The sequence below is a fragment of the Cupressus sempervirens genome, chromosome 4 (genome assembly GCF_028749045.1).
Source record: "Cupressus sempervirens isolate cs-2001-9-10 chromosome 4, ASM2874904v1, whole genome shotgun sequence".
NCBI lineage: Eukaryota > Viridiplantae > Streptophyta > Pinopsida > Cupressales > Cupressaceae > Cupressus > Cupressus sempervirens.
This window is the reverse complement of record NC_143121.1, coordinates 876,797,470-876,869,558: the sequence shown is the minus strand read 5'-3', so window position 1 is coordinate 876,869,558 and position 72,089 is coordinate 876,797,470. Positions and strand designations below refer to the sequence as shown.

At 35.3% G+C, this 72,089-nt stretch overlaps 1 pseudogene; it reads left to right on the top strand.

The window, feature by feature from the left end:
• Window positions 1-16,988: 16,988 nt before the first annotated feature.
• On the top strand, window positions 16,989-41,556 carry LOC149564192 (26S proteasome regulatory subunit S10B homolog B-like; annotated as a pseudogene).
• Window positions 41,557-72,089: the final 30,533 nt, after the last annotated feature.

The following is a 72,089-nucleotide window of genomic DNA, read 5'->3' as shown; positions in this document are numbered from 1 at the left end:
TCAACTAAGTCATATAGACTTTTAGGTATAGAGTTGGCAAATTCTAGTGGTATGTTCTTAAACTTTGACATCATGGCATATAATGCCTCTTCCACTTGGTGTTTCTCTTCCTTACTCAACTTATCAAAATAAATATGTCTAAAACCTGATAAATTAGCATTATTCTTGACATTTTCACACAAATTCTCAAGATCAGAGAGAGGCTTGTGACTTACCACCTTGAATTGGTTGATATCATTTGATTCTGTCCTTTCTTCATCTAAATTTGGTTGAGCCACATATTTCCATCTCTACCTTTTCTGCTCTTGTCCACCTTGCTCTATTTTCTTAGACTTTTCCTTGTCCTTTTGAGTAATTGTTCATGTAGTGGCCCTTGTAGTAGGTATAGTAGGTTTTGGCTGGCTTGGTTTCATAATCTTCTTAACCTTTCCCACTTGTTGTGCCTTTTCCTTCCTTTTCTTTGACTCAATAGTAGTAGGTGCTTCCTTGGCTTCTTCTCCCTTAGTACCTGTAGTCTCCTCTTCTTCCTTATCTTCTCCCATGCCTTGAGTTAGAGCTAGAGGTTCTTGTGCTTGTGTTTGTTCTTTCTCTTCATCCTCTTCTTCTCCTTCCTCTTCCTCCTCGGCAGCATCTCCAAGTTTTTCTTTTAATTTCATAAGAAACTTATCCTTTTTCTTGATTATGGAGGTAGTTTTTAGTTCCATCAAAATCTTTGATTTCACCATCTCATAAGTTCCAAAAACTTTTTCAATCTTGTCTACTTTTTCTGCAGGTGTGGTTGTAATGGTTGTTGAGGCTTCATCTACATTTACCTCATAACCTAAGGGTCTCAACCATCTTACCCTTGGAGTGGCAGCTTGCACAAATGTGTAGTTAGAATCAACAAGAAAACATACATCATTATAATATTTCTCCACTAAGGAAACTGGAATCCTGAGTCTCTGCTTCATTGACTTCTTGAAATCTTCAAAGTAACTAGTCAGTATAGTTTCAAAGTTTTATCCTAGTTGTTAAATGTACTCATTAATCTACACTACAATTAATATATTTGTCTTCCATCCTATAGTACCAAATGAGGGGAATGTATTTTGTACATAAAATAATATACAAACCAGCATAGATCAAACTTGCATTGTGCACTCTTCGTTTTCCTTATAGCTCTAAGATTCTCTATAAGTTGTTGTAGCTGAAGTTCTAGTAGATCATATGTATGATCTTTCTTGAAAATTTTGTAGTCAACATCCACAACTATGTAGGATACACTATTCAATCTACTAGATTGATAGAATTTATGTGAGATTACCCTTATAGAAAAGTTTAGCAATGGATCAATGATGGTATCTATAGTCATACTTCTCTTATTCCAAACTACTCTAGTATTCTTCTCAACCACTTCTTTGGAATCACTCCTAAGTGTCTTTGGTCAATCTAGGGTTGGTAGCCAGTAACCCTATGAATTATTCTCTTGGTTATTTTGATTAGTCCCCCTTCTAGCCACAAGGAATCATCATGAATTTAGCTTAGCACAATAGTATCCACTTAGTTTTAAATACATTCATAAAATCTAGGGCTCGTGTCAAACCCTTTTTCTATATTATTTTGTATTCTTCCTTCAAACACTATTTTCACACAATTTTTTATATGCACCTCTTATCTCCATGTCTCCAATGTCTCCTATCTTACAATTGTAGCATTTCCTCACATCTTGCACCATTATCACATTTGGCAAGATCATTGGCAATGTGCCAAAAGGGTCTTGTTTATAGGTGATGTTAGGAATGGCCTTAAATATAAGGTGCTTAACTTCATTACTGACTAGCTGAACATTTAAAACTTCTTTCCCTTCAACATTTTTTCAACTAGATGCCTATAGAGGCTCAAAAATGGTTCACATATATAGTTTCATCACATTTTCTTACTAACTCATTCCACTTTATTATTCCACTAACTCTAATATTTTGGCCAACTTGATCATATCTCAACAGTGTCTATCATCATTCATATCCTCTTTCACATCAATTTCATATCATTTCAAAACCATTTCAAATCAACTTAGAATCATATAAAATCAACCCAAAATCACCCCAAATAACCTAGAATCAATCTGTTGGCACTAAAAATTGTGTGGTCAAATTTGACCACTTTTGTAATAAAATCAAGCCCTTAAACACTTTTAAAAATGCATATGTGCCTGGTTGTACCCGGCTGTCCATTCGAGACCCCTTAGGTGTTTAATGCTCCTAGCACCTTTCATTCAGTGCGTCTAAGTGTTTCATGAAGATCAATTTTCATCCCGAGTCATTTGGCGAAGTTCTGTTTCAAGCATTTGTCAAAATTGCAATTTTCACTGAGTGTCAAATAGCGACATGAGGCTTTGTTTGTAAATGAATATCTCGCACCCAGAAATGTTTTGTGATTCACCACTTTGGGAGTGTCTAGTGTCCATACTTGAGAACCTATGTCTTAGATTTTGAGTCATTTCAAGTTCGTTTGAATAGGTTTTGAATCCCTCAAAGTTGGTCAGTTACTGTTTTTAGGCTTTTGCACTTTGCACCTAATTCTGGGAAGCCTTGTTTGACGTGCAATAATTTTTTACCAGTTGACCCAAATGAGAAATTTCCTTTTGCATTGTATTTTAGATGTTAGAGACTTGTTATGTTCCAAGTTTCAACTCATGACGAATCTGTTTGGTCAATTTTTAAGTGTGATTCCAAACACAATTTGTAAGTTTTAACTGGTGTCAGTAATTGCAGATTGATTGTAACCCCTGTTCGGGATGTCATATCTCTTGATCTATGATAGGTGTGATTGAGTGGTTGGTTTCCCTCTATTCTATACTGAAAATACTTTAAGTGTGCCAGTTTTCAAGTTATAATGAATCCATTTGCATGTTTTTTCAGGTCAATTCCATTCGCAAAAAATGCTTTCTGTCAGCATGCCCAGTTTACAAATTTCTGAGTAGCCCACTTTGAACGTCCTCCATTTGCGTCCTGTGATTCTTCATGAGCCTAAATCATAGATTTACAATGTCTTCATGACAGAGAACCAACGCCCTGAGTTTCATTTTCCCATGTGTCTGTTTACCTAGTTTTCTGAGCCAAATCCGAACCTAGCTTGTTGTTTTCTGAGATATGTTCTTGCAGGAAATTCTACGAAGGCAACTTTGATAGTGAATATTTTTTGATCCTAGATTCATCATGAGATGAGATTTGATAGGGTACAAGAGTGCGGAGCAAAGAGTCAATGTGTCAATTTTCAGAGCCTAGTCAGTTGTCCGGGTCAGTTTTTAAAGGCAGTCGACAGGCCTCCTTACACCAAATTTGACAATTTGCAGTTAAGTGGTAAAATGAACTCTAATTGATCAATCAGCGGTTAAAATTTTTTTTTAGTCAATATCAGGTGGTGAATAGATCAGTTTGACGATTCAGTTGTGCGAAAACAAAAAAAAAATTTAGCCGAACCCACTTTGGGCCCCGACTAAGTGGTGGCAGACTGATAAGGTATATTAGGGAGTTGGTGTTTTAGAAAATACTAGCCACACTTGAGAAGTTCAGAATTAAATCCTGAAGGGTTTATGCTATCTAGCTCACCCCAAGTCAGATTAGCATATTTTAAAGTGTCTATGATCTCCTGGAGGAGATATAATGTCTATACTATAGGGTATTTTAAATAATTTTGTTTTTTCACTTGTGAGAAAAGTAATCAATATATGGTCATCTTTTGAAGATACACAAGCTCGGCATGGTGGCTCAGATATTTCTCGCCAAGATTAGATAGCACTTTAGCAATGTTAGAAATCATCATATGATAGAGCAGAGGCACTTGGATCTGTAGGAAATACTTCATCAGAATCAGGGAGAGGAAATATCAGTACGACTAAGAATAGATGATCTTAAAGGCTTCAAGAAGTATGAGAGTATTAAGAAAACTTTACTGCACGAACTTGCTCACATAGTGCACTCAAAACATGATGCAAATTTTCATGCACCAGATAAACAATTGAATGAGGAAGCCACGAGTTTTAAATTGAGGATGTGGCGATGCATTTAAAAGAAAGCCATAGCATTTAAAGCAATGACCAAGAGCGTAAAAAAATGTGAAAGAAAGAATCCGCAGTAGCATATACTTGAAGCCATCAATGCCAAATGAAGACTGCCAGTTCAATGGCTCAGTCAGATTGATGAGAGTTGTCGGCAGTGTAATGTTCTGTATCTTTTCACAAGAGTGAATATCAATCGTTTCCAGGAATCTCAGTCTAGAGAGAGTTGGCAGTTCCTTAAGCTGAAGGTTATCGCTTATAATCAGCTCTGATGGGGGACGGCTCCAGCAGGAGGCACTATTGTTTTTAAAGCTGCCCATACATTCATGAGAGATGCGGAAAATGCCAAGACGTCCATGGCACAAGAGGTCCATTTGCAACCAAGGAGGATTATGCAAATAATAGAAAGAGACACCACATGTTGAGGGAGCTCTAGCAGCAGTCAACGCCCAATCACGCAGTCAAGAAAAAAGCTCATGTTAAAAGAGCTTATGACTCCCACACTTTCAGAGCAGACTCAGACCATGTGAGCTTAGTATGGGAGCTTTCAGGTAGAGCAGCACACCGAACCAGTAAAAAAATTAATTAATTAAAGAGCTCTAGGCTCACACAAGTCAAAGAACAGAGGACCTACAGATTCAAGACAAAGGGTGGTTGTTTTCAGAGGCATTCCATTTGGTATCATCACCAAACAAAGTTCACACAAACAACAGATCACACCATTATCCAAGGAAACTAATGTTTCAAAGAACCTCCACGCTAAGAGGAGGGAAAGTTGTGTGTATCCAATAAAAGAGCCCCTTACGCACAGAGCAACCCGTGCCATGTAACACTGGAAGGAGATTCACACAAGTAGCTAGCCAGCATTGTGCAAAAAGATGCTTACTCCCAAAAGCACCCACATCCATAGCAAGTTGAGAACAGAGGATGCCAAGTGAAAGTATGTAGCCGCAGGCAGTTATTAGAAGAAGCCCCACGATAGAGATAGTGGCTTACACCTGAAGCAGAGGCAGTCAAATAATAGATAAACCCACGCTAATAGATGAAGAAACCTGCAAATAATCAGAGGGGAAGACCATGAAAAGTTTGTAGTCCCATATTGACCGGGGGCTGGGTTTTTCAATAGGTTAAATACAACTCATTGCAAAAGAAATGTGTCTTAAAAGACACTGCCTTTTCAAGGCAGTGCTTGGCCCAGTGGTGGGGCCCGTGGTCGGTCGGCAAGCTAGAGGAAAAGATGATAATATTTTGACCAAAAAAAAGCATGCCCAGATGATGACATCATCAATTTGAAGCCCGTCGAAAAAGTGAAAATTTGGCTAGTCGCCATGGCGCTAGCCAGAAAATTTAAGAAATTTTGGCTAGCGACATAGCGAATGGCCGAAAAATTCATGCAGGAGCAATAGCGAATTGGATGGTGACAAGTGGTAGCAACAAAGTGATTGTGTATGATGTGGCGAGAAAATGTCAAGAGCGCACCAGATTGCGCCACGCAGCAGATCCGATGACTTTCGTTAACTCACCAAGCAGAAGATGCACGAGGTTTAATATAGCGAGGTAGCGATGATGACATGGAATAAGTGACTGGGCAATGACTATGCATTAAAGGAGTGAATCAGTAAGTGACACGTGTCACTCGATCAAACTTTAGGTTGACCCGGATGGAATGAGATGGAGAAATATGAGATGTTTGAAAAATAATATTTTTAGTGACGTGCACATTCTTTTAAATCTAAAGGGGCTTATAAGCTAAAGTTAAAACTTTAGCTTATTTTAAATTTTGAAATTTAAAATCAAATGTGCAGACATGAGTTTCTAGCGAAGGGGACTATTTTTCAAATGAAGATTTCAAGCATTTCCTAGAGGCTAGATATGCCTTATCATATATCGTTGGAATTGTGAGAATCTAAATTTTCCATTTTTGAAGTCAGTTTTTTCACAGGTGCTTCCTAGTTTGAGCTATAGCCAAAAAAAGTGAATTTTGGGGCTTCCTCAATGGAATGGGTAAAAATTTGAAAATCTAGTTAGGGGATTAGTAAAACTTGGTAAGAATGCAATTGGAGTTCACGTTTCTCACATTCACTCAATTTAACCCAATTTTGCCAAACTTTTCAATGGGTAAATCAGATATTGTGGTGACTCAGCACTGTTGCATCATTTCAACAGAGATATTGTGCAAATGATGAAACAAGATCAGATTAGAAGGAGAGATGGAAGAAAGAATTTTTTCAGTTATAGAGGATTGCTTTTCAAATGGACACTTGTCACGTGAAGATCAGATCTGAGATTCTTTCCTTTGCTATATCTTTCTATCTTTCATTGTTTGATGGGTTCCAATTTTTTGCACTGAGAAACCATTCTTCAGCATTTCTTCTTGTATTGAACAGTGTTTTAAGTTTTATGTAGATAGTTCTATTCTGTTAGGTGATCTATGAATTACTTTCTGTACAGTTCATGTATTTGATTTCAAGGAAAACAAATAAAGTGCAGCAAAAGTTTGAAGTTCAGTTTGAATCTTGTCTCCTGATTATGGCTCTGTTATTTCTTCTAATTTGTGATCAAAGAGCATTAATTAGGTTGCATTACATTTTGAAATGTATGTGGTTAAAATGTCTTGCTTATGGAACAAAGAACCATGTAATTGCTTGATATTTGTCACAAGGTTTACAGATTTCATGATAGGATGTTCTGAGTATGAGATTCATTCTGTAGCAGATGTCTATTCACAAGGTGAAAGATAGATCAGGGATCTTAATGTAGAGATATGTTTGAGGTTTCCAGGAGATGTATGGTTATGATTCATTTAATTTCCCAACAGATAAGGCACTGGTCAGAGATAGGATCATTAAGTTCTATTGCTCATACTTGGGTCTTGCTGATATCAATCTATTAAATCATTTTCATTTTATTGTTGAAAGGTATTCAAAGTATAACCCGCACTTAGCTTTCCAGTTTCATGAGTCATGTCCTTAGCTATTTCATGCTTGTGATCTCCTGGTTAAGCATAGAAGGATTAGGGGTTTCATCTGCTTTTATAGATCCTGAATATGGTTATTGCACTAGTCACATAGTCAGATCTAAAGAGGTTCACCCGCCTAGGTTTTGTAGAGCCTGAAGTGCAGAAGGAGTATGGCCTTATAGTTGGCCTGGTGTCTGAATGGATGTGTTGATAATGGGAGTTAGCTACCCCTAGATGCATCTTGTTCTCATCAGGGTAATTGGAAATGGGTAACGTTTTCAAACTCCAACACAATCTTAATTAACTAAGAATGTATCAAACATCCCAAATCTATCATCACTTGTCCAATCCTAGGCATTTTTTGTGGCTTCTAGTGCCTTAGAAACCTATCAATCTATCAAGTATTATCAATCTGACCTTAGTACTATCATGGCTCTCAGTGCTAGGTCAAACTATCATTCATGTCATCTAATCTTTGACATTGTCAAATCTCTCAGTGTCAAAATCATGGCATTATCAACCATTTAATAACATTGATAGTGGTTGTTCATGTTATTATGATCAACCTTATCAACCAATCTCGATTCTGTAGCATTTACAATTTAGTTAAATATTATGTGTCCTTAGGTCATGTCATGTGTCCTTGGCATGTTATCATTTTCATCAATCAATCAATTTGACCATGGATTTGGTCTACCTATCATCATCCTAGTTAATCTCCATTATCATCACATTTCATCAAAGGATATTGTCACACTTATTTAATAAAATTGGTCAATCATCTACTAATTTTCTCTATTGAATTAAATAACCCATAATTTAATCCTATATCATTTTACTAATTATTATTCCTAACTACCCTCCTCAATTAATTAATTGATCTATTATTCATGAACCATGGAAATTCTCAATTTCCTAAGTCATATTTTCCACCATTAATTCCATTTTCACTCATTTCTATTTGTGTGGAATAAAGGATTTTTAATTCAAATATTCTACATAATATTGACATCATTGTGACACATGGGCATGACAGATCATGGATTCTCTATTTACACTTGGATAAGATATGTCATAATCCATATATTCTTATTCTCTTACACACATCCATATTTGGCTTCCATTGTTATAGATTCTTGGCTTTAAGTGGGTTTGAGGTATCATATGACACGTCATAGATCCTCTTCCATTTATAGCCACATTTGACTTCCAAGTGTCATCCTACATTTGGCATCTTGTATCATATGTGTCATAGATTCTCAAAGGAAATTTTTACTAAGTTGCATATCCAAGGTGACAAATCCAATGCTCTCATCTTTTGTGTTGATTATAAAATGAGCATTCCTCCTCTCATTTTTGCTCCTTAGGTTCTGTTGGTCTGATTTTTCACAATGAAAAAATTTTGAAAAAAAATTAGTGAAAAATCATTTGAGTCTTTGTGTCTTGCAAATTAGGGTTTTGTTCCTTGTATTTTTCAAACCCTTAGATTGCCCTAGTTCATAGCTTGGTCTCTGTGTCTTCGAAATTCTATCAAATTCTCAAGGTTTGTCTTTAGAGAATTTTTCAGAAGACCTGTGTGCCCTGTCTTATTTTACCCTAGTTTTGAAAAGCCCTCGAAATGGTTTTTCATAAAAATGATTTTGAAAATATATCATTTTACCCTAAGGTTGGGCCTACGTGAGCATGGTTTTATTAAAAGCTCATTTAAAAAACTTATTGACCATATTATTTTATGGAGAAAAGGTCCTATGTAACATAGATTTTGTGTGACCATTAATCTTGATCAGATCAATGGGCATCGCATTCCCACAATAAGAAGATGCAGGGATTTTAAACAATGTAGGCATGTGCTATGATGACACATAGCCCTTCCTGATGTTCCAGCCTCAGTGTGTCGCAAAAGGTTCGTGGTTGTTAGAGCTAGTCAGATCTTTTTGCAAAGTTGTCAGTGCTCTTGTACACGTTTTGAAATTCTTGCAATATCATTGGCTCATTCTTTAATGAAGGTATTATTTTATAGTTTAGAATTTTTGATCGTCGATCTTGCAAGAATCAAGGGCTAGCACATGCCCACAATAAAAAAGTGCACAAATGTTATACATTGTGGGGAAGTGCCAATGCAATGCATGGCATAGTGTGACATCATGGGCCTGCCTTTCTTAGAAGGTAATAACACCTTGTCATCTGTGAAAAATTGTTAGGTGAGTTGGAATACAAAGGAAGTGCCTCATTGGTTCGTCTAGCTGACTAAGTATATAGTCATAGAAGATTTTTCATCGTCGTAGATTTAAATAAGATCCAGGGTTAGCGCTTACTTGCAATATGGACTTGCTCAACATTTAAATAATGCGAGCAAGTGGGCACAGTGGGACCAAGATTTAAAAGGAATGTTGAGTCATGCCATGCTGGAAAGGTTAGATGAAGTAAAGTGTGCTCATTGGTGGAATATGATAGGTATGCCGAGTTGGAAATGATGATGTCATGGGCATGGAAACTCTAAATGCTACAGTCAAATCTATCAAAGCATGTTGGTAAAAGAATGATATTTTATTGGTTAAGCCAGCCGAGTGGGTTGTCAAAGAAAAGAACTTTGGCCCATCGTCAATCTGGGAAAGATTGACAGATAGCGCATGCCCGCATTTCCAAAGTTCTCACCAGTTAAATATTGTGGGTAAGCGGGATGCTAACACGTGTCAGCAGGCCCGCTCAGATGATCACATGGAACTATGTTTAAAATGATGATGTGGTAGTTTAGTGGTAGGTGTGTGAAAATGAATGAATCACAGAGAGCCATGTGGCAAAAGGGCGGTCAAACCTATTTAACTCAAAATGCAAGGATAAAGGGAAAAATGAAAATGTTTAAAATATCAAATTTTTATCATTTTTCCAAATATGCCATATGCACATTGCGAATTAAAACGGTTTTTTTTCTAAAGTTTTAACTTTAGAACTTTTAAATTTTTCAAAATTCAAAATTAGAGTTGTAGGCTTAGCTAAGTGTTCTACCAGGGGAGTGATTTTCAAATTGTGATTCTGGAGGTTTCTAAGAGGCGAATATAGCAGTATTATATATCACCAGAATCAAGAGAATCTAAATCTTTTGATTATGTAGTTAGTTTCTACACAGGAAGTAGTTTATTCCATCTATAAGAGGCTTCTATTAGATTCCTAATTTGCAACTATATTTAGGTGAGAAAGCTCAAAACTGATTTCTACTAAGGTAATGACCTAAATGTGGTTAAAAGGGAGTGAAAATGCAGTTTGGATCAAATTCTGATCAGATTCACTTAGCAAAAACTCAAAATTTCACTAGTATTTCATAAGGCAGATCAAATATTTTGGTGACTTAAAGGTTTTCATCATTTAGCAAGATATATTTTGCAAATCAGTTACAAAGCAATGATGAAACCAAATCAGATCAATGTGTGGAAAGAGGAAAGAGGTTTTTTAGCTGTAAGGGATTGAATTCCAAGTGGACACATCTTAGGCATAAATTAGATCCAAGAATTCATCTAGTCTATATCTTTCTTTCTTTCATTCATTATTGGGTCGAGAATTTTGGAAAGTTTTCTTTGGAATGAAGATAGTTAGTAGAATTGGCCTTGGAATTGATGAATTCTAAATGGAAGATCTGGGATGTGTTGGTTCCAGACCATGAAGCTTTTGCTTTTGCTGTGATACCCCCTTTCCATCCCATCAATTTCTCATTCCTGTCATTTTCTCTCTTGTATGACAGCATTTTCTCATTGAATAGTCTGGTTTATTAGGTTCTTTGTGAGTTAATTTCATGCATTTTTATGTATTATTTCAAAGAAATCAATACAAGGAACAACAAATGTTTAGTTTCAATTTAAATCTTGTCTCCTTTCTCAGTTTAGCTATGATGTTTTATGGTCTTTGAACAAAGAGCCTAGATCGTAAGTGCAGTCCCTTAAGGTTGTATGTTGCTTCATTGTTGCTTTTAATTCAAGGAATTATGTAAATGCTTCAGAGATTCAACATGGTTGCAGATTTATTGAGGAGGATATCAGGTAAGAATGAGATTTAAATTGAACATTGATATTTATTTACAAGGTGAATGGATAGATCAAATATCTGAATATATGAATAAGTATCAGATATCCAATATGTATGAGGGATATTCATGAATTTGCCTGATGGATCAGGCACTGATTAGATACAAGGTCATTAAGTCTGTTGTCCATGCATGGTTTTCATCCACTTTCCCCACCCACATAAAATCAAATCAAATTTAAATCATCTTTACATTTTATGTTGAAGGGCTATAATAGAATGCCCTCACTCAACTTATGAATGTCATAGATTTGCATTTAGCTACTATAGATCTATGTTATTGCATGAGTTATTAGGAGAAATAAGGGTTTTATCTACTTTATTAGATCCAGGGATATGTTTTGCACTAGTAACATATCAATTGTATCTGAGATTCACCCGCCTAGGTTTTGCAGAGCCTGAAGTGAAGAAGGAGTTATGACTTAAAGTTGGCCCAAGACTTTAGTCAGGTGTATCTGCCATAGGAATTTTCTAGCCTTAGATGCATTGGTCTGGTTTCTTGGTCATTTTCAAAACTATTAAATCAAGAGCCAATAGGTTCTTAGTCTTTTGTCCTCTTAAGCTAAAATCAAATCTTCTAGTATTCTCATAACATTATCACTATCTTAGGATTTTTCTTCCTAATTGTGTGCATTATAGGCAATTTGGAGCTACATCATATGGAGAAGAAAGTAGGACATGGGAGCTACAAATGAAAGAGGGGATTTTCAACATTGTGTTTCTTCTTTTTGTTTATTTGGCTTTCATGGTAGACTAGAGGGTGTCAATGTATGTTTAGTGAGTTTGTGATTTTCTCATAGTATGTTAGACATTAGCCCATTTTCTACTCCTACAATTGGTAAGCCCAATGTGAACATGCTTAACTAACTTGGGTTTCTTGTGTTTGTGTTTATAGGTGCAAGGAAGGAGCTCACTCGAAGGGGTATAACACTTATTCTCTCTCCTTTACAACACCTAGTCTAATTAGGGGACCCAATAATATGATTTTATGCTCTCATTTATGCATTATGATAGCTTATTGTCCTAGGGTGCACTCTACTCTATCAGGGTGCACTTGGGACCCCTAGGAGGCAATTTTAGGAGCCTAGGAGCCATCATAACCCCCATCTATTGTTCCTAGCTTACCAAGTGTGCTTAGAAACCACAAACTATGCCCTTCTAGGCCCCAACTACATTAGGGGTGTAGTCTGCACTATCTGGGCACACTTGGTAGAGTAGTTTTCAAATTTTCAATTTATGGGTCTTGTTTGGGCACCATTTCCCCGCATTCTACAACTAGTCTCCCAACTACACCCAAAAACTACCAACTGTTCCCTTCTGGGCCCCAAGTGCACCATGCTTGTAGTTACCACTATCTAAGTGCACTTGGGGGCATCCAAAGCCATTCTGACCTTTTGGGGCACAATCTACTCTGTTAGAGCGCACTTGGTTAACAAAAAGCACATACATAACTTAGAATTTGCATCTAGGATTTCTATTTCATTCTAGGACCTAGAGTAGATGTTTTTTTGTTACTGATGGTCTATTTGTAGCATGTGGCAATCATTCTATGAAGACTAATCATTAAAAATTACTAATGCTTATTTGCAGGACATTGTCGAAGACCCAATGTGTTTGTCAAAACTATGTGTGTGAATTTCCTAGATTAAATAACACTTTTTTTGGTGCATAATATGAACTTTTTCTTTTCTTCTTAGCATATCTTTAGTGTTTAAAACCCTAGGGGTTACGTGGATGTATCCTCTCCCCTCGCCATTCATGGATCTTGGGTGTAAGAGAAATTTGTGTGACTTCTATAGGAAGCCTACCTTAGACCAAGACACTTGATATTGGGTATGCCAAGGGATGACTTCAAAGCGGTAAGGGGAAAAAAGCTAGGTCAACATTCCAGCCACTATAAAAAAACTTAATTGCGGTGAAAGTCATGTCGGTGGTATTTTTGTGTGATAGCTCTCCTCTAGTACCCTTGTTTTGTGTCAAACCCCTATTCTCAGGGTTGGGAGACCTTCTGAGGAAGTTTATCATTCACTTGTTGAATGGAATACCCTTACTAAAAATCTTGTTTTAGTGGCCAAAATTATTTCTATCCATTGGCTTAAGGGGTTACCCATGCCCGTGAAGACATCCTACATTCTCACGGTCCTTAGTAGAGACAACAGTCCCTTGGGAAGTCATGCCCCTTGGGAAGCGAATCTTGGTAGCCCCAAAAAGTGAGTATGTTGTAAGGGGGAGCCTGTGGTGCCAAGATCCTAAGTTTTCCACTCTAGATAAGTGTGGCTAAACTTCAATTCAAGTAGGAATTCAGTGGATACAATCCTAAATCCTAGGTTGTGGTGTGTTTGTTCACTTTTAACAACAGTTATTCTTGTCTTATTGTGTCTTGCATGTATGTAAAACATTAATCAAGATAAAAGCCAACATTTAAATTTACACCTTGGATATTATTTAAACCTTGTCAAAACATTACACATTGTCAAAAGATTACAACCTTTGTCAAAACTTTGCAAACTTTGGTCCAATACATTCAAGACTTGGAGAACATGGCAACTTGCGATCTTAAATGTGCTTGGCATAACATAGATTTCATCCTTGCATAGAACTCACTTGCATTCACCCTAGTTTGGGCCTCATACTTGCATCATATAGGCTTCATCTTGCATCTTCTAGTCCTCACTTAATATCCCTCATCTTTCATATTTCATTCATTAGGGTTTAGTGTGCGTCCCTTAGTTTTGCATTTCAACCTCAAAATCTGCAGTCTGCATCTTCCATCCTACATCTTTGCATACCCAAGCTTTACCTTGCACACTTTAACCATCATTTTAGGTTTCTTAACCTTCATTCTACACCTTTATCCCAGTCTTAACACTATCCTCTACTATTTAGCTCACTATGACATCAACCTGGAAACCCCAGCACTTAAAATTGCCTTAGATTCAACCCAGTTTACCAACTGCGCCCTGAAACTACCAACTATGCCCAAACTAGCCCCAACTACACCATAGCCATATTTGGTACTATCTAATCACACCTGGTGGTTGGAGGACCTAGTTTGGGCTTCCAAATAACATTTAGAGACTTTAGAGGTGTCCTTAGGTACCTAGATAGGTCCCTTATATTAGCATGCCCTGATCTGCATTATGCACCTCCTAACCTTCATTTTCTTCACTTAGAACATCATTCCTAAGGTTTTAACCTTCATTCTGTATCTCCTATCCCATCATAACATCAATCGTAGCATCCTAGCTCTCTGGTAGAGTAACTTGGCAGTCACCCAACTCAAAATTAGCAAACATTCGACCTAGTCTCCCAACTACACCATGAAACTATTGACTATGCCAAAATTGGCCCCAACTACACCATGGGTGCAATTGGTACTATTGGAGCACACTTGGTGTTGTCAAAGTGCACTTGGGAACTTGCATCACCATTTTGGGCCTCAAAACTATATTTTGGGACCCTAAAACTACATTTAGGAGCCTATGTAGGTCCTCATTCTACATCTAATTCAAAATAACATCCTGCACCCAAAATCTCATTTTGCATCTTAGGACCTTTGCATATTGCATATCCACTCAGCATCACCATCATTTTAAGCCCCCTAAACACAATTGTGAACCCAAAACCTTTGAATTTAGTCAAAAACCTAAACAAAGTATGAGTCCTAGGGTATCTCCTAGTGTTGATGGATGATGGATCTTGACTAGTCCTTGTTGGGACTAAAAATTGCATGGTCAATTTTGAGTACCATTGAGAAATTGAGCCCTTTGAATGCTTTTAAATACATATGTACCTGGTTGTACCTTTGAGCCTCGTGAGGTGTTTAATGTTTCTAACACCCTCCATTCAGTGCATTTTGAATGCTTTTAAATACATATGTACCTGGTTGTACCTTTGAGCCCTATGAGGTGTTTAATGTTTCTAACACCCTCCATTCAATGCATTTACTTGTTCCGTGAAGTCAAATTGAGATTCTGAGCTAGTTCGTGAAGTCCTGTTTTGAGCACATGTCATTTCTGCATGTTCACCCAAGTATCAAACAGCAACAAGACGCCATGTTTGCAAGTGAATATCTCGCACTCAAAAATGTGTCATGACTCACCATTTTGGAAGTGTCTAGTGTCCCTACCTGAGAACCTATGGTTCAGATTTTGAGTCATTTTGAGTCCATTTGCCTAGGTTTTGAATCCCTCAAAATTGGTAGTTTACTATTTTCATGCTGATGCACATTGCACATAATTCTAGGAAGCCCTATTTGACATGCTATAATTTTGACCCAGTTGATCAAAATATTAAAATTCTTTTTGCATTGCATTATAGACATCAAACACTTGTTATGTTTCAAGTTTCAAGTTATGAAAAATCCATTTGATTAGTTTTCAAACGTGATTCAAAATCCAACTTCTATCTTTTTACTGGTGTCAGTATTTGTAGATTTATTGAAACCCATGTTTGTGATGTCATAACTCCTAATCCATGATAGGCGAGATCAAATGGATTGTACAACTGTGTTTTCCTCTAAAAATACTTCAAGTGTGCCAATTTTTAAATCATGACGAATCCATTTGCACACTTTTTGAGGTCAATTCCATTTGCAAAAATTGCTTTTTAGACATTTTTTTCAGTCTACAATTCTGAGTAGCCCACTTTGACCGCTCACCATTTGCGCCCCATGATTCATCATGAGCCCAAATCATAGATTTATACTCTCCTCATGAAAAAGAACCAACACCCTAGTTTTTGTTTTCCCAAGTATCAGTTTGCACTATTTTCAAAGCCAATTTTGAGCCCAATTTAGTATTTTCTAACATGTTTATTTGCAGGTAATTCTAAGAAGACAACTTTGACAGCGAATATCTTTTGACCCCAAATTCATCATGAGACAAGATTTGAGGGGGTAAAAGTATGTGGAACAAAGAATCATTGTGCCAGTTTTTAGAGCTCGGTCAAAGGTTTGGGTTAGGTTTTAAGGCCAGTTAACAGACCTCCTAACATGAAATTCACAGTTTGTAGATCAGTGGTAAAATGAGTTTTTAGTTGATTAATCAATGGTCAAAGTTGGTTCTAATTATTTTAAGGTGATCAATGGATCAATTCACACATTTGTACCTTGTCGATGCATGCTCCAATTGGAGGACCTCAAGTCGGGTAAGGAAAGGCACATTCAAATAACTATAAGCAGATTTCAGGCTCATCTTTTGTCCAGAGTGCCTTTGTGGACATGTACACGAAATATAGGAGACCCTGCACTTTTTAAAAAGAGTTGTCAACATATAAAAAGTCCATGCAAGGGTCCACATTAGCAGAGGACTGGCATATAATAAAAAAGGGCTTCCCACACATATGGAACGTCATTGACCAACCAAAGAACATGCCACGCAAGACAATCCATGCATTATCTAAGGAAAAGGATGCCAAGTTTAGAGCCCCCCACGCATCATATAGAGTAGTCAGTGGTAGGGGACTAAAAAAAAAATGCATTTATCTGGAAGCAAAGGTAGCGAATGATAAGAGGAAACCCACCAAAAAAAAGCTACCCAATCAAAGAAGCATCTGACATGTAAAAAGAGCACCCTGTGTTATAAAGAAACTCGTAGTGAAAGACACCCTCCAATCAATAGAGACTCACCAGTTGATTTCATGGAGTCCCTTTGGCAGTATCATGAATGAAGCAATCCACGAGGGGTGTTATCAGTGTAGGGTTGTCATTGATGGAGGCAGTTTCCACTTTCGGTTGATCCCACATTCGCTAAACAAGGAGATTTTAAAGGGTTTATATACTCTTTTACACAATGCATTAGTTGTCTAAAGACATTGGCCTTTTATAAGGCAAGTTGCACTTGGAGGGACTCGCGAGGATGGCCAATTGGCACTTAAACCAATGATTTTTTAGTAAAGAATTCAAGTAGTGATGACATGGTGCCAAAAAGTGAGATGCGCTCAGATTATGACATGTGTCCTCATCCAATAGTGGGCACATGCCCACAAAATCAACATGCACACTGGATAGGTAATGCAGGTAGGCGGGTTGCTGCCATGTGGCAACGGGTCCTGCTCAAAGATGATGTAGCGCCAAATAGAAGATCAAACGATAGATGCTTAAGATTGTGACATGTGTCCAATCTGACAGTCATTGCATGTTCACCTCCCAAAGATGCAAGGTGCTTAAAAATTGTGAGATTATAGGAAGGTGACATGTGGCATCAAGTTGGGGCAAATGATGATAAGGCAATGACTGTGCAGGTTGGCCAATCACAAAGCATTACGTGGCACCCGATCAAAGAAGAGCTGACCCAGATGGAAATAAGGGGAAAAGTGAAATGATTAAAATATTTAATATTTTAAGCATTTTCCTAGGTTTAATATGCACATTCACATTTTAAATTTAAAAGGTCTTTTTCTAAAGTTGTGACTTTAGAACTTTTAAATTTTGGAATTTTTAAATTTCAAAGTGCAGACCTGAACCTTCTACCAGAGGAGTGATTTTCAAATTGACTTTTTGGAGGTTTCCTATAGGCTAACATAGTAGTATTATATATCACCGAAATTAGGAGAAGATGAACTTTTTGTTTCAAAGGTTAGTTTTCACATAGGAAGCAGTTTGTTCAAGATACAGGAGGTTTTGTCTTAGGTTCCTAATTTGAAACTGTATTCAGGTGACAAATTTCAAAACTAATTTTTAGCAAAGAAATGACCTGAATATGCATAAAGGATAGTGAAAATACAGTTGGGGTTGAATTGGGTTACTTTCAAATCAGTTAAATTTTAATTCCTTCAGCATTTCATGAAGCATATCAGATATTTTGGTTGCAGAAAGGGTTTTCATCATTTCATCAAAGATATTTGCAAATCAGTTATAGTGTAATGATGAAACAAAATCAGATCAATAGTAGAGAGAAGAGAGAGGTGATTCAATTGCAAGAGATGAAATTTCAAGTGGACAGATGTTAGTTGCATATCAGATCTAGGAATTCATCTATCTTCTCTATCATTCTTTCTTTCTTTCATTATAAGGGTTGGTAGTTTTCTCTGGGTAATACCAGTAGGGTTCCAATGATTTTACTATTGAAACCAGGATTGTAGATGGTTTTGCTTCCTGACTATTGAGTTGAGCTCTAGCAGTTAAGGCCACACATCCACCCTATGCAAATTTTAATTTCATTGTCATGTATTGTTATTCTAATGTACTAGAATTTGATGCTAGATCATGTGAATTGTTTAGAGTTTCATTTTGTGTTACCAGTTTTTGTATTTAGTCTTTCTAAGGACAAATATAAAAAGGGATTTACAAGAATTATCTGAGTTTTCTTTTTTTGTCTCCTAATTCTTCAAACGTCATTAACTTTGTGATTAAATGGATAAGGTTCATTTGATTTAAGGCAACTTGGATGAGTTGTGTATCAGATCTATTGTTGCTTCTAACTCAAGGAGTTAGGTAAATTCTTCAATGTTCTAATAGGGTTTCTAGGTGTATGAAGGGGATATTTCATAAGAGTGGGATTTGGGGATTTCATTTGATAAACTTGATTGTAATGCAATCTAGTTAGGTCATCCTGCTAGTAATGACTCTATGTTTCAATGGATAAGGCATTAATCACTAAATCAAATGCAAGCTGATATGAATGGTATTTGCACAAATCTTTTATTCAAAATAAATTCAGTATTTCATGTTTTGTAATGGGCTAAAAAGAATTAACCCTCACTCAACTTACGAGATTCATAAATTTGCATTTAGTTGTTGTAGATCTGTGTCATTTCATGAGTTATTAGGAGATATAAGGGTTTTACATCTATAGAAAATAGATTTAGGGATATGTTTTGCACTAGTACGATATCAATTGAATCTAAGGTCTACCTGCCTAGGACTTGGAGAGCCTAAAGTGAAGGAGTTATGCCTTATAGTTGGCCCAAGATTGCAGTTAGATGTATTTATCATAGGAATTTGCTAGCCTTAGATGCATTTGTCTGGTTTCTTGGTTATTTGTAAAACTATTAAATCAGGAGCCAACAGTCCTTTTATCCTTTTTATCATTTTTATTGGTCAATTTTTTTCCATGTCTTGATAGATTTGACCTTTTTGTCTTTATCAACTTGATTTTTTTGTCGTTTATCATTTTTTGGTCAACATCCAAAGTCCATCTTCACAAGGTTAAACTCCTAGATAAGATACTTTCCAAAGATTTCACCTAAGTTCAAAACCTTGTATATACCCATATCATTAGCATCATCATATTCCTAGTATCCCTAAACATCATTTTGACCTACCCTAGTCATATATCCCCTCCATCTTGCATTGTTCAAAGTCCTAGCATCATTCTCACTATCAAACCCTATCAAATTGTCCATCAACCAACTTGTTTCCTTGATTACTTATCCTCACTTTGCATAATTCAAACATCATTATCAACTCTAGCACACCATCCCTTGCTTAGTCCACCTTGCATATATCAACCTCTAGCATCATTACCAAGTCCAAAGTCTAACCCTAATCATCATTTTGTATACCATAGCATCACTTTTATCTCCTTTTGTCAAATTCCAAAACTGTCACTTTGCATTTGCATTTGCATAGCATCCCTAGGAAATTCTCACTTTGCATATCAAAACTCTAGTTCATTTGGCACTTTCCTAGGTTTCATAACATCCCTAAATACCTGAAAATCCAAAAAACCCTCATATCTTGCATACCAACATCCTAATTATCAAATTTTGACCTATTTTACCAACTGCACACTTTAGGTGCCCAGTTGGTAGTTTCAAAGCACACTTGGTAATTGGGGATTTCATTCTAGGTTGTAGAACCCTAATATTCACTTACATAGCTTGCATTGCATCCCTAAACCTTAGAAAACACTCAAAATCACCCAAATCATTCATATTTTGCATTTTAGTCACCATAGCACCACTATTTACCAACTGCATACCTTCTACTTACCAACTCCTTACTTGCAGGGCCCTAGGTGTACCAAGGGTGCACTTGGTACTATCTGAGCATAGTTGGTAGTTTAGGTGTGCACTTGGGAGGCAGGGAGTTCATTTAGGTTTACCTTTACTGCATCTGCATCCTTAGGTATCATGCCAGCACTCACTAGGACACAATTAGCTCAAAGACCTGAAGAAATTTATCAACCCTTGTTTTCTGAGGTGTCAACACAACAAAAACCTTGTCCAAGACAAAAAAAAAAAAAAGAGCAAGAAAACCCAACAAATATTTGACAAAGACCAAATTGAGGCATCACAACCTTACTTGTAGACCCCTTAAACATGTATCTACAAGATCCAAGAGATGACACAACAAACCCTAAGTAATGCACCTACTATGAGGTTTCCTTCAAACACTTCCCCTATAAATGGGATGATTCAATGGAGTCCTAATTTTGAACCTATATTTGTACCAATACCACCCAAAGGTGGAAGTGTAACAACCACACCTAAGGATGAACAAACACACTCCTTCAAATTTAGCAAACCCAACATAAGTACCTTCAACCCTAACATATCAAATGCACAACAAGGTACTATACACCTAAGTGATGACTCTGACATAGATTATGGCATCACTAATGAAGAAATGGCTATGGCATGTCAAGACAAAAATTTGTGCAAGAACTTCAAACTTTTGGTAGCCCAAGAAATTGTCAAGTTTAATCCACACTTAGAGGGACCTAAGTCCAAACATCAAATCAATTCCACACTCAAAAACATACAACCCATGATCAATTTGGACTTAGATAAAGGAAAACAACCTTTGGAGTTTTCAAACACAATAATGGCACCTATAAGGTCCCATCAAGAATCAACTATCAAAATCCTCCAAAGTGCATTTGAACACATCAACATTAATCCCTTGTTTGATGAACCACAACCAATGAAGGGAAACTAGACTCTTACCTAAATATCCCAAAAGGACATTAAGACTTGATCTCAATCACATGATGCAACAACAAGAGATTTCTAAAGGGACTTGTACTATAGGGATGCCAAACATACCTCCTTTGGAGGAAAATCAAAAAAGTCCATGTTTGCTCCTAACTCTACCAAGTGTTATGACATCAAATGTTATGGAGCCTCTCATGAGCACACCATGTGAAACATCAATTGCAACAATCCCTATTGATGCACAAATGAAAAGTCTTTTTGACATTACACCTAATCCCAAAAGGAACACATCTCATTTTCAAATCAATATGATGTCCCAAGGTGAAACATCTAACATGCAAAGGTACTAAAACAATAATCTAAACATGAAGTTCAATTCTCAAGGACATAGCCAACTCCCACAACAACACCAACCTATAGTGGTACAAGGACATAACATTTCCAAGGTGCAACCAAGTATAAATCCTCTCAATACACATTCAATACATCAATAGCACCATCAACCACAATAACAAGCTCAAGTGGTGCAAGGATCCAATGTCCCTAACATGCACTCCAATGTAAACCTACTTGACTTACATGCAATGTATCAATAGAAATTTCAACAACAACAAGAGCAACTAAAGCACCAGTTGGAATACCAAAGATGCATTGAGCAAAATATCGCATATCAACAACACTTTTGGCAACAACAGCATTTGCCATATATACCTCTACAACAACAGTCAAATACATGGTCTCACATGAAACCAATAGAGGTATCTCAACAACAAATGGCACAAGAACTACCACAAAAAATGGTACAACAACAACACATAATATAACAATCACAGTCGATACTGCAACAAGTACCATAGAAAATACCACAACAAGTACCCCAACATGTACTGCAACAAAAACCCTTTTATCTTCAAGGTACTAACATATCTCCACCACCTAGTGACACGTTAGCAGACTCATTAGACATAGAAATGTCAGAACCAAGTAGACATATCTCTCACCATAGCAAACAATCTACTCATAGACACAAAAGGCTTGAAGAGAAAATTGTCATAAAAACCCCTAATAAAGAATTACTACAACAATTCAAACAACTTTCCAAACAACTTGAGGCATTGGGAGTCCAAAAGAAATAGGTTCTATATATATAAAGGGACCTACGTCCTAATCCATTTGATAAAATCCTATATATGCCTCCATTCCCAAAGCACATTGAGGCTCCAAGATTTGAAAAATAGCAAGGAAAAGGCAACCTTTTTTATCACATTCTAGAATTCTATGCCTCTTGTACCGAACTCAGTGATGAGCCCACCTATCTCATGATATTTTTTCCTTACTCTCTAGGTGGGCCCACACTTGAACAGTATTCCAAACTTCCTAGTACTATCAAATCTTGGTCGAAACTCATAGACAAGTTCATCTCCCACTTTTCCTTTAATGTTACAAATGAGGTGACACTCTCTAATTTGTGCTTAACTAAACAAAAGATGGGAGAGCCATTTATCACATTCTTACTATGTTGGAGAAGCTTAGTTAGTCAATGCTCACTAGACATTCCTAAAGAACAACAAGTTAATCTATGCATTGAAAACTTAGTCCCCAACTTAATGTATGAACTTAAAATCAAAAGTTTGAGCACCATTTCTAAACCAATGAAAAAAGGGGCTAGTATTGAAGATGCTCTTATCCATAAGGAAATCCTCAATATGAACAAGAAAAACACAAACACCAACTTTTCTAACGACAAGGTGAAATTTTTCTCCAAAAACAAGAATTTGACCAATGATGGCATTGTGGATGCACGTACAATTAGCATAGCACAACCTCAACTGACTTTGAAAGGTGCAAACCCTATGAATTCACAAACTCCCAATGAAGCATTGCCTCCACAATACAAAACTAAGACTTCTATGCAGGATGAACCTCAAAGACATCCTAGAACCAAAGATAGAAAATTCACACAATTGGGGATACCTCTGGAGACTGCACTTTAACTATTACTCAGTAATAACTTCCTGTAGTTACCCCCAATCAAAGACGAGCCACTAACTAAAGCTTCTTGGTGGGATCACAAGAAATTTAGTGATTATCACCACACTAAAGGATATAAGACCTCATCATGTTTCCAATTAAATCATTTAATACAAGATCTTATTGATGATGGTGTAATCACAGTCGATCCATCACTACTAACATCGAACTATGATCACATTATTTTCAAAGATCCTTTGGGTAATCATGACAAATAGAAACCCTCCATTTTAAACTCAAACTCACAAGCTAATGTGAATTATACACATACTGGATATGACTACACCATTAGTTGTTTTAATGAGTCTAATTCTTGCATATCCACATTCGCCTTAAAGGATAAAGACCCTTATTGCACTATCACCACACACCACACCAAGATCACCCTACCTGCAGCCCCATCTAGGCCTACTACCTCTACTAGACCTACACCCCCTAGTAGACCTACTACTCCTACTTCATCTAATTAAAGCCTTGTTGAACAGCTCAGCAAGACCCCTACATCAATATCCATTTTGGGCCTACTGCATGTGTCTCCCCAATATCAGAAGATCTTGGATCAAGCCCTTAAAGATTTAGTAGTCTCAAATAACATTGATGTTTCCCAGTTCCAAGCCATGGTGGGGAACCTATCTACATCACAACATATCACCTTTCCCCTCTGGATATTCCTAAAGACAGACCCAACCACAATGATCCTCTTCACCTTGAAGTCTTGGTCCATAATGTTAAGGTTAGACGTGTCTTGATATATGGAGGAGCAAGGCTGAATATTTGTACACTTAAAGTTGTCAAGGGTTTGGGTTATTCTAAAGATGATGTGGATCCCTCTCAAACAATCACAATAAAAGCCTATGATGATGGTGAATGCTTCTCTATGGGGTTCGTCATGTTACCTATCAGAATTGGTCCAACTATTGAAGACGTATTATTCTAGCACTTAGATATCAAAATGAACTATGACATGATACTAGGATGCCCTTGGATTCATGCTCTAAAAGTAGTGCCATCTACATATCATCAATGTCTAAAGTTTTCCCACAACAATGTGGAGGTTACCATCCCTGGTGATCCAAATCCTTTCCAATTTTTTGCTAATCTGAGAGATGCTACTACATACCAAGTCCCAGGAAACAATGAAGCACAACCCACAGATTCCTCTAAATATATGGATGCTGATATACTCCTCTGTAAGGCCAAGGAAAAGCTAAAGATTGAAGACAACGTGTGTGAAGAATACTTTATGTCTCAAGTATCCCACATTAGGGAGTCACCACTTTCTCCCTAATCTTATGGTAAATCACAACTATTGCAAGACCAACACTCTAAGATCAACACACAAAATGCCACTTCTATCAATGAGAATACATGTGTATGTATTGAGAAAGCAAAACAAAAATAAAAACCCACTTTGGTATCTTCTAACAAGTATGGACCTGGGTTTATTATCATACAAAAACAATGCTATGATGGCTATAGTGGTCTTGGATGTCAGAAATAAGGAATAATTGAACCTATCAGTACAAAAGGATGACCTCTTAGATTTGGGCTTGGATTTAAACCATTACGAATAGGTCCTCCTAGTACTATGGTACCTATGTGTAGGACTATGGATGTTTTAAACAATGAAAAGGCATCTGAAGATACCCCATCTAAAACCAACAGTCCTCTAGCTTATAAGCATGACCCCAATTTTACCACTAAATCAAATATCCATATATATACCTTCAGCCAAAGTCCATTCAACACTAATGATGACATCCCCTCAAGTTATCCTGAACTATTGGATTGGGACCAATGTGGAACACAAATTTTTGATCGATTCAAAAATGATTATGCTCTCGCAAAGACTTTGAAATATATGAAGGCATTAAAATTGGTGATCATAAAGAAGAAATTTCTCCTAAAGTGAACACATTGGCATATTAGGGGGAGCCAACTCCATCTTCAAATAAAAAAATTGAAAGCAAAGAAAAATATATATATGCATAGGTCTCTTGGTGAAAACTAAAAGGCACCATTAAACTATGAAAAAGAAAAGGCTAAGCAGCTCCTAAGGATACAAGGTAAACAAGATGATTTAATTAATATAAGTATTCCAGTGTTCAACATACCACAAAGCCTTTTTGAGCTTTCTTGATCAGCCTTCATGTAGAGGGTCATTGGTCTCAATCCTCCCTTATATCTAGTTGTTTATCCCCAAATCTAGCTACCTAATTTTCCCAACACCCAAGATCAAATCTTTATCCAACAACCCTTGGCATATGTCATCATCAATAACATTCCATCCAAAGAATCCTTTGACCCATTAATCTTCAAATGCCTTGATTCACAAGAGGCATAAACTGTCTTACATACGATACACAATGGTATATCTCAAGGCCTTTCTGGTGGTTTGATTTTAGCCATAGACTCAGAATGAATCTTGCCTAGTTATGGTTAGTCATGGTTCCAAAGATTATTAGCAGCAACACCAACAATAGATAGCTTCTCAGCATTCATCAACGACATTCATTATTCCATCTAAAAGTTTTGAAAAAATTATCAAAAAATGGTAAGAAGTCCTAAAAAAATATCAAAAAAAAAAGAAGAAAAAAGTCATGAAAAAAGTGAAAAGCCATGAAAAATAGATGCCTTGATGAAAACCTGGCAAACAGGCATCTTGGCACAAAAATTTAAGTCAAATGAAAAATTATGTCCAAAAGTGAAAATCTGGCAAATAGGTGCTTTGGGCATGTACCATGGTGAAAACCTGGCAAATAGGTGCCATGTGTAGTCAGTTGTTGCTCTTCCATCTATCGAGATTCCATTTGGTTTTTTCCCCTTTTGTTATTGCCTGATCATATCCATCATATTGCAAGACATCCCTAGTCCTTGATCATGGCCCACAAACTAGTTATTGTCCATTATTATCTTGCCTAAAGCATCACTAGTCTATACATACTCTGTCTTTGGCCTTTGTACATAGTTTGTGTCTTGTCTGGGGGCACATTACCTACATAGTGCATGAATTTGAACTTGAACTAGGGGCATACCTCTTAGCACTTTTTATCCATTGGACTTATCACATAGTAGATTGGAGCTAACACTTGTATATGCTTTTATGATCTTGAAAAAATCCTAAAAATTCAAATATGATCCTAAAATAATCACTGAAAATTATAAAATGTCCTAAAATAATTATTAAAAATCATAAAATATCCTTAAAAAAAATCCCTAAACATCATAAAATGTCCTAAAGTAAACACTAAAAATCCTAAAATGCCCTAAAGAAACCAATCATACAAAAACACAAAATATCCTCAAAAACCCTAAAAATCACAAAACCCATCAAAAATTAGTAATAAACCATTTACATAATCATCCCTTTTGCATAGAAACTTGAACTTTCATAGAAAAAAACTCAAAGCATTGCAATTCAATGACAATCACACTATCTGAGCAAGGTGAACCAACAATCAATCCAGCATGTCACTATGAACCTATCAATGGTATCTACAAACAAAACCATCACATGATCAACCTGTCAAATGCTATCTAAAGACTAAAATACTAAATGGTGAGTAATGATGGACAAGAATAGCCATTGGCTCACATTTTTTAGTGAGTGATTTATTTTTTTCTTTTCTTCTCTTTGATCATTTTCCTATGCCACTCGATTATATAAACTAATCTATAAGAGTGGTCAAGATGGTTCATGGTCATCTTTTATTTTATGTCTATTACAATGTACCTTTGAAAGTTTGGGGTATGTATAAATGCCTCGAGAAGGACAAAGTCATTTTCTATCTACATTGTGCTTGTTTATGCTAAAGGTTTGCATTTGCACTCTGGCCCTTTACGCCATGATGCATTGGATTCTATTTGCCATATCAAAATAAAGCTCCAATAACATATAGTGCACTTTCTGAAAGTAAAAGTCTTCACCTAATTCTAATTGGTCCTCATCTTGTCTCCTTAATCTTTTATCATTCATTTCTTCATCCAACACCATGATCATGTATTATGATACACCAAATCATCTTCATCTTGCATTCCTACATTCATGCATCATCCTACACTGTCTATCAACCTTATGTGGCTTTCCACCTAGTCCAACCTCACCCTAACACTGGGTTGACCAATTTTGACCAAATTTGATCATATTTGACTGATTTCACCCATTTTATGACCTCTTTCCATCATTTTGGGTACTTACACAAAGTTTCAGGTCATTTTGAGCCCAGTTGGGCTAATTTTGGCCCGTAAAGCCTTTTGGGGTGTAGTCTGCACTTTCAGAGTACACGTTGGCTTCCCAAGTACACCATGGGCACACATAGCACACTAGGGCTTACCAAGTGCACACTGGGTGCACTTGGGTGCATTTTGGGTGCACTTGGGGTAGTTAGATGCCCAAAACTGCTCCTAGAGCCCCTATGTTGCACTCTGGAGGCAATAACTTTTTTTTTTCAACTGTAATTTTCTATTTGTCAGTTGTGTTGGATTTGTATCTCCATTGTGAATAATTTAAGCTATAATTCTCATTATTTGGTCACTTTCTTAAGTGGTAACCCTTGAAAATAGTCTCAAGCTCCTAATCAACCCCCATTATGCACTCTAGAGCCCATAACTTCCACATTTGAGCTATGATTTCTGATCTATTAGTTGCTATGGTTTTTTCTTCTCATTTTCATGAAATTGACCTATCATATGCTTATATTAGTAAATTTCTTAAGGGGGTAAAAATATACACCACCATTACTGGGGCATGTTGTTAAATCACATTGTATCAAAGAGGGGCAAAATGTAGATGCTCAAAAATGGTTTGCATCTACAGTTTCATCACATTTTCATACTAACTCATTCTACTTTATCATTCCACTAACTCTAATATTTCGGCCAACTTAATCATATCTCAATAGTGTCTATCATCATTCATATCCTCTTTTACATCAATTTCATATCATTTCAAAACCATTTCAAATCAACTTGAAATCATATCAAATCAACCCAAAATCACCCCAAATCAACCCAAAATCACTTAGAATCAATCTTAATCAACACAGAATGTGTCAAACATCTCAAATCTATCATTATTTGTCTAATCCTAGGCATTTTTGTGGCTTTTAGTGCCTTGAAAACCTATCAATCTATCAAATCTTATCAATTTGACCTTAGTACTATCATGGCTCTTAGTGTTAGGTCAAACTATCATTCATGTCATCTAATCTTTGACATTTTTTAGTCTCTCAATTTCAAAATCATGGCATTATCAACCATTTAATAACATTGATAGTGTTTATTGATGTTATTATGATCAACCTTATCAACCAATCTCGATTCTGTAGCATTTACAATGTCAGTTAAATGTTATGTGTGCTTAGTTCATGTCATGTGTCCTTGGCATGTTATCATTTTTATCAATCGATCAATTTGACCATGGGTTTGGTCTACTTATCATCATCCTAGTCAATCTCCATTATCATTACATTTCATCAAAGGATATTGTCACACTTATTTAATCAAATTGGCCAATCATCTACTAATTTTCTCTATAGGATTAAATAACACATAATTTAATCTAATATTATTTTACTAATTATTATTCCTAAGTAACCTCCTTGATTAATTAATTTTATTAATTAATTGATCCATTATCGATGAACCATGGAAATTCTCAATTTTCTAAGTCATATTTTCCACCATTAATTCCATTTTTACTCATTTCTATTTGTGTGGAATAAAGGATTTTTAATTCAAATATTCTACATAACATTGACATCATCATGACACATGGGCATGACACATCATGGATTCTCCATTTACACTTGGCTAAGATATATCATAATCCATATATTCTTATTCTCTTTTGCATATCCATATTTGGCTTCCATTGTCATAGATTCTTGGCTTTAAGTGGGTTTGAGGTGTCATATGATGCGTCATAGATCCTCTTCCATTTATAGCCATGTTTGACTTCCAGGCATCATACAATCCTACATTTGGCATCTCGTGTCATATGTTTCATGGATTCTCAAAGGAATCTCTTGCCAAGTCACATATCCAAGGTGAAAAATCCAATTCTCTCATCTTTCATGTTGATTATAAAATGAGCATTCTTCCTCTCATTTCCAGACCCTAGGTTCTTAGTCTTTTGTCTTCTCAAGCTAAAATCACATCTTCTAGTATTCTCATTGTATTATCACTATCTTAGGCTTTTGCTTCCTAATTATGTGCATTATAGACAATTTGGAGCTACATCATATGGAGAAGAAAGAAGGACATGGGAGCTAAAAATGAAAGAGAGGGTTTTAAACATTGTGTTTCTTCGTTTTGTTTATTTGGCTTTCATGGTAGACTAGAGGGTGTCAATGTATGTTTAGTGAGTTTGTAATTTGCACATAGTATGTTAGAAATTAGCCCATTTTCTAGTCCCCACCATTACTGGGGCATGTTGTTATGTTTTTTCATCAGCATTCTTTGACACAATGCTCTAAATCACATTGTATCAAAGAGGGGGAAAATGTAGACGCTCAAAAATGGTTCACATCTATGGTTTCATCACATTTTCATACTAACTCATTCCACTAACTCTGATATTTTGGCCAACTTGATCGTATCTCAACAATGTTTGTCATCATTTGTATCTTCTTTTACATCTATTTCAGACTGTCCAACTGAATGTTGAGAACCCTCATTAGCCACCAATGCTTTAGACTGAGGTGTTTTGAGAATCCCCATTGATTTCAACTTCTTCTCTTCATCATCCAATAGCTTAGCATATTCATCAAAAGGGACTTTCTTGTAGGTAGACCCTAAGGTAGTCTTTGAGGTGTTAAAAGAAGAGATAAATGTGGAATATTCGGATGGCAGCTTGTTATGAATGAGATAGATCAGTCTGTCATCTTTGATAGAATTCCCACAATCAATAAGCTTTGTCCTTAATACATTGACCTTGATGATGAAGTCTTGTATTGAGTCATATGACTTAGGATCTAAGGAAACAAGCTCATCTTCAATTTTGAAAACATCCTCTTCAGACACTTTACCATAAAGACTTTCAAGGGTATCCCAAGCTTCCTTGGATGTAGTACATTTCTTGATTTGATACATGATCTTATTATCTACCCCCAAACATATATCACCTAGGGCTTTCCTATCCATGGCTACCCAATTTGAAATTTCACTTATTGATACATTATCACCTGCTGGTTTAGGAAGAGTACCATCTACATATTGTGAAACTCCATTATGCATTAAGTGATACAACATTTTGATTGACAACAAGCATAGTTATGAGGAGTTAATTTAGGAAACTTAAAGTTTCCCATAATGCAGAAAATGAAAGAAAAGTGCAAAAAAGAGAGAACACAACACCAAGAATACCCCCCCTTTTTCACTAAATCAAGAAACCCCCCCAAAATAGATGCTTTGGGCACTTTATCAGTAGTGTGATTACAATGGGCTACTTGGCAATTTTGGCCTTTGTGGACTTTTGATTTTGCTTGTTACAACCTCTTAATAGAGTAGAAATTTGAAACTTTACAAAGTGCTACAATACTGAAGTATTACAAAGCAAAGAAAGGCCCTATTTCTGAAAGTGGCAATTTTTCCACACAATACTACAATTTGATGCTAGATCTAGAAAGTAGACAAAAAAATATGCACTTTCAAAAAAAAACAAAACCTATTTTCGACTCCAGATGTGCTCATACGGAGCATTTGAAGTTGCAAAATGCAGGATTATCTAAGTATAGTCACCAAACATTGCAATTTCTAAACAATCCATGCACTAAAACCAAAAAATAGCTACACCAGTAAAAAATACAGAAAATTTTACCCAATTTCAAAAAAAATTGCACCTAATTTGGAGTTTGGATGTGCGAGTTATGGCCTCTTGAAGTCAGACTACGAAAACCAAAATTGATTTGGAGAGGGGTTGCATCAATGAAATATGGGGTTAAATTTGATAGTCATACAGCCATCACAGCAGTTATAAGTCACCCAAGAATGACGTCCAGACAGGCATCAAATTTGAGTTCGTAAAAGGACGATGTTTGCACAAAAATTGGCCCACCTAATGATGTGGCGGCTGACGTGGTTTTTCATAGTGTTCGGTTCATACAGTCGGTATGGAAAACTTGAGTCACTATCTACATCATAGAGTGATATGATAATAACATTTCAAGTAGCTGAGTTGGGTGCTTACGTATCAATGCTATCCACAATGTGCTGACTGGATTGTTGTACCATCTGAAGTAGTATCTGCCATGTGTTGCAAGGGAATAGGTGCAGAGTTTGGCGGATCTAGGAATGCCACGTGTTTGGGGTGCAGTTAATGTCATTGAATTCTATTTGTGCTACCAAAGTTTCTTAATATCATTGCTGGTAGTGAGCAGTGATCGTCAAGTTTCTTAACTATTGCCAGAGAAGTTGCAGAGTATAATCCCACATGCAGTGGGTGGGGTTTGAATGTGCTTTTTAAATTAAAGCTTCTGTAGATGCTTAAGTGAAGCGGTGCCCAAAGGAATATTTGGCCGCCGAGATTAAGCAGATGCAGATTTGTTGTCATCAAAAAATGTACTTGGTCGATTGAATAGTTGGCACTGCACCAAATTTAGTTGAGTTCTCGAAAAAAAAAATTGAAGCAACCAGATTTGTTGATGTATTTCGTAGGTACGCCCTCTATGGATCAGCAAAGTTGTGGCTCATGCTTTCAAGTTGGAATTAATCCCTACGAAAATAATATAATTCCACCAAACCAATATAGAGGGCCGAACTGGGGTGTCACTACCCAGTTCGGCCAAAAAAAAAATCTATCTCTACTAATTAATCCGCTAATTAATTCAAAAAATAATTTCAAAAATATAGATAAAGTGCAGAGAAAAAAAATTGCAAATTTGAAATATAATAATCAAATCAATGAAACGATCATACCAGAATTGCAAATCGGGGCCTCTGGGTTCCGATTTGCAAAAAAAATTTGCCTCACGATCAACTTTCACCCAAGATAAGAAAATTTATAGTTGATCTTCATCAAATTGACGCTTCGGACACAACGGTGAGGTCAAATCTAGCTCTAGACACTCTCAATTTCTATGGATCATCTAGATGCATGTCGAGGTGTTGAAGCATGAACGATCTCAAATGACTACGTGATGAGAATCTCCCTTGGCTCTGATAGCATGTAAGAATTTGGCTTAGGCTAGAATTCACCCAAGAACTAAAGAACTCAACACAAGCACACAGTAAAATAGACAAAGTATGATCAGAATGATGATATGCATTCAATAACTAGACTAAGAGTACACTAGGAGCGCCTGAATATAAAGGCCTCAGGAGAGCTTCAAGAATGCATAGAAGTTAGCATCATGATATGTCATACAACCAGGCACATGTCCACCAAATATGGGTTATCCTCCATTAAGCACAGGATTAAGTGCAATGATGTGAGGATAAGCCTACAATGGTGTAGCACACAAATCAGTGGTGTAGACAACATGTGCTAAATAAGGAGTGCGGATAACTGTGTTGTCAACATGACAACTCAGTGAATGATGGATACTCCTATGTTGTAGACACCATGTGCATAATTAGAGTTGTGCAACTCAATGAGAGTACACAAACTCCTAAGAGTCTCACCTAAAATAATAATTAAATAATGCATTAACCTAAGTAAAACTTAAGCAAGTGTAATAAATAAATACTTATTTACACCAACAATATCATTTCAAAACCATTTCAAATCAACTTAGAATCATATCAACTCAACCCAAAATCACCCCAAATCAACCCAAAATTACCCAGAATCAGTCTTAATCAACCCAAAATAGGTCAAACATCCCAAATCTATCATTATTTGTCCAATCCTAGGCATTTTTGTGGCTTTCAATATCTTGGAAACCTATCAATCTATCAAATCTTATCAATCTAACCTTAGTACCATCATGGCTCTCAGTACTAGGTCAAACTGCCATTCACAACATCTAATCTTTGACATTATTGAGTCTCTCAATGTCAAAATCATGGCATTATCAACCATTTAATAACATTGGCAATATCTATTTATGTTATTATGATCAACCTTATCAACCAATCTTGATTCTGTAGCATTTACAATGTCACTTAAATGTTACATGTCCTTAGTTCATGTCATGTGTCCTTGGCATGTTATCATTTTCATCAATCAATAAATTTTGCCATGGATTTGGTCTACCTATCATCATCCTAGCTAATCTCCATTATCATCGTCCATTTCATCAAAGTATATTGTCACACTTATTTAATCATATTGGCCAATCATCTACTAATTTTCTCTAGAGGATTAAATAACCCATAATTTAATCCTATATCATTTTACTAATTATTCTTCCTAACTAACCTCCTCAATTAATTAATTTTATTAATTAATTGATCCATTATTAATGAACCATGGAAATTCTCAATTTCCTAAGTCATATTTTCCACCATTAATTTCATTTTCACCAATTTCTATTTGTGTGGAATAAAGGGATTTTAATTCAAATATTCTACATAATATTGACATCATCATGACACATGGGCATGACACATCATAGATTCTCCATTTACACTTGGTTAAGATATGTCATAATCCATATATTCTTATTCTCTTATGCACATCCATATTTGGCTTTCATTGTCATAGATTCTTAGCTTTAAGTGGGTTTGAAGTGTCATATGATGCATCATGAATTCTCTTCCATTTATAGCCATGTTTGACTTCCAAGCATCACACAATCCTACATTTGGCATCTTGTATCATATGTGTTATGGATTCTCAAAGGAATCTCTTGCCAAGTCATATATCCAAGCTAAAAAATCCAATGATGTCATCTTCTATGTTGATTATAAAATGAGCATTCTTCCTTTCATTTTCAATCCCTAGGTTCTTAGTCTTTTTTCCTCTCAAGCTAAAATCACATCTTCTAGTATTCTCATAGCATTATCACTATCTTAGGCTTTTTTTTCCTAATTGTGTGCATTATAGGAAATTTGGAGCTACATGATATGGAGAAGAAAGAAGGACATGGGAGCTACAAATGAAAGAGGGGGTTTTAAACATTGTGTTTCTTCCTTTTTTTTATTTGGTTTTCATGGTAGACTAGAGAGTGTCAATGTATTCTATTGAGTTTGTGATTTGCTCATAGTATGTTAGACATTAGCCTATTTTATGGTCCTATAATGCCATCTTTTCAAACTAGGGTTTATGAAAATATAAACTATGTAGCTCGGCTTTCGATAAATACCTAATGAAATCTGATGAACTATCATAAAATCGCTACTAAAATTTCTACAAATTCTTTGAACAGGTTTTTGAACCACCTTTTGCTCCACTCACTCTTTCTCAAATTTGAAATGATGAAGAAACGAGCTCAAATTGATCATATACCCTTTGAAAACCTTTCATTAAATGCTAAGTGCTTACACAACTATAAGCTCAACAATAACCAATTTTGGGTTCACTAGGCATCCATTGATGTTTCCATTACTTGGTAGCTACTACGAGTTCAACATCAACTAGGTGTTCTAGTAGCTTGGCATCAACTAATATTCCACTCGGCATACATAGGAAATGTTTCATACTCTACAACAACATGAAAATTTTAAATATTTGTCTTGGATTTCTAACAACATCTTCCATCTTCATTCATGTTAATTTAGTCTTTTTAGTACTACATCCTATTTGGAACTGATGTATGATATAAGCTTTAAATATCAGTCCCACATACCTCATGTTTGCCTAGTTTGATGAGGTATGATCACCTAACCCATTAGGTGAAGTGATCCCTTCTCCATTTGAAGTGTTGCAAACATCTTTCTTTTTCCATATCTTGTTCATCTCATCTCTAATGTGTTCAATATCTATCTTTCCTTTACCTTTATCAAATTCACAACTTGGTGCCTTTGACCTAGTTGGATAATATTTATTGATGTGACCAGTCTTCAAATAGCTAAAACATGTAGTTTTACTCAACCACCTTTTGTAATTGCCACTGAAGTGTGTCCTAATACAATTCTCAAGAACATGTCCATATTCTTGATAATAATGACAGCTATATCTTGTATTATAATCCCAATTGTAAGAGTTCCCATTATTTCTCACCTTTGTTAGCTTGTTTGATGACCACATGGATTTGAATCTGCATTCAAAATCTCTATGTCCATACTTCTGACAATTGTAGCAATATCTTTTAAATCTTTGTGTATGCATGGTCCTAGTTCTGCATTCATGTGCCTGATGGCCCTTCTTGTTGCACTTATGAGAATGAGTCATGTTCTTAGGCTTGACATTCTAATTTATAGTTTTTCTCCTACACACATTAGCATTATGTCCTTTCTTGCTACAATTATGACAAGTAGGTTTGGAGTTCTTACCTTTGATGTTCCTTTCTTCTACAAATTTGGATGATTCTCCTTCTTTAGTGCTTGTGTAGCCTAGTCCTGATGTATCACTATTGGATCTAGGGGATCTCAATAATTGCTCAAAGTATTTGGTGGCTTCATTTTCCTTGTTGAAACTTTTGGAAAATTCCTATTCTCTCTTTAGGTCACTCTAAAATTGTTCATTCTACAACTTCAGTGTAGTTATCTCAATATCCTTAACATTTAGTTCCTAGTTAGGATTCATCATTTGACTTAAGGTATCCAATTACATGTTGGAAATCTTGGTTAGCTCTATTGACTTCTCTTCTACTCTATTAGCTAGAATTATTTTGTCTTCTTTTTATCAGTCACTTCACATAGTAGTATAGCTTGTGATTCTTGTTCTAACTTGAGATTTCTAATTTCCTTAGCTTGGACTCTATTCTTTTCCATTAGATCTACAACTGGTACATCAAATTCATTGGAATCACCATCTACAAATAGCTTGGTAGTGTCTATCTCTTTGTATAATGTATCATTCTCCGCAATAGCAATCTCTTTCCTTCTCTTCAAGAATTTCTTTAGTTCCTCTCTTGCCTCATTCAGTTGATGTAGTATGAGATGTATTTCAATCTATGAATTTTCAATGGCCTTTCCCAACTTGTAGACTTCCATTTCAAGATCTTTCCTCATAGCTACAAAGCTTCACATTTAGAGAACAAGGCTCTAATACCAATTGTTGGATTTACAATAGGAAAGTTAAACTTCTTTTGGGGGGGGTGTAAATCAGTAGTTTACACTAGGACCATATAGCTTTCACCATTCATTCATCACTTGCATTCAATAAGTAAAGTGAAATAATCATGTAAAGCATATGCATCTAAATCAAATAACCATGTAAGAATTCACACACATAACACTAGATATGATTACCCAGAAACCCTCCAAGCGAGAAGGTAAAACTGGGGTGGGGACAAAACCCACAAATCTTCACTACAGTAGTAATAAAGTGTATCTAATGAAGGTTACAATAATTTGACCATGAAACATGATCTACCCTGTTAAAGGCTTACAAATATTGTTAGGCCTCACCATGTTAGAGGAATTCAACACCTCGTTAGAAGTGTGCCTTCTTAGAGGATGTCAAATTACAACTAAGTAAGCACCCTGTTAAAGGATTTCATATAGCCTTTAGGACTACTATGTTAAGAGATTTAACTAAAATTACCTATTAAAATGTCTTAGAATAGATCCTTTAGTTGGCACTTTCTTGCCTGATAAAAACTCACCTCTACACTATTTTCTTGATCCTTAATGATTGAATGTATCAATGTTGTATGCTTTTCTCTATCCTTTATTCTGCTCTAACTGATTCTGCAATTCACTCTTTCCTCTAAGTCACCTTGAATGTTCTACATGCAAACTATCTTATTCACTCCTTCAATTCCTTCATCCAACATTCACCCATCATCATCCGTTAAGAGTTTAGGACTTCATCCCTCTTAAGAAGACTTAGGTGGCTTAAGGTAAGGTATGAATCTATGGCTGAGATTCATCCATTTTGTTGATTAAACCTTCTCATTTTATGATTGGTTACATGTAATTACATAGGGAATCCAAATAGAGATTCATCCTTATCTTCATAATATCAAAATATAATCTTAAGTTGGCTCATAAAATGGTTTACATAGTTGTTTGTACCATTACAAACAAATATGTCAGAATTGTATCACTTGGTATATGAATTTTTTGATGCTCAGGATACATTATTATGTATTCTATGACTCGGCACTTCAATTACTCGGCATCCACTATTTACTCGATTCTTAAAACACTTGGCATAGTCTATCAGAGACATTTGGATTGGGTAGATTTCATGAAAAGCTATACATTTGTATTAAAACATAGAAGCAAAAGGTCTAATAGGGTTGTAGATGCATTAAGAGGAGACAATTTTTGTTGATAGTAATGCAAGTTGAAGTGGTTGGGTTTGATGAACTCCAAAATCTATACCCTAAGGATCTTGACTTTACAAAATCTTGGAAGGCTTGTAAAGAACTTGTTACTCTAGATAGGACTAGGTGCCTAGATTACATGATTTAGCATGGTATGTTGTGCAAGGGAAGTCAATTGTGTATTCCAAGGAGTTCCATGAGGGAGAACTTGATGAAGGAGAAGCACAATGGAGGGATGGCAGGACACTTTGGTCAAGATAAGACCATTGCTAGTATTAGAGAGACTTATTTTTGGCCTCAATTATCACAAGATGTGAAGAAGTTTGTGCAGAGTTCTAAAGTATGTCAAACAGCTAAAAGATTTTATCAAAATACTAGACTCTATCAGCCAATGCCTATTCCATCAAAGCCTTAGGAGGACATATGTATGGATTTTGTTCTTGGACTACCAAGGACACAAAGGGGTAATGACTTAGTATTTGTGGTGGTTGATAGGTTCTCCAAGATGGTGCATTTCATTCCATGCCACAAGATTAATGATGCAGTGCATCTTGTAGATTTGTTTTTCAGAGAGGTGGTGAGGCTACATGGTCTCCTAAAAAGTGTTGTTTCTGACAGAGATACTAAATTTTCTGGGTATTTCTAGAGGACTTTGTGGAATAAATTGAAGACAAAATTGAATTTCAGTTCTACACATCATTCGCAGACTGATGGACAAATAGAAGTAGTAAATAGAAGTCTAGGCAATTTGTTAAGGTTCTTAGTAGGAGATAAGCCCAAGGGATGGGATTTGATTCTACTACAAGAATAATTTACTTACAATAATTCTATGAATAGGAGTATTGGTAGATCACCATTCCAAATTGTGTATGGGAGTAGTCCAAGGATTGCACCAAAGCTGAGAAAGATAGAGCAAGGGGAGAGGACACGTGTTGAGGCAGAAGACTTTGTTGAACATGTCAACAACCTACATGAGGAGGTACATGCACATATTACCAAGATGAACCTATGGTATAATGCTAGAGTAGATCAAAAGAGGAGTCATAAGGAGTTCCAAGTTGGGGATATGGTTATGGTATCCTTGAGGAAGGAATGATTTTCAGTTGGTACCTACAACAAGTTGAAGATGAAGAAATTTGGCCCCTACAAAATTTTGAAGAAACATAACTTAGGAAATGCATATGAGGTGGAGTTGCCAGATGGGATTCATATTTCTCCTATTTTTAATATTAAAAACTTAACAAAATATCATGATGATGGTGCAGAGGAGGAGTTGATGTTGGAGCAATTTTTAATTCCTACTTCTGAGAAGGAAGAGATTGAAGAAATTATGGATAGTTGTGAGGGTTAGAGTACTAGAAACAGGTAGTATGAAAAATACCTGGTGAAGTGGAAAGGATGACCAGTAGAAGATTCAACTTAGATATCCAGAGTGGGGGTTTCCCATTTGGGTTTTCCTCTACCAGCTATAAAGTGACAGGGTCACTTTTCAATTTACCTTGGGTGTCTGATGTAGGAGCATCCAATGGTGTAAGGGAAATCTTGCATCACCCAAAAATATGCTTAGTTTTAGTTTCTCTTTAATGTGTTTTCATTTCTGGATACCCATTTGGGTCAAGTAGAGATTCTAACTCTCATAGTTCCACTATTGGTTTTTGAGGTTAGAGTTTTTGAGCACCTTGGAATATGTGCCAATGTAGAAAATAGGTTATTTTGTAACTGAGCCATAATTATGATGAGTTAGAGGGTATAAGTTGGATGGATGATTAAACTTGTAATTTAAAGCACTCCATCAAAAAATTAGGTCAAAAGGCTTTATGGTTTGAATGTTATTGCAGTTTTAAGTTGCCTGGAGACCCCCTAAGAGCACTTAAAAGTCGGATTTGAGGCACTAAATGGCCTTGTATGGGCCTAAAAAATGGGGGACAAGCAAAGGTTGTCCATAAGGCTATAGAGCACTTGGCTTTCCAAAAATATAAATGGTTTTTCAATTAGAGTCCCAGATCAAAAGTTATGCCTCCAGGAAGTTAGACTACCATTTTTAGATTCTTCTAATTTTACATCGACTTCTGACATGTTTTCTAAAACCTTCTGCTTTGGTGGTGGATGCCAAATGGCATATTCTGAATAGCATTCCTAACCCTAAACCTAATTTAAGTTACTTAAGGTCACTTATGGCATTGTAAAGGCAATTTTTGGTGGAATTTGGGAGAAGGTACTGTGAGAAAGGTTTTTTCTCCAAAATTGATAACATTGTAAGCCATAGGGCATGTCATTGGGTCTTTTTTCATTGTACTAAATATAATAGCATATCACTTCTGATAATAATATTCCCCTTTTCCTGTTGTGTTCATTTTGATCTTGGATTGTGCCCTCATCAAGGGTACTTCAAAAAATCCCCTTCAAACATTCTTACATTTCTTGGATTTTCCCAATAGGGGAATGTGGATGTGGTAGGATCATACTTTATTTCACTGTCATTCTAATACTTCTATCACCTATGAATCTATGATTCTATCTCTAATGGATGTTTGGTTTTGAAAAAATTAATATTTAACTTTTCATGCTTGTACTATTGAAGTAAATTAGTTTTTCTAATTTTTAGATTATGAATTTTTTTTTGTATAGTAATTGTGAAAGCTAGCAGTGGGCCAACATATGTTGTTGGGTGTTGGAATAAGGTACATAAAGATAAGCTCATGATAAGCTCACTACAGGCACACATGTTGTTCTTGACATGACAACACTTACAATAATGAGGGCTCTTCCTCATGAGGTACCTAGCATTAGAATTTCACATTAAAAGTTGTTAATAAACATAAATTATATCAAAATCTTTGAAGGGATTTTCTAGAAAAAGGCTAATCATTTTATTTTTGTATATTGGATGCAGGTGGACCCTATTGTTTATAATATGCTACATGAGCATCCTGGAAATGTGAGCTACTCAGTAGTAGGATGGTTAGCAAATCAAATCATGGAGCTGAGAGAATCTATTAAACTTCCTTTAATGAATCCTAAACTCTTTCTTAAGGTTGGAATAAAACCTCCTAAGGTAAAATGTGTGTGGGGTGCAAATTAATCATGGGAATCTCTGGTTTATATAAAGTTCAACTTGCATGTTTTATTTATTCTTGTTGGAATTCTTTCATAGAGATTGATTCTTTTTTCTCCAATTTCAAGGAGTACTTCTAAATGGCCCTCTTGGAATGGGAAAGACACTATTAGCAAGAGCTATTACTAGTAACATTGATGTCAATTTCCCTAAGGCTGTAGCTTAGCTTTTCTAATATCCATCTTACTTTTATGCAATCCAACCTTATAATTTCTTGTACCTGAGGTTTGATTTATGCCTTCTTTTTGTAATACTATTTTTTAGGTGGCTTCAAGTGCTATAATGGATAAATATATTGGCAAAAATGCAAGGTTGATCAGGGAAATGTTTGGTTATGCATGGAAACACCAAGTATGACTTCTTATTCATCTAAACATCAAAAGAATATTTTTTTGTGTTTGTTAATGTAATTACAAATGAAATTGATGCAATCAGTGGATGTCAATTTAGTGAAGGAACAAGTCTTGATCGAGAAATTAATAGAACTTTAATGGAATTTCTTAACCAACTAGATGGTTTTGATCAATTAGGAAAGGTGTTGTGTTTTAAGGTGCTCAAGCTATTGTAATTGTCAATCAACTAAATTTAACAAGAAACTATATTATTTAACTTATTTAAGATTCTTCAAGGTAGTGTAATTTTAATTGTGACCTAAAAATCATGTTAATTTTAACATTAAATGTACGTAAAAATGATCGTGGCAACAAATCGACTAGATGTTTTGGACCCATCCCTGCTTAGACCTAGTCGTTTGGATAAAAAGATTGAGATTCCACTTCCAAATGAACAAGCAAGAATGGAAGTACTGAAAATACATCTAGTGATTGCAAAACACAAAGACATAGATTATGAAGTTGTTGTAAAGCTTTTCGAGGTCTTGTTCTATTTCTTTAATAATTTGAAATTTATCCAAAATATTTCAATTTTTATCCTCTACTACACTGGTATGTTCTGGAGTTGGTAATTATTGTTTGATTAATTACTATATAGCTAAGATTATTTCAACCCTTATCAGAGCTTCAATGGAGTAAATCTTTGTAACATTTGTACAGAAGCTAGTATGGGAGCCATCCATGCAGAGCATGATTACATAATCCAAGAAGATTTTATAAAGGTGAATTTTATTTCCCTTTCTATTTAGCATTTTATAAAATTAGAGTTGCTTGTGCTCTCTAGCCTGTAACTTGTGTATGCACCCTAAAATGGTCACCTAGACTATGGGCCTCCATTATTCAATTAATCAAATTTTCTGAATCAATGGTTTGCAATATTTTTTAAATCAATTCAAATTAATTTCTTTAATCAAATTGTAATTAATTCAATTATTTCAACATTTCCTAAGGAATGATCATTTTATCCTAAGTCTTATGTAATTAAAAGAAAACCTCTATTTTGATTAAATTATTAATCCACACTTAATTAATTAAGAGAAAAACCTCTCTTTAAATTTAATTAAATATTTCCTATTTAATTAAAAGAACTTGCTCCCTTTTAATTAAATAAAATCCCACTTGAAAAAAGAAACAAAATAAATAAAAATTAAATAAATTCTTTTTTCCTCTACACTTAAATGCACATATTTCTAAGTGTGATTCCATTTAAATTTCCTCCTCTTTTCTCAGTGGTGAAATTTTATCTCACACAGATCATTCTTTCTCCACCCTTGATTAAATCTTATTTCCTCTTAATCTTAATCATCCATTCCTCTTTATAAGGGAGAGCCCTCTCATTTTTAACATCCACAATTATGCTATTATTATGCTGCAAGTTTGGAGAGCAATTTTTGGAGGAGTTTGAGCACTAAAGTTTTTTGTGGAGAACTTCTATCTTCTTGTCTATTGAAAATATAGATGAAGTAACTAAGAGGGCAGGGGTGAATCAGTTACCACAAAAACAATTCCAAAAATTCCTTAGATGTCTATAATGCTTACTTACTGCTGATACTCGGTAAACAGTGCAGGAATATTGTAACTTGGTAGATTAACTAGTTACTGATCATCTAGCATTCATAGTTATTAATATGCATGCAAAGGTTAAATAAATGAACACAAGTGACACCAGATTTAACGTGGAAACCTAATATGGGAAAAACCACCAAGTAACTAATCACCAATTTTCACTCTTCTGAAGTGAGCCCTGTTAAGAGCCAACCCTATTAAAGGTTACAAACACACACTGTTAGGTGTGACTTTGTTAGAAGATTCAATCACCCTGTTAGGAGTGGCCTGGTTAGAGGTCTTTAGAACAATTCAACTGAACTATCACCTTGTTAGAGGATTTGTAAAATGGCTATTAAACCAACTCTGTAAAGAGATTTTGGATTCACTATTACAATGATTATAAAGCAACAATGAAGTGACCTAAATGATATGCAACTTATCTTTTGCTGATTACAGATCTTTGTTATGCTTTACTGGATCCTTACTGATTAAATACAACTTTGTAGCTCCTCTAGGATATCTAATCCTTCATCAAAATTCGCTCAACATTCGCTTATTCCATTCACATCCATATATTCACATTTACCCTTTAATTCATAACTTGAACATCTATATATACCTTTTAGATTATCAAGTTGACTCAAATATAAGTTACAACAACTGAAAAAATCATTACATCAGTCGGCTACATTTATTGCACAAAACAATTGAACTTAATATCAAAACAATAAAATCTTTCGTTGGCCGACCCAGTTCAGTAACCATTGCTCCAGAATGGTTTTCTAGTGTTAACCAAGTGAAGCTTGGTAAACACTGCAAACCCTGTAAAAATCCTTTGGAGACCGAATGAACTCGATTAGCAATGACCTTCCTTTGCTGACCTTGTGAGCTCGGTAGAAACTAACTTTCTGCCACATTTCCTTTGATGACCGAGTGAGCTCAATAGACATTAGTTTTGCTTTGTTAACCTTGGGAGCTCGGTTAACACTAACTTTTCACTAAAAAATCCTTTGATGCCCGAGTGAGCTTGGTAGACATTAACTTTTCTTCGTTAACCTTGGGAGCTTGATTAACTCTAACTTTCTGCTACACAATCCTTTGATGCCTGAGTGAGCTCGGTAAGAACTAACTTTACTGTGTAATGTTCAAGAATGTTTGATAGTCATTGTAAATTTCTTTGCTAATCATCTGAGCTTGGTAGACTCTCTCTGATGACTAATATGACATTTGTGTAACATCAAAGACAATACACAATTAACAATTGTATCCAACAATCTCCCTCTTTGGCATTGATGGCAACACAACATGTCATAGTAGAGTGAAATTTTGAAAACAAGTCTTTTCTGTTAGAACAACTTTCTCTATTATATAGAAAACTCTCCCTCTTTTAGTAATCTCCCTCTATGAAGGAATTACATAGAAAACTCTTCCTCTCAAACAAATTTTAGAAAGATATGATAGTAAAACTCTCCCTCTTTGACAACACATGCCAAAGACAACACAACTCAAATGAATTTTAATGTACCTTTAGTACTAATTCATATGCAATATTTCCTGATTATGTTGCATCAACTAATAGATCTTCAACTTGGTATGCGTTGATGCATCATGAAAACTTCATTTTAGTGAACTTCAGATAGGGGAGTGACCCCTAACTTACCTCTTAGATACAAGAATGCATCCTTAGGTAATGGCTTTTTGAATATGTCAGCAATTTGTTCCTTTGTATGGACATATTCCAATCTGATCTCCTTATCTTGCACCAATTCTCTAACAAAATGATATTTTATTGCAATGTGCTTGGTTTTGGAATGCATCACTGAATTTTTACATATGTTGATTGCACTTGTATTATCACAGAACATAACAACTAGTTCTTTGATTTCCACCTTCATTCCTTCCAACAACTATTTAAACCAAACAATATTAAAATAGTTTACTACTGTAGCAACATATTTTTCCTCTACTGTAGATTGGGATGTATAATTCTACTTTTTGCTTGTCCAAGAAACCAACCTCTTTTCAAGAAAGAATGCTCCTCCACTTGTACTTTTTCTATCATCAAGGTTTCCTGCCCAATCAGCATCAGTAAACACTTTCAAATCCAAATTACCTCCAAATTTGTACCATAAACCATAATCTTCAGTTCCTTTCAAATATCTCATTATTCTTTTGATTGCCATCATGTGATTTTCTCTTGGTTTTGCCGAAAATCTTGCTACAATACCAACTACAAGGGCAATATCTGGCCTAGTATGAACTACATACTACAACTTTCCAATCATAGATCTTTACAATGTTTGATCTACTTCTTTTGATTCATCTTCCTTGGTAAGTTTTAATCTATTACACATAGGAGTTCCAACTGGTTTACAGTCTTCCATACCAAACTTTTTCAATATCTTCTTGATATATTTTGATTGAGTGATGTAGATACCATTTTTATTCTATTGAATTTGAAGACCAACAAAGAATTTGATCTCACCAAACATAGACATTTCAAATTCCTTGTTCATTTGCTCTAAAAATTATTTGCAAAGATCATCATTCCCTATGAAAACAATATCATCTACAAATATTTTTGCCAAGACAATCTTATTATCTGGTCCTTCCTTTATATACAAGCTACTATTATCATTAGTTCTTTGAAAACCAATCTGAATAAGATAGTTATGCAATCTTTCATACCATGCTCTAAGGGCTTGTTTCAAACCATGCAATGCCTTGTGTAATTTGCAGACCATGTTCTTCTTATCTAGGTCAACAAAACCTTCAGGTTGTTCAATATAAACCTCTTCATCCAATATACCATTGAGGAATGTTGACTTGACATCCATCTGATAAACTTTGAATCCTTTGTGAGCAGCTTATGCAAGTAATATTCTGACTCCTTCCAATCTTGCAACAGCAGCAAAAGTTTCTCCATAGTCTATTCTTTCTTCTTGAGCATATCCTTTGCATACTAGTCTAGCTTTGTTTCTTGATACCTTACCATCTTCAGTCAACTTGTTTTTGAATACCCACTTAGTTCCAATCACATTTTTATCTTTAGGCCTGGGTACAAGAGTCCATGTCTTTTTTTTTCTCTATTTGCTCTATCTCTTCATTCATAGCCTCAATCCAACTATCATTTCCCAATGCATCTTTGATATTTCTAGGTTCAAAATTAGCAAGTAAACAAGTACATTTCAACTTACTGCTTGTCATGGTTCCTTTAGATTTGTCTCCAATGATCTGATCTGCTGAATGATGTCTCCTGACATATTTTGCTACTATAGGTTCCTTGCCTTTTGAATGAATTTCATTATTATCCTCTTGTACTTCAAGTTCAAGTTCTAGTTGTTCTGGCTCGGTAGATATTGGCTCAAGTCCTTTAGACTCGGTAGACACTTGCTCGGTAGCATCTAAATGTAACTCGAATTGCTATAGCTCAGTTTGAACTTCCTGTAACTCGGTTACCGATGATTCAGGAGTAGAATATTCTTGATTGAATGGTACTATATCAAGTTCAATGAAAACAAACCTTTTATAATCTTCTAGTTCACTTTTTCTTTCTTCTTCAGTCCTTTCTGCAAACTCATCAACTTTTACATGTGCACTTTCTATGACTTTGTAAGTAGACAAGTTCAAACATCTATATGCTTTACTTTTGCAAGAGTATCCCAAAAATATTCCTTCATCACTTTTCACATCAAATTTGCCTTTTCTAGATTCTTTCAAAATGTAACATTTATTTCCAAATACTTTTAGATAACTTACATTAGGTTTATAGTCATACCATAGCTCATTGGGAGTTTTGAATGAGTCCTTTTTTAGCTGTACTCGGTTCAAGGTATGAACTGTAGTGTTGATAGCTTCCTTCCAGTATTTGATAGCAATGCTCTTTTCAATCATTAAGGTTCTTGCACAATCCATGATAGATCTGTTCCTCCTTTTAGCTATTCCATTTTGCTCAGGAGTTCTAGGGGTTGATACTTGTCTTTTGATTCCTCTTTCAATGCAAAAGTTATTGAACTAATGTGAAATGAATTCTCCACCTCTGTCTGACCTCAAGCATTTCAATCTTTTCCTTGTTTCTTTTTCTACTTTGGCCAAATACCATTTGAATTTCTCAAATGCTTCTGATTTGTTCCTTAGATACATGACAGTCATCATTCTTGAGTAATCATCAACAAAAAGAATGAAGAACTTTTCTCCAGTATAGCTTTCAATTCCAATGGGTCCACATAAATCAGTATGTACAATTTCTAATATATCTTCAGATTGATAATTTTTACTTTTAAAACTAGTTTTTTCCATTTTACCAATCTAACAATTCTTGTATAGACCGAACTCAAGTTTCTTTATGTTAGGAATGCCTCTTACTTTCTTGAATTTTCTTGTCTTCACCAAATTATCAAAATTGACATGACACAACCTTTTATTCCATAACCAACTTTCTTCAACTTGAGCAATAAAACATGAACATTCACCTAGTTCAAGATAGAACAAGTTACCTTTAGTTTGAGTGCCTAATCCAATCATCTTTCCTTTGTCATCCAGCAATCTTTCTTTTCCATGCATTAATTCTACTTTGAATCTATTATTGAGTAGCTATGCCACACTCAACAAATTATGCTTTATTCCTTCTACCCAATAGGCATTATCACATATAAGTTCTTTGGTTAGAGAGATTTTTCCTCTTCCTTTTATGTAACGAGATTCATTATTACCAAAACTTACACTACCACCATCATAGTCTTCAAAGTATTCAAACTTATTTTTATCACCAATCATGTGATGAGAACAACCACTATCTATGATTCATGTATCATTTTTTCTCATATGAGAAATGAGTGCCATTTCTTCATCATTATCAGACTCATCTTTTATAGCAATGTAGACAATTTCATCTTCTTCTTCATCATTAGAATCATTAGAATCTTTAGCCATAAAAAATGTTTTCTTACCTTTATCCTTGAATGATTTGAAGTCTTTCTTGCCATTGTACTTGTAACCTTTCTTCTCATCTTTGTTCTGTTGTTTGGGCACCTAGCAGCAATATGACCAACTTCTTTACATGAAAAATAGATTAGAGGAATTTTACCTTTATATTTTCCTCTGTCTCTAGAATATTTCTTTGCTAGTAGAACTTCAATCACCTCAAGATCACTGTCTAAACTTTGGTCTGATTCATCTTCACTTTCTAATTGAGATTCCTTTTTCTTTTTTCTTTTCTCCTTGAGTGAAAGCTTGGCTTCAAATGCTGATTCAATTTTCTTGAAAGCTAGAACATAGTTGTCAAAGTTTTCTAGTTCAAATGCAGTTAATCTTCCAACTATGGCCTCTAGATTTATCTTATGATTTGCTTCACATCTTCTTTCTTGAATTGCAGAGACTCTAATTGCATAAATGGGTAGTAATTTTCTGAGAGCTTTACTCATAACTGTCTCCTCCTTGATATCTCCTCCAAATGCTTTGATTGCACTGACACATTCTTTGACTCTTTCAACATATTTTGCAATGTTTCCATCCTCTCTCATCCTCATCTAATCAAATTGTCCCCTCAAACTTTCTGATTTGGCTCTTCTTACATTATCATCTCCTCCATAGATTTCTTTTGGCTTTTCCCACATTTCAAAGGCAGATTTGTAGTCCTTGATGTCATCAAATTCTTCATAACTCAGAGTAGATGTTATATCTATCATCATAATGTTGTGGGTCTTCTTTTTAGCAATATCATTAACAGATAGTGTAACAGCTAGTTTTGCATATTTTTCATCAAGATATTTTAGTCCTGTATCTCCAATAGAAGCTAGATGAAGTCTCATCAACCCTTGCCATGCTGAGAAGTTGTCCCTATTAAGTCTTGGAATTTCCCTCATATAAGACATCCTGATCTTTGGCTTAGATCCTTGAAATCTTATCCTATAAGCACCAATTGATCTGATACCAATTGTTGGAAATATAGATGAAGTAACTGAGAGGGGAGGGGTGAATCAGTTACCACAAAAATAATTACAAAAATTCCTTAGATGTATATAATGCTTACTTACTGCTGATACTCAATAAACAATGCAAGAATGCTCGGTAGATTAACTAGTTACCGATCATCTAGCATTCATAGTTATTAATATGCATGCAAAGGTTAAATAAATGAAAACAAGTGACACCAGATTTAACGTGGAAACCCAATATGGGAAAAACCACCAAGTAACTAGTCACCAATTTTCACTCTTCTGAAGTGAGCCCTGTTAGGAGCCAACCTTGTTAAAGGTTACAAATACACACTATTAGGTGTGACCTTGTTAGAGGATTTAATCACCCTGTTAGGAGTGGCCTAGTTAGAGGTCTTTAGAACAATTCAACTAAACTGTCACCTTGTTAGAGGATTTGCAAAATGGCTATTAAACCAACTCTGTAAAGAGATTTTGGATTCATTGTTACAATGATTATAAAGCAACAATGAAGTGACCTGAATGATATGAAACTTATCTTTTGCTAATTATAGATCTTTGTTATGCTTTACTGGATCCTTACTGATCAAATAGAACTTTGCAGCTCCTCTAGGATATATAATCCTTCATCAAAATTTCTTAACATTCGCTTATTCCATTCACATCCATATATTCACATTCACCCTTGAATTCACAACTTGAACATCTATATATACCTTTCAGATTATCAAGTTAGCTCAAATATAAGTTACAACAACTAAAAAAATCATTACATCAATCGGCTACATTTATTGCACAAAACAATTGAACTTATTATCAAAATAATAAGATCCTTTTCTGGCTGACCTAGTTTGGTAACCACTACTCCAGAATGGTTTTCTAGTGTTAACCAAGTGAAGCTTGGTAAACAGTGCAAACCCTGTAAAAATCCTTTGGAGACTGAATGAACTCAGTTAGCACTGACCTTCCTTTGCTAACCTTGTGAGCTCGATAGAAACTAACTTTCTGCCACATTTCTTTTGATGACCAAGTGAGCTCGGTAGACATTAACTTTTCTTTGTTAACCTTGAAAGCTCAATTAACACTAACTTTTTGCTACAAAATCTTTTGATGCCCAAGTGAGCTCGGTAGACATTAAATTTTCTTCATTAACCTTGGGAGCTTTGTTAACACTAACTTTCTGCTACACAATCCTTTGATGCCCAAGTGAGCTCGGTAAGAACTAACTTTACTAGACAATGTTCAGGAACATTCGGTAGTCATTGTAAATTGCTTTGCTGATCATCTGAGCTCAGTAGACTCTATCTGATGACTGATATGACATTTTTGTAACATCAAAGACAATATACAATTAACAATTGTATCCAACACTTGTCTTCTTCTCTCATGCATCCATGGCTTCCATCATTGCAATCCATCCTTGCATTTTCATATTAGCTTAGATCCATATTTGCTTTCATAGATTAATCTTACATTGTTATTTTTTTTCTTGCATTGCTTTGCATTTTTATCATTTATATTAGCTTGCATCTTCATTTGCATGCATATTTTGATCTTTGAATCTCTCATTTTATGGCGTACTTGCATGGACAAAAACTAGGTCAAAATAAGGGTCTCCATTACAAACTCTTGCACTCTATGAATAGACAGCTATGATCTGTCATTCGAGACCTCATTCTTGAGAAATCTTGGATATAATGATTCATAATAGTCTATCAACATTTTAGCACACAACTTGTACTTATCTTTGTCATTCAGGTTGTTTGAAGTTGAATGAAGTAAAGAAACTGGACTCAAGTTGTTCAAGAGTTTATCTATGTATCAAATATATGTTGTTTAATTCAAAAAAACATACAAAAGTTATGGTTGGCCTTATTTGAGAAATCTTGCATGTTAAAGTGGTAGACAATGTGATCCAAATGATGTGATCATTGCACTAGTGTCGTCCTTATTTTTCTCAAGATATAAGCCACTCTTTTCTTTTTAAAATTTTGATGTAATGTTGTTAGGAATTATTTGAATCTCCAATATGATCCATATTGTTTCAATGACTTTATTCATTGTTTAAAAGATATTAAAACATTGATTCAAGGCTTGTCCTCTGGCCTAAGGGTTGGAACAAGATTTAGGGTGTATCTAGATGCCTATGCCTTTAAAGTTTTCTATCATGCCAAGAACTAATAATAGAATACCAGAACTACCATTTTTTTTAATAATGCAATGAGTCATTGCAATTGTGATGTCTTGCCTAACAAGAAGTTGTCTCTCTCATAGCCTTGACACCACACACCTTTTCACTTATGACAATAACATTTGTCAGATGGTTATCACTCAAACAACATTGTTGTCACACATCATCACCATTACGATGTCCAATCTGATGGATGCCTGTCAAGCCTGCAGAAACTCTATCACAAGTACGATGGTAGACCAAAAATGTCAATCATCATAATTGTGATAATTGACCGTCCAAATTATGATAGCATGAAGAGGTACACTTTGCCTTTATTTTTCCCAAATTGTGATAGCTTTAGGCATCCCAATTTTAATAGACTAGCTTGTCATCACAATTTGTGATAGAAAAATTCTGATGCACATTTGACGAGGGTAATTTTTGATAGTATCACTCAAACTATAGGTGGCCATCAAAACTATGATGGCCTATTGTCACAATTTGAGCCCAAAGTAGTAGTGTCATTCAATTTTTTTTATGTAAATCTACTTTTCTCCAATTACATTCTTGTCACTAGGTCTCGACACCGATGCCTATGTATTTTTTTTCTCAATTTGATCCATTTTTTCATTCATAGCATTGATTGAATCTTCATTATCAAGTGAATCTTTTATAGTTCTTGGCTCAAAATCAATAATCAAACAAGTATTATCCTTGAACTTACTTCTAGTCGTAACTCCAACACTTTTATCTCCAATGATTTGAACAGGTGAATGGTTCTTTCTCACATACTTTTCTAGGATAGATTTAGATCTTTGATCTCCAACATCATCATTTCTTGGTTGGGGTTTAACATTCTACTTGCATTGTTCTAATTGTGACTTGGGCAATGTAGGTTAATGCTCAGTAGCTCTTAATTGTTCCTCAAATATAGTATTAGGTGCATCTTCAAATACATAAACAAACTTTTTGTAGTCCTCAAGTTCCTTCTTGCTCTCTTTATCATTTTTATTTGCAAACTCATCAATTCTTGCATTTTCACTTTCAATCATATTGTTATAGGAATTATTTAAACACTTGTAAGCCTCATCCAAGTAGAGTAACCTAGGGATATGCATTCATCACCATTAGAATCAAATTTCCCATTCCTTACATCTTTATGGATATAACACCTACTTCCAAATATTTTGAAATAACTTAAATTTGGTGTATGACCATACTAGAGTTTGTTGGAATTTACAAGTGGGAAGGTTTACTTTCTAAGAGGGTGGGGTGAATCAGAAGTAACTAACTTTAACCTTTTAAAACTTTTAGCTGAGATCATTCACATGCATCTACCATATCTAATTAACATAAAATTAATGACATGCATGAAAATAGATAACACAAGATTTTGGTCACCCAGAAACCCTCCAAAATGAGAAGGTAAAACTAGGGTGGGGATGACACCCACAAATTATCACTGTAACAATATGTAACTATTTAAGGTTACAAATTTTGACCACTTCTAATGGTTTGCCCTGTGAAAGGCCTGCCCTATTAAAGGCTTTACACTCTGTTAAAAGAGACTTGGTTAAAAGATTTACAAAAACTCACTTGGAATGTTACTCTATTAAAGGACTTAGCACCTTGTTGAAAGGCTTACAACATGGTTGTTAGACCAACCTATCATCATAGGATTTCATTCCTAATAAAATGGCTAGAAGGTATTAGAATTTGATGACCTGATGACTTACAATCTTTAATTTCTTATTCTAAATCCTTGTTCAGCTCAATCTAATCTGATCCTTCCTGATCTGATATGTCTCAGCTCAAAGTGCTAATGCTCTATACTAACCAACTGAATTATGCAATGTTACTCTTCCCTTTCTAAGTCCTTACACCCTTCTAAAATTTGCTAGTATTCTCCATACAATACTCTCACACACATGTACACAAATTATGGGATTTTATCCTCCTTTTAAAGGTTTTTGAAGACTTATGGTTAGGTATGAATCTACAGTCAATATTCATTCTTCTTTTCTCACTCAATTCTTTCACTTTTCCTATTGGTTGCATGCTTTCTCCATTTTCCTTATTGGCTACATGTTGATTACATAGGGAATGCAATTGATTCGATCTTATCTTCAAGATTCTTTGAGATTCACCTGAGTTAGCTCAAAAATAGTTTACATCTGAGTTTGTGACGACACAAACTCATATGTTGATTTTTTGTTACTTGGTACTTACTAATTGCTAATGCTTGACACATATAGGAATTCTATCTCACTTGGCACCTATAGTAACTCTATCTTGCTTGGCATCAATACTCTGCTCAGCACCTATAGTGACTCAGCATCACTTCTTGCTCGGCACCTAATACTTGCTCAGCACCTGAAGTTTACTCTGAACCTATTGAATTTCTAGCTCAACATATACTATAGCTCAACATCTGTATTATACTCAGCATCAAATTAGAAATTGGTTAAGTGTGTTGACACTAAATTTTCAAAACCAATCTAAGACCAACAATCTCCACCTTTGACATGAGTGGAAAAAACACTTGACTAAACATTATTAATCTGGTCTCTATGAGTATAATACACATTATGTTTGGCATATGTACAAAACTTCAAAACTTGTTCAAAGTTTTGTAGATGATTATATACCTCAAAATTTGTAACTCCCCCTGAGCTAATGTGCCATTTCTGTATCCAAAATTCGTTAAGCTGAATTTGTCTCATGTTGTTTCCATTATCTATCTTATCATTCCTTTGCCTCTATTTTCGGTCTGTATCTACTCTATTTTTACTCCCCCTTTATTTATGCTCCCCCTTTCACACATCTCCTTGCAGTTTTTGTATCATTTTGGCTATACCTCCTTATTTCACTTCAAAACTCAAAAATCTCCCTTTTGGGGTAATCTTTCTCCTTTGGGTATCTTTATTATCTCCCCTAATTATATCTCCCTTTATCTACACATCCATTCTTATTATCTCCTATCTTTATTATATCTCCCCCTTTTTGACACTTATGTCAAAGGGTCCTAAGAATGAATGGAATATTTAGCCAAAAATGTTTGATTTACTCCATTATCATCTTCAAAGAAGCATCCCAATTGTCTAAGGCAATGTATAGTGCTTTGAGCTAGATGGTTATCTCTGTTGTACGATGTATTAGGCCTTCTAATGTAGAAAGATTACAATCTTTCTTTAAAACATTCTCTACATAGGCCACTTCTTTATGCAATACGTCCAAATGTGGGGTTATTGCAAACTAAATCTATATTAATTTGGCCTTAATATTAGCCTCTTTTGTTGTTAATATAGCTAACTCCTTCTGAGTGTGAAGCATTATGGCAAAATGCTTCTCACTTTGAGCTAGATCCTTAGGTAGTTGTGTGCTTGATATCTTAAGGTTCCTCTCCAAGCTCAATATTCTCTGGCTAGTTTCTTATGTGAAATATGAAGAGTCACACAATTTGGAGTACAATGAAAATATGTTCTCAAGTACTGTTTTCACTTTCCCTACCTTCTTAGCCAGTTCCACTTGTGATAGTGCTATCTCACCAGATATCTTTTCATTAACCTTCATTTGAAACTTCTTCTCAAATCATTCTAATAATTTGACATTAGTATCAAGGTCTTCATTTTGTACCTGGTCCACTATTGGACAGTTACTCCATAATGGGCTTTTTTTAGGTACTAGCAAGCTGAATGCATCAAGGAAGATGTCTTTGATTTCTACTAATGCTTGCTTTTGTCTATACTCATTTATAAGTATCTCTTGCTTCTTCTTCTTCTCTAGTGCCTCCTAGACTTCATTTATCTATGTTAAGTTCATTGTCTTGTAGTCATAACTTGGTATGACTATTTCTTCATCAAGTGCAGGGTCTCCATAGCGAAGTACCCTTGCTACCTTGGTGGAGCTCAAGCCTGGTGCTGAAATTTGCAGTAGTAATGCATTAGTGCTTAGATGCTTGGTAGGAATCCCTATAGTAGGCAAATTAACCAATGTCTATATTGCCTCTTACTCTCTTTCCTTGGGGGTTTTCTCTTCTTCCTTATCTTCTTCACTTCTACCTTGATCAATTATGGTGATCAAAGGAGGTGCACCTTGGATTTGTGTTGTATATCCTTTTTTCCTATCTACTCCTTTGCTGACTCCTCGGACATTGAAGTTATTGTTACTATGGAATCAACCTTAGAAATTGTGTCTTGTGTTGCTTTCTCTTTTCGTTGATCACTTGTAGCTATAGGAGGTTGTAAAGGTTGTTCTAGTGTGCTCACCTTTTCCTTGGTAAGTTCAGCTATAGCCTTCTATAACTCTTCTATACTCACCAAAATAGGATTTGTGCACAATTGTGATTGCAAAGTTGTTTGGTGAAGGATCTTTTTGAGATCCTCTATAGTCAATGGATTAATGTTATGACATGAGGTGTCAAGAACATCTTTTACAATTACTTTCTCTTTAGATGTAGGTGGTGCATGTGGAGGACTGGGTGGTGGCAACTGTGTGTCTTGGACACTTTGTTCTTGTTGCTACTCCTCAGATGTTGCCTCATCACCTTGTTGTGTCTCCTTCTCCACTATTATCTCTTCCTTCTCTTTTTCTCCTTCTTCCTCCTTCTCATTATCCTCTTCCTCTTCACCATTATTCCTTCCCTCAAAGGGATCTTCTTGACCTTTCTTTACTATTGTTAACCCATAAATCAATTTCCACATTTGTGTGGATTTCTTTACAACATCCTCAATTTTATTCTGTAGAATGCTGAAGGTTCTATATTTGGGTGCAAATTTGCTCCCATGTTTCTTGCGAGCCTTATTTATTTGACCTTTTGTAAGGTTTGGCATTACACCATCCAATGTTGACTCCCTTATTTCCTTCTCCATGTTTAGGCAATAATGCCATTTATTTTCAACAATGGAGCTTAGCTCCTTAAGCATAGAATTGTCCAATTCAAGTGGAGTAGTCTTGAAGTTGGCCATCATAGTGTAGATAGATTCTTCCATAATGTTCTACTCTTCCCTTGACAATTTATTAAAATCAATGATTTTCAATCTAGTTAAATTTGCATTATCTTTAATGTTATCACAAACATTTTCAAGATCAGATTTGGTGGTGTGACTTACCACTCTGAATTGCTCATTGTCAGATTTTATCCTTTCTTCATCTAACTCTAGGGGTGCCACATATTTTCTTCTTTTCTTTTCTGCTAGCCCTCCTTGCTATGTAGCTTTCTACTTCCCCTGTTTCTTTTCCACTTTTGTTGCTGCCCTGGTGTCTGCCCTTGTAGTAGGCTTGGCTAGGCTCAGCTTAGCTACTTTCTTTTTCCCTTTGGGTTGTGTAGTAGACTATTTTTGTGCCTTTCTTTTCTTAGGTTCAGCCTTGGGTGCTTCCTTCTTGGAACCTTCTTCTTCCTTTGCATCCTCACCCATGCCTTGGGTCAATGCTAGTGGCTCTTATCCTTGTTCTTCTTCATCATCTTCAGCCTCTTCATCTTCTTCTTCTTCAGTATTACCCTCACCAAATTTTTCCTTTAACTTCTTTACCAATTTCTCCTTTTCCTTCAGTGTGGAGGCATTCTTCAAGTCCATGTCTACCTTTGATCTCATCACATCATAAGTCCCAAAATGTGGTGCACTCTTGTCCACTTCTTCTGCTAATAATGCAATTATAGCTACAAATGCCTCATCTATGTTAATTTCATATCCATGAGGTCTTAGCCATCTAACCCTTGATATGGCTACTTGAATATAGGTATAATCAATATCTACAAGAAAATATACATCATTTACATATTGTTCTACCAATGGAACAAGTATCCTCAATCTTTATTTCATGGATTTCTTGAAATCCTCAAAATAACTTGTCATAAGAGTTTCAAAATTAGCTCCCATTTGTTCAATGTATTCATTTACTTGAGCTACTATAGACCTATTGGTTTTCCAGCTAACTTTATCAAAAAATGGAAATCCACTTTGTACATAGAAGAATATACAAATCAAAATTGCACCAAATTTGCTCTGTGCTCCCTTAGTTCTCCTTATTGCTCCTAGGTTTTTGTTGATTTGTTGCAATTGCAAATCTACGAGATCATAAGTATGATCCTCTTTTACTAGTTTGTATCCAACATCCACTACAATGCATGGTATGTTGTTGAGTCTGTTGGATTTATAAAACTTGTGAGAAATAACCCTAATAGAAAAGTCAACAAGAGGGTCTTGGAAAGTATCTATAGTAATTCCTCTCTTGTTCCATTTGGCACCTATGTTCTTCTCAATAGCTTCCTTTGAGTCACTTCTGAGGGTCTTTGGCTGATCTAGGGTTGGATACCCTATTACTCTATGAATGATCCTCTTTGATATCTTGATTGGGCCATCTTCTAGCCATAAACTTCCATCACAAATCCTGTTAAGTGCAATTATAATCCATTTTATTTTGAAGACAGTGGGAAATTCTAGGGCACGAGTCAAACCCTTCCTTTCAATGATTTGGTATTTTTCCTTCAAAACTTTATTTTCACACAACCTATCATATGCTTCTCTCATATCCATGTCTCCAATGGCTCCTATCTTATAGTTGTAACATCTCCTAACATCTTGGACCATAACTACCTTAGCAGGAATAACATGTAGGGCTCCAGCTGGGTCATTTTTATATGCCACATTAGGGATTGGCCAGAAATCAAGTTGTTTAACTTTGTTTGATAGAATTTAGACCTCAAATGGCTCTTTCTCCTATGGTTTCTTAGAACTAGAGGCCATTTTCTTCTATCTAGGGTTTTAAACACGAAGAAAATGTGAAACTACATAGCTCGGCACTAGTGTAAATACCTTGAATTGATGAAACTAAGTCGAATCACTATTGAAATCAGCTCAAATGTTGGATTCTCTACTTTGAAATTGTTCTATACTCTTCTTTTTCTTTTCTCTTTGTTCACGATGAAGAAAAATGGTTGAAAATGCAATCATATGCCCTTATTTCACAGCATTTAATGCTTAGTGCATTTACAATTGTCCACTCAGCTTCTTAAGCATTTTTGCATTACTTGGCTTCCATTGTCTTTCAAACACTCAGCATCCATTGAAGTATCCCTCACTCAACTTCAATTCAAAATTTCTCTTCACTCAACTTCTACTACCAACTCAGCTACAACTCATCATTTGGCTTCTACTAACTTTGGCAACCAACTCGACATGTATTAGATCTTTACTCAACATCTGAAGGCAACTTGGCAATACTTATGAGATCTTGGAATTTTAACTTTGCATCTTTATTCATGCTGATTTCTTCTTTTCATTACTTACTTGTCTTGGAAATGATGTATGATAAATCTTTGTATATTAGTCCCACATTCCTTCTTTTGCTTAGTTTGATGAAGTGTGACCACTTGACCTTTTAGGTGAAGTTATCCATTCATTTGATGTGTTGCTTCCATCTTTATTTTTCCATGTCGTATTCATTTCTCCTCTGATGTGTTCAACATCTACCTTTTCTTTTCCTTTATTGAACTCTGAGTTGGGTGCCTTTGACCTTGTTGGGTAATTCATGCTAATATGACCAATCTTCAAACAATTGAAGCATGTAGTCTGGCTAAGCCATTTGCTGTAGTCTCCATTGAAATGTTTTCTTATACAATTTTTAGGGATGTGTCCATATTCTTGATAGTAATGATAGCTATACCTGGTGTTGTAGTCCCAATTGTAGTGATGTCCATGATTATTTCCTCTTGCTAGTTGATTGGGTGTCCACATAGGCTTTGATCTACACTCAAAATCTCTATGTCCATACTTCTTGCAATTTTAGTAGTGACCTTCAAATCTTGGTGTTCTAATAGTCCTAGTCCTACAGTCATGTGCTTGATGTCCTTGCTTGTTGCACTTGTGACAGTGACCCATATTCTTAGGTTTGTCATGTTGATGGGCATTCTTGCTCCTACACACATTAGAGGTATGTACCTTTTTACCACAAAAATGACAAGTAGGTTTAGTGTTCTTACCTTTGTTACTTCTTTCTTCTATAGTCTTGGATGACTCTCCTTTTTTAGTGTTGGTGTATCCTAGTCCTGAAGTATCATTGCTGGCTCTTAGTGATTTCAATAGTTGTTAAAAGTACTTGATGGCCTCATTAGGTTTATTGAACCTCTCTACAATTTCCTTTTCTCTTTTTAGGTAATTTTTTAGTTGTTCATTTTTCATCTTCAATGTGAAGATCTCAATATCCTTGACATTTAGTTCATGATGTGCATTCATCATCTGACTTAGGGTGTCTAGCTACATGTTTGAAATTCTTGCAAGTTCAATTGACTTTTCTTCCAGTTTATTGGCAAGGTTTCTCTTGTCATCTTCTAGCATAGCCTTATCTTCAATGGCTCTTTTCTTTTGTTTAGTTACTTCACAAAGCATCATAGCTTGTGATTCTTGTTCAATCTTGAGAGTTCTAATTTTTTCTGCTTGAGCTCTATTCTTCTCCATTAGGTCTGCTATTGTTGCATCAAACTCTTTGGAATCTCTATTTTCAAACAATTTTGAGGTGTCAATCTTCTTGTATTGTGTATCATTCTCAGCTATGGCAATCTCTCTTCTTCTCTTTAAGGATTTTCTCAATTCTTCTCTAGCTTCTTCCAAAGTATGTAGAGCAAGTTGTATATCAATCACCTAGTTTTCTATGACCTTCCCAACTTTGTAGATTTTAATTTCCAAATATTTTCTCCAAGCTATAAATATCCTTCTTGTGGTAACTTGGCTTGGATACCAATTGTTGGAATTTACAAGTGGGAAGGTTTACTTCTGAGAGGGGGGGTGAATCAAAAGTAACTAACTTTAACCTTTTAAAACTTTTAGCTGAGATCATTCACATGCATCTACCATATCTTATTAACATAAAATTAATGACATGCATGAAAATAGATAACACAAGATTTTGGTCACCCAAAAACCCTCCAAAATGAGAAGGTAAAACTGGGGTAGGGATGACACCCACAAATTATCATTGCAGCAATATGTAACTTTCTAAGGTTACAAAGTTTGACCACTTCCAATAGTTTGCCTTACAAAATACCTATCCTATTAAAGGCTTTACACTCTATTAAAAGCAACCTGGTTAAAGGATTTACAAACACTCGCTTAGAATGTTACCCTATTAAAGGATTTAGCACCTTGTTAAAAGGCTTACAACATGGCTGTTAGACCAACCTATCATCATAGGATTTTCATTCCTAATACAATGGCTAGAAAGTATTATAATTTGATGACTTCATGACTTACAATCTTTAATTGATGATTCCAGATCCTTGTTCTACTCAATCTAATCTGATCCTTCCTAATCTAATATGTCTCAACTTGAAGTGTTGATTCTCTATTCTAACCAACTAAATTCTACAATATTGCTCTTCCCTTTCTAAGTCCTTACACCCTTCTAAACTTTACTAGTATTCTCCATACAATACTCTCAGACACACGCGCATGAATTATGGGGTTTCATCCTCCTTTTAAAGGTTTTCAAAGACTTATGGTTAGGTATGAATCTATGATCAATATTCATTCTTCTTTTCCTGCTCAATTCTTTCACTTTTCCTATTGGTTGCATGCTTTCTTCATTTTTCTTATTGGTTGCATGTTGATTACATAGGGAATGAAAAATATTTGATCTTATCTTCAAGATCCTTCGAGATTCATCCTGAGTTGGCTTAAAAATGGTTTAAATCTGATTTTGTGAAGGCACAAACTCATATGTTGATTTTGTGTTACTTGGCACTTACTAATTGTTGATGCTCAGCACATATAGGAATTTTTTCTCACTTAGCATCTGTAGTAACTCTATCTCACTCAGAATCAATACTCTACTTGACACTTATAGTGACTTAACATCACTTATCACTCAGCACTTAATACTTTCTCGGCATCTAAAGTTTACTTGGCACCTATTGAATTTCTAGCTCAGCACATACTATAGCTCGGCATCTGTATTATACTTGGCATCAACTTAGAAATTGGTTAAGTGTGTTGACACTCAATTGTCAAAACCAATCTAAGACCAATAGAGTTCATATGTTGTCTTGCTTGTTTATTTTTTCAACTTAACTTGGTTGAGAATATATACTCTCATGCTTATGGCTTCTCTCTAGAAGATTTTTGCTAGACCTTTTTCAATCAACAGTGTTCTAGCACAATCAACAAATGATTTATTTCATCTTCAATAATCCCATTATGTTGTGGAGTCCTTGATGGAGATAATTGTCTCTTAAGTCTACTCTCAATACAAGAGTTATTGAATTCATCAGATATAAACTCACCACCTCTATCAGATCTCTGGCATTTCAATTGTTTACCAGTTTCTTTTTCAACTCTAGCTTTATACCAATTGAACATTTGAAAAACATCATATTTTAACTTCAAAAATATTATTTTCATCATTATAGAATAATCATCAACAACTAGTATGAAATATCTATCTCCATTATAGCTCTCAACCCTCATTGGTCCACATAGATTAGTATGAACTAAGTCTAGAATATTACTACTAGGATATTGTGATGCAAAGCATTTAGGGTTCTAGAACTTAACTTATACTAGTTAGTGTTTAACCATTTGAACCATCTAATGGTTTCTTCCTCCTATGTTATCTCCACCAACCTTGGCCTCCAAGACCCTCACTACAACTTTCCTCTTAGGTATAGATGGGTTGATGTTAGAACATAACCTTCTTGTTTATGAACTAGTCCTACTAGCCCTTATGTACCTTGTTCCTTCCCTTAGAACTCCAAACCCTTACTTAGGATATTTCCCTTGTAATTCTTAGTCCCTTCTTGATTTTGAAGATATCCTCCATATCCTTCTTGGTCCTTTCAAATACTTCTAGTTACATTAGCAAGCACTTAACTATCACTAGCCACAAATAAGGTTGATTAGGCCTAATTGTATTAGGTCTAGTTTCACTATTTTATTCAATTTCTCCACATTATTCCACAAAATCCTATGGAAACCCATATAATTTTTAAATCTATCACCTAGAAATTTAGGAATCCCAAATTAAAGAGCTCCAAGTTACCCATAACCCTATTTTCTCTCAGACCCTAGTTTTTAGGTTGTCTTTTAGGCCTCTTGACTAGTTTCCTCAAAATATCTCATAGAAGTATTCAAACTTAATACTAACCCCTAAAACCACATGTTTCTTCAAGGGAAAATCCTAGGGATTATATTAATTCCATTGGTTTGGCCATATTAAATCATGGGTGTGCCATACAAACACATCTTCTTATTGTCCTAACTCACCTACTCTAAGCAATTAGCCTGCGACATCACTCCACAACTAGAAGATAAATTGAAAAAAGGAAAAGGAAAGAAAAAACACTATTTAAAAGTCCTAACCTATCATTCCACAAGTTTGCATGCATTTTCAACTGTGGATGATCAGATTAGGACCATTTTGTCCTAGTAACTCTGTGAATGGAAATCACAGTCCAGTCACCTAGAAACCATTGTAACTTTCCAACCCTACAACTTCAAACCCAACTTGAATATGAAAAATAAATCTAAGACCAAACTCTACACTACCAGGAAGTTAGATCATGTAGCCCAATTTGTACAAGAGTACAAAAGCTTTGTAAATACAAAGAAAACTTATAAAAAGGTTCGTATAGTTTTCTCACATGTGTGGTTTACAACTAAAACTCATTCTAACCTTCAAAAATATTCATCCCATGATAAAATACCCAAGAATGGGTGGTTAAAACCACCTATTCCTTCATTTTCACTTTCTTGCAAAAATTGCAAAAATTGCTCAAGCAACTTTTGAGCAATTTTTCTTTTTTGCATGTTTTGAGCAAGTGGGTGCCCCTAGACCTATCCTAGGACCTTAGTTAGGACCTTTAGGACCCTATATGGGACCAAGTACCCTAGTTTCTCAATATTAGAAACTTTTGAAACACTTGACAACATTTGACAACTTTTGGACCTTATGAGCAATTTTTTCTCTTTACAAATAAATTGGGACAAGTTTGGATCCAAGGACCATTGGATCTTATTAGACTCACAAAAGACTCTTAACTAACACCCAAAAAACTCACAAAACCAAAAATGGAGGTGCTCCACACCATACTCCCTTAGGACAAAGAACTCAAGTCCCTTGAGTTAGAAGGTCTTCAATGGTGACTCCATGCTTCAGTATATCTACCTTCATCATCCAATTATCTTTAGAATGTTGCACTCCTTTCCACTTTACCAAATAGGTTTTGTAGTTATCCTTCCTGGTCTTCTTGATCACCTTGGAGTCCACTACATTGTCCAACTATAGAGGTTGAGGAGTAGACAAATCTTTGACCCAATCATCTTCTCCCAAGCCTAAAATGGTGTGTTGACCAATATCAAAAGGAGGACCTTTATAAGGAAACTGATCACTTATATTGAAAATGGGTGAGATACCCAAATTAGGAGGTAGCTCCACTTCATATGCATTATTGCCAAACTTATGCAAGACCTTTAATGGTCCTATCTTCTTCATCAATAGTTTGGTTGGTTTCCCTTTTGGAAATCTCTCCTTTTCTAAGGTAGGCAAGTATCAAATTCCCCACCTTAAATTGTAAATCTCTCTTTTTCTTATTTGCTCTGGTTTTGTACTTCTCTACTTGGTGTTGTAAGGTCTTCCTAACCTATTCCTGAAGTTCCTTCATCTGCTCTACAAAGGATTCTCCTTGAGCACTCCTTTTGTCCTGAAAGCTAAGATCCCTCATGGAGTAACCCCACAGACTAACTCAAATTTTCTCTTTTGACTCCTCCTATTGATGGATTCTTTGTAGGTATACTTGTTGGAAGCATGAATGTTGATGATATTCCTATGGAGGAGTATTGTAGATATGTTATCATGATGATATGTTACATTCATGATAGTGTTTGTCATTGATGTCAACATAACCATTTTCTATGGTATCTGATAGAAGAACAGCAGAAAGATCAAGTTGGTACAAATAAATCATGGAGTATATTTAGAAAAAAGGTTAAAGGGAGATAATACTAAGTGTCTACTATATGAAGCTAACCTTGGAAGCAAAAGATATTAAGTCTAGAAGAAGTTATGCAAGTTTTGGTAAAGAGTGTTTTGAGATAGAGTTTACAGAGGCATGTTCTAGTAAACTTGTTATATCTCTTAGCAGAGTTGTTATTCCGAGAATCCAAAGTTAAATATTTGAAGAATACATGTTGATGGTGGTGTGGTTAAGTTATCTCATCATAATGTTACATGTACAGAAAGATATTCAAATTGCAAGATGGAAAATTAATGTTATCACTAAGTGTAACATGTTCTTAGTGTGGTCCTATAATAATTAATTGAGAAGGTGTAACACCCAACTAAGGGAGTTTTTTAATGGATTTGATATAAAGGAAGGACATTTTCCTTTATCATGAGTATGCAAGGGAAGTTATTGTAAGCAACATGAAGAGCAGAATGTGAAGTTGAGTAGAGCAGAGTGGAAGTGAAGGAAACTTCATTGCCAAGGTTTAATTGTGTGATTCAAATTTTGGATACATCGATCTAAGTTTTGTAACCTAGTCTATAAGGTTTAGCAGAGATTGGTCCAATTGATAAGATAGAGGAAATAGAAACTTAATAGTAAATTACTTGTTTGGGCAATGAGCTCTTCTTGTAGTTGAAATTCCATGTTTGGGCAGTGGGCTCTTCTTGCATACATTGTACTACAACTCCTAACAGGGTTGGAATCTCCTAACAGGGATTCAAAGTCTCCTAATGCGGACTCATATGTACTAAATGTTGTAATAGACTCCTAACAGGGTCCACCCTCTAACAAGAAATATTTATATTAGTACATCATCTTGTGGGCATCATTCCCACCAGGGTTTCCCTAGTTAACATATCTGGTGTAATTGTCTATGTGCATCTTGTTATGATTGTTGAGCATGTTCAAGAAAGATAGTCCTACAACTAATAGAATAAATTTTGACACTCGACTAGTGGAAATTCTTGTTGAGTTAGTAGATTTGTGTAAAGAATAGAAGCACAAGAAAAGATAGATTTGGATCTAAAGAAGAAATAAAGGTAAAGGAAGGTATTGATCTACTCATGAAGAGAGAACTAGAAGGTACAAAAAAATTTGTTTGTTGGACATGTAAAGAATTTGGTTATTTCTCAACTAGATGTCCTAAGAGGGTAAGAAAAGCTAGAAAGAGTTTATTTTTTGATAAAGTTGAAGAATTTAGAGAAAGTATGGAAAGATCCTTGAAAGACTATGATAATAAGTCTAGATTGGTTAGTGAAGAGAAAGTATTAGAAGAAATAGTTTTGGAGACTATTATGGAAAGTGAAAATGTGAGAGTTGATGAGAAATTCAGGATACAAGTAAGAATAATCGATTACAATTCAGATGATGATGTTGTTACTAAACCAAAAAATGATAAAGTATTTCTTAAGACTAACAATGATTTTTAGAATGAAGGAGAGCCAAGGTAGGAATAAAGCTTGGAATCTTTAGCAGAGCTAAGAGTTGAGATAACAACTCCTACTTTGGATAAGAATATGACAAAAAATCATCCACTCAAGAAGATCATCAGAAGCAGAGATAAAGGTGTGATGACAAGAAGTAGAATCAATGAAGAACTATGTTTGATATCTCAAGTTGAACCTAAGAATGCAGATGAAGCATGTAAAGATGATCATTGGAAACTAGCTATGAAAGAGGAATTAGATCAAATCGTAAAGAATGAGACATGGGAATTGGTCCCCAAACTAGCAGACAAGAATGTGAAAGGAACTAAATGGATATTCAAAAACAAGATGAATGAATAAGGTGAAGTTATAAGGAACAAAGCAAGATTGGTATATAAAGGTTACTCACACCAAGAAGGAATAGACTGATGCAGAGCCCTCTGTATTTATTTTCAAGGAATCTTAGCTCAACTCAAGGGATTCACAATAGGCTGGTACACCCTCAAGGAACCAAGAACATCTCAAAGATTACAACAAAGAACCCTGACATTATACACCAATAAAGACAAAATCTTCACTCACACAATCAGATTGCTATGTCTGATTGCATTATTCATAACTTCAATTCTAAATATCTTCTTGAAAAACCCTTTGGATGAATTGTTCCAAATTAGTAATTCTAAAAAATATCCAAATCTGAGACCAATCCAATAAGCAGATTATGAATTATGTACTCTGAACCAAGACCCATATTTTCTATCATAAATCAGGAGCCAAACCATTAACCCTTCCTAGGGAATCAAATAACTTTCTCAAAATAAAGTTAAATAATACCAAACCAATTTTGAAGTATCAATTTCTAAGTATAGTTTCCAAATACATAATTTATTTTCTTTTCTCATTCATAAATAATTGTATAATATCAAATCTTTTTCTGCAACACCATTGAAGGCATTTAAAAACTAGTTTTCACTCAAATTTTCATAACTTTCCCAAATCTAAATGAAAATGATTCAAACCAGTTGGAAATAAAAGGTAGTTCACATATCTTTCCAATAAATATCATTAGAGATCCCAAGTCTCCAAAATATGTCCACACCACATGCTGCAACATGACTATATTCAGCGAATCTGAAATCTGCAAACATCCACTTTCACCAAAATACCCATAACTTATTCATTTCTTCATAAAATTGAACCAAACAAGAAGCATGAGAAGAAGGATTCATCATAATATATATCCATTACTATATTACATGGTTTCCAGTCTATACATGGTCGTACAAGGCCTGGAAACTACTCTAAAACTTTTTAAAAACCAATCAAAACCACAACAATAAAATGCACCAAAAATGTATCAAAGTATTTCCTCTTCTCCAAATTTTTTGTTCGACCATACAATAGTTTTTATATCCATTTGAAAGTTATAAACCTTCCTAACTACCCCCAAGACGAACCATATACCTTTTTACATCATTTTTCTAATATTAGCAACTTTCTCAATGTTGCATTTTACAACTTTTTACGCAACTTTTACATTTTTGACAAAAATGGCTTCATAGCCTTTAAAACTTGACCCAAATACAATACTAATGACTCAAATGTATTTAATATCAAAAATAATGAATCTTAAATTTCCCATGTTCTTGTATTTAATGTGCTCCTGCACCATAGACTATGATGAGACCTATGCTTCTGTGGCAAGAATAGAAGCAATGAGGTTATTCTTAGCATGTGTAGCATATAAGAAATTCAAAGTATATTAGACGGATGTCAATTCAACATTTCTAAATGGAGAACATGAACAAGAGGTGTATATACAGTAGCCTGAAGGTTGTCCTTTAAAAAATGACAAGGACATAGTATGCAAACTAAAGAAAGAATTGTATGGCTTGAAACAAGCACCTAGAACCTAGTATGCAAGGCTGGAGAAGCATTTGACAAAACTTGGATATAGCAAAGGTATGGCAGATAGTAATCTCTATTAGAAATAAATTGATGATGGATTAATGATTTTGGTAATATTTGTTGATGATATCATATTTGGAGGAAATGATGATGAAAGTGACAAGTTTGCAGAAGAAATGAAGAAGGAATTTGAAATGAGCATGATGGGAGAGATGAAATATTTTCTAGGATTACAAATTGTGTAGGATAAAGAAGGAATCTTTATTTCTGAAACTAAGTAGTTGAAAGATTTACTAAAAAGGTTTGGTTTGGAAACATGTAAACCTATTGGAATACCTATGGTAACTAGATACAAGTTATCTACATGATCAGAGGATTGCAATATTTGACTCACACAATGTTGGATATAGCAAGTGTAGTTGGAATTGTTGCAAGATTTCAAGTTGATCCCAGAGAAGCACATTATGTAGCAGTCAAAAGGATATTTAGATATCTGAAAGGAACACCAAAGTTTGGATTGTATTATGATAGATCTAATGATTTCACTCTAAATTCTTATATTGATGTTGATTGGGTAGGCAGTATAGATGACAGAAAGAGCACCAGTGGTGGAGCCTTCTTTCTTAGAGGAAGATTGGTTTCTTGGCTAAGTAAGAAGTGAGATTATACCTTACAAAATACAATAGAACCAAAATATGTTTTAGTAGCAAACAATTGTAAACAAGTTGTTTGGATGAAATAGATGTTGAAGGATATAACGATATAATTTAATGAACCTATTGTCATACATTGTGACAACACAAGCATGGTAAATATGTTTAAGAATCCAGTGTTGCATTTTAAGACCAAGCACATTTCTATCAAGTATTACATGTTGAGAGAGAAAGTTGTAGAAAAGGAAATTCGATTGAAGTATGTGAGCACTAAAGAGAATATTGTAGATATCTTCACTAAGCCTCTTCCCAAAGATACTTTTGAGTATTTGCGAGGTATGCTATGGGTTATGACCCTTCCTACATCAGAGTAGATGATGCAAGAGTGCATCAGTCCAATGTAACAGAGCACTATTGTTTGTCTAGACTGAATGTTGATGCTTCCTATATGGGGGAATATTTGTGATGGACTGGGTCATCTAGGAGTCTTCTTGGATGTTGTTTTGAATAGTGTCTTTAGACACTTGAGCCAGTATGAAGTAGTTGTTGTAGAGATTGTTGGTTGATGAAACCTTTGACATTGATGTAAATGGGGGAGAAGTTTAGCATGAAAAATAGTTTGAGTGCATTAAAGGGAGAAGTTTACCATGGAAAATAGTTTGGGAGAAGTACAACATGAGAAAAATAGAAACGCACATAGAGGTATATCAATGGGGGAGAATGATTGATAAAGAGGATTTGAAAAGAAAGATTAATAGCCTTTTGTTGTTGGTATTTTTGGAACTAAATTTTTTTCATCTATGTTGCCATCAATTTCAAAAGGGGAGATTGTGGGAAGTATGAATGCTAATGATATTCCTTGTAGATATGATATCATGATGATATTTTACATTCATGACTATGTTTTTCATTGATGTCAACATAAAAATTTTCTATGGTATCTGATAGAAGAATAGCAAAAAGATCAAGTTGGTATAGATAGATCGTGGAGTATATTTAGTAGCAAGGTTAAAGGGGGATACTACTAAGTGTCTAGTATATGCAGCTAACCTTGAAAGCATATGATATTAAGTATGGAAGAAGTTACGCAAGTTTTAGTAAAAAAAAATTTGAGATACAGTTTATAGAGGCATGTTCTAGTAAATTGTTATATCTCTTAGAAAAGTTGTTATTCTAAGAAGAAAAAGTTAAATATGTGAAGAAGACATGTTGATGATGATGTGGTTAAGTTTTCTTGTCATAATGTTATGTGTACAAAAAGATATTCAAGTTGTAATGTGGAAGGTTAATGTTACTACTAATTGTAACGTGTTCTTAATGTGGTCCAATAATAATTAATTGAGAAGGTGTAATAGCTGACTCAAGGAATTGTTTTATGGATTTGATATAAAGGAAGGACATTTTCATATATCATGAGTATGCAAGGGAAGTGATTGTAAGTAGCATAAAGAGCAAAATGTGAAGTTGAGCAAAGGAGAGTAAAAGTGAAGGAAACTTCATTGTCGAGGTTTTATTGTGTGATTTGAAGTTGGATACTTGGATCTGAGGTTTGTGACCTGGTCTAAAAGTTCTGACAAAGATTGGTTTAGTTGATAGAATAGAGGAAAGAGAAACTTAATAGTAAATTACTTGTTTGGGTAGTGATCTCTTCTTGTAATTGAAATTTCATGTTTAGACAGCGGGCTTTTCTTGCATTAATTGTACTACAACTCCTAATAGGGTTGGAATCTCCTAACAGAGATTCAAAGTCTCCTAAAAGGGACTCATATGTACTAAATGTTGTAATAGACTCCTAATAGGGTCCATCCTCTAACAAGGAATATTTATATTAGTACATCATCTTGTGGGCATCATTCCCACTGGGGTTTTCCCTATGATCGAGGGTTTCCCTAGTTAACATATCTAGTGTAATTGTCTATGTGCATCATGTTATCATTGTTGTTTACTTCGGTTGAATAGATAAGATTGTTTAAGGCTGATAAATGTTTTAATTATTGGGTAATTGATTCACCACCACCCCCCCCCCCCCCCCCCCCCCCCGCCCTTTAGTTATCTTGATGGACTATTATTTCTAGCAATACTCTATCTATCTTATAATGTGATCCCATGACCGTACATGCTACTTGGTTAAACACCTTAATGGGTTACCTAGAGACCTATTTACTACCTTAGTTTTTCTATCTAACTAAGGGTGATCGGCTGAAGAGAAAGATAAGTTTGTTCCTAAAATTTTCCAAAGGGTTCTCTAGAAGTGGCCCACAAATTTACTATCGCTATCACTTACTATGTTGAGTGGTAATCCATGGAGTCTTATTATGTATTTGAAGAAAAGTCATGCAATGTATGAAGCATCATCTATTTTCTTGCAAGGAATGAAGTGTGCCATCTTGCTAAACTTGTCCACCACTACAAACACATTATCATGTCCTCTTAGTGTCTTAGGTAGTCCCCAGAAAAATCCATACTTAGGCACTCCCAAGGTTGTTGTGGTATGGATAGAGGCTAATACAATCTAGCATTGCTACTATGTCCCTTAGCTCTTTGGCATATCTGATAGTGCTCCACAAATTTCCTTACATTTGTCTTCAATTTAGGCCAATAATATTGCATATTCACTCGCTCAAGTATCTTGTCCACTCCAAAGTTGCTTCTTAAACTACCTTGGTACTTCTCCTTGATTATATTCTCCCTCATGGAGCTTTGGGGTATACATAGCAAGTGTCCCTTGACCAATAGTCCCTCCTACAATATATAATCAATAAACACCACTCTAGAGTCATATTTCAACTTCTCACATGCTTCATAGAAATGTTTGAACTATTTGTCTTCCTTGTAGAGGTCTTTAAGGTCATTCATTCCCATGCTTTGTAATTGTATTTCTTGAATAGCTAACACTCTCCTACTTAGTGCATTTGCAACTTTTTTGCTTACATCCTTCTTGTATTTTATGAAAATGGTGTATGCTTTCAAATACTCTACCCATTTTAGTTGTCTTTGGTTCAACTTTTCTTGTCCATTCAAGAAGCTAAGGGAAGGATCATCTATGTAGACTACAAATTCCCTTGGTAGGAGATAATGTCTCCACTTTTAGAGTGCTTGGATCATTGCATACAACTCCAAATCATAGGTGGAGTACTTTTTCTTGGCTTCATTCAACTTCTTTGAGAACAATGCCATAGGGTGTCCCTCTTGACTTAACACTTCCCTAATGGCTATTTTGTTGGCATCACACTCCATCACAAATAGTTGATTGAAGTTATGATACCTAAGACTACGTAGTTTTGCTATATTTTTCTTCAACATTTCAAACCTCTTATATGTTTCTTTTGTCCAATTAAACTGACATTTAATCCCCCCTTTAATGGTGTTTAGGACTGATGCACACACACAACTAAAATTTCTCATAGAATTCCTATAATAAGAGGCTAATCCATGAAAACTCCTCACATCCCCTATGGATCTAGGTGCTGGCCATTCCAAGATAGTCTTAACCTTATTAGGATCCATCTTTATACATCCATTAGAAACAACAAATCCAAGATAGACTAATTTAGTTTTCAAAAACTCACATTTGTCTTGGTTAATCATTAATGTTTCTTAGTGTAGCCTTCTCAAGACCATCCCCAAATGCTTCATGTGCTCCTCCTTAGACCTATTAAAAATCAAAATGTCATCTAGATAAACAATTAAAAATTTACCTATGAAGCCTGCTAGAACTTTATTCATGAGCCTCATAAATGTGCTGGGGCATTTGTCAAGCCAAAGGGCATTACAAGCCACTCATACAGCCCGTCATTTTTCTTGAAGTCTATCTTCCATTCATCACTAGGCCTAACTTTTATTTGATGGTACCCTGATTTCAAAGCCACCTTGGAGAAATAACAAGAACCTCCCAAATTTTCCAACAAATCCTCAATACATGGAATAGAGAATCTGTATTTGATTGTTATCTTGTTGATAGCCCTGGAGTCACTACACATCCTCCATTTTTCATCCTTCTTAGGTGCAAGGGTAGTAGATAAAACACAAGGACTTAAGCTCTTCCTTATAAGCCCTTTCTCCAACAAATCTTCTACCTGTTTAGAATTTCTACATTTTGACTTTGAGTCATTTTATATGTTGCCTTGTTGGGTAGATTAGCTCCTGGTATTAGGTCTATCTAATGAATAACATCCCTCATAGGTGGAAAAGCACTTGGTAGTCCATTATCCACTATTTCACAATACTTCTCCAATAATTTTTGTACTTCTTGAGGCACATTGACCTTCTCCTTAGTCTCTTCTCTTGGCTTCACTATCATTGCACAACATACTCTTTTTTCCTTCCTCGTGACTTTAAGGAACTCCCTTCCATTCAAAAGCATCACATTGGACCCCACATGTTTCTCTTCATTAGGTTCTTCCAAAGGATCCATCTGAAACTTCTTACCTTGTTTAGAGATTACATAACTATTATTTTCCCCTTTATTAATGGAATTTACATCATATTGCCATGGATGTCCTAATAGGAGGTGACAGGAATCCATAGGAATTATGCCACATAAAACTTTATCTTTATATTCTCCTATTTCAAACTCCACTAAAGTTTGTTCATCCACCACTATCTATTGAACCTTGCATAACAATGACACCTTGTATGGTATG